Genomic DNA, 72089 nt, shown 5'->3' on the forward strand with positions numbered 1-72089 from the left:
GCTGTGACGGCCGATCGGTTGAGAAACAATTTTGTTTTAGAAATGTTACCTCTACGAATTCATTTTTCTCACGTTTCAACATTAAGTTATGAGCAACTAAACTGAGTATAGTCATTTCGGTCGTCAATTATTTTGCTGAAAGTATTAAGTTTCCAATGCGAAAATGGAATTTTAAGCTCAACTCGACGTGTGTTGAATCCCTGAAATGGCCGCTGGTTACCGGGCTGATTGACAAGCAAGTTAAATGTCAATAGTGTGGCCTTGTATTTTCAGGGAATAAAAAGCAAACAAAAAACACTCCCAAGGAAAAGTGCCATTGGTAAAAACAGTTAAGTTACGAATACATACGACTACAAAATAGAGAGTAAAACCAGCCGAGCAACTGGTGTGCGATAGTCGCCAAATGGCTGCGCTTAACGGGTAAAATCAGACCTAGGGTCAGTTTACATTTACTTATGATTAGGGTTTGACTCTAACCGTTCATGCAAGAGCTAGGCTGCTCGCCGAAATACGCCAACACAAATCATAACAAGCACAAGTGAGAAAAATTCCGCACAATCGTTACACTTAGCAGTAGAGTGTCACTGAGCAACCATATGAAATCAAAGCGAGTCATTTGAATTGCGGCCACATGTGGTACGTCAGCTATAATGTTTCCAATGTTAGTGTTAGACTGGAAACTTTTTAGAAGCTATCGTGGCTTTAATTTTCAGTTACTTGTGATTTCAGTATCAAAGAAATGAAATATTTAGTTAGCTTGTGAATAATTAAGCAAAATAAGGTGACTTTCAAGCGCGCACGATCGTAAACCCACACTGTGAAAAGAAATAATTACAGCGCCACCTACATTGTCAATATGCTATCTTTCAGCGCCTTTCTTTGTTTCTGCAAACAACCCATAAACGTGTAAGTCACAATACTGTCAATGACTATGGTTAACGAGCGCCATCTACACTGTCATTATGCTGTATTAGTGCCTTTATTTGTGTGTTGACTATGGTTATCGAGCACCATCTACATTGTCAGTATGCTGTATTGCTGTATTTAATGCCTTTCGTTGTCTGTTTCTGTGATCACCCCCCCCCCCAACCTCCACACACACACACACATCACGTAAGTCACAATGCTGTAAACAACTAAGGTTAACTATGCATGTGTAAAAATATGCCAGATTAATAGTAAGTTTTGTAAATTGGCCAATTTGGGTTGTATGTATCTAGGATCGTAATAACTAAAATTACCACGTGGCGTCACATCAAAAGGGGAGTAACTCGTCTGAAGGTGGTATTGCCCTATCTTTTAACGACTATCTAGACATCATTGATCTTTAGGAGCCTGCCATCTATATTACGGTTAAAAAGTTTGATTCGGAGGAAAAGAATTCGAAGAATGTAGAATTGATTTTTTATCGTAGCACAACATCAGGTGAAACATTTCTTCTTCCACACGGACTAGCGCGAAAACACCAATCTTGTTCTTTACATGATCACTATCCATCATACATGATCAAACATCAAAAAGGCAGCGTCAGTTCTATGTGCTTCAGTAAATACACATCACTAGCTCTTGAAGCAATAAAACAATTTACGGAATAGACATGTCGGCTTTTACGACGGGTTGGCAAGAGGAATAAATCTGGAGCTGTAGATCAATGAGACGAAAGTTACTTCCCCTGAACTGTGCATTTTTTTTACTGTCCTACATCTACTATCCGTTACATCCCGTTTCTCCCCAGTCACAGTAACACAGGAAAGAAACGAGGAAATCCGTTTACGTAAATCAAACAACAGTCTTTTATTATTTGCTACTGCTAACTGACAAATTCTCAAATGTGATATTTTAAGATAAGAGAATTTTAGTAACAAAGTTCACAAACAAACGCATTAACATATCCTATGCCAGCACAATCTACGAATCTTTACTTCGGCCCCAATGTTCAGAACAACAGATACACTCAGCAGTATCATAAGCTTCAGATCGTAGTGTGTGTGAGAAATACTCACAACAGGGGTAGATCTTGATACTTTTTTCGTTGATTTTGGTAGCTTTGAAATGACTTTCCTCCCGTTGTTCCCTGATTTGTTGCTGTGGTATCAGATCTTGATTTTGATGTGGTAGGCAGGAGGATTTTTCTACCCACAAGCATGGACTTATAGGGACTGTAAGTCAAAATAGCCGCTTTACTTCGACGAACATTGGCCTTTCTGGGTGGCAGGGTTGTCAACTTAGGGGGAGGAGATATATCAAAAAGTGACAAGTTGACTTGTAGTGCAGAAATAGATCTACTCGATGATTTACCGGCAGAAGTTCGATATTTCTTCGAAATGAGACGAAAAGACATTCATCGGAGCTTTCTGGACATCGGAGCTTTACAGTTGAAACGGAATTATTTTGTCCGTTTGGGACTGGTGATGGCAGGATGGTCATGTGCCTATCAACTGAAGCTCTCACCAAGCTTTCCTCATTATTTGTTGGTTCTAATCCTAATGTTTGAAGACATCTCCATTAATCGGAAATGTTTCAATTTTCCTGAACCCATTTGCAGCATTTTACGCTTTTGTTGCTTTAACCTAAGCTCGGCCAAAGGGCTCACCAACTTGAAAAGTGGTGACACGAGGATAGGATTACGATGCAGCCATTTCTTCAGCTCTTGGCCATAACATTCTGCATTTTGGGTGGACAGTGGGGGTGGTAGACAGACTAGTTCCACGCCGTTCTCTTTGGCCAGATCATTCATTTCTATGTGTAACCTTATAGTAATAACCTAGTTTTAACTCCAGTTTAGGGCTGGATGGTATGAGTTTCCGGTGCTGGGGAAAGAAATGTCGCTACACGTGAATAGCAGTGGCATCGGAAGGCAAGTTCTGAGGAGTAGCGTAAGTTGCTGAATGCAAGGATTGCCAGCGCTACTGTGGGAATCTGAATATTTTCAAGACATGTAGTCTAGACCCACTCATTTATTCCAGTAGAACGTATATCTATGATGTACAGAAGTGTGTAACAGCCAGTCAGTCCCTGGTTACTGTTCTTTCAATTGTATATTATCAAAATATATTAATATTAAATTAAAATAGCCGCTATTTCATTGAAGGGAGATGTTGTGCGTTTGTCACCCGACCTTCCCGTTCTGTTTACATTTTGGTGTCAGAAGTGCGATGTGCGGTGTGACGAATGGTGATATTTTGTGAACATTCACTAGGGTAAAGACACCAAAACGCTACCATAGCATCCAAAGTACCAACAGTTGATGAGTTGAGGGACGAGGTGGCACATTTGAGATTGGAGTTGCAGCACTCCCGAGCCCAGGCTAATTGATAATTTTAGGTACGCGCTAGGAGAATGTTTATACCACCTGCTGTTAAGTTACCGGTGTACTCTGGAAGAGAGGACCCAATCACGTCGATCGAGAAGGCAGAGAGAACGTTACCTGGACAACAACCGGGTGGCGATAATTAAGGAACTATCTTCAACGTTCGACTGAAAAAGAGATCCGACAGCAGCTTCCAAAAACTCCCACTGACATGTTTAAGTCGTTGCGAAGTGTGTTTGGGAGCCTTTCAACAACACCTCGGGTGATGCGAGAGTTTTACAGCCGTGTGCAAGCTCCTTCAGAATCCGTCAAAGAGTATCCACATGTCAGCATTATTAGTAAGATCGATTTAGACCCTAAGGTCCGTCCCCACTCATGAGGGACCAGTTTCAGAAGGTGTTCGACTTTTATCTCTTCAGAGTCTGTTAAGGAAACGTGTCCGTGAAAAACCTACAGTAATATTCTTTAAACTTAGGAACATCATGGCCTTAGAGCAGTCCAAAAATTACATTACGGTACAAGTTAAAGAAATGGAAGCAGAACCCCTGGGACAAGTGGGGTATAATGACACCCTAAGCTGAGCAAAGGGGTTAATTGATTTCACTAAATTATTGTTAAAAAATAAAAGATAACAGTACTTGTGTAAGCAATAAAGTTACCTCAGATGTTTCCTTCCCAACTTTTAAAAAGGACTTTAAATGCTTCTAATATATAAGAAAAAAAAAACAGGTTATTTTAAAAATGAATATATGAAGATGGTTCGTGGCAGCTTCAAAACGCCGAACCGGGTGGTTCGGGTTAGCTTCAGGAATGTAAATGTTGCTGCAAGGCACCCTGCACCTATCTGAAAATTTCTTTGCTTTATACTAAACACACAACACCAAAGAGAGCTCAAAATAACTTTTGCAATTGATATGCATCATATATAATCATAACAACAATTATTTATTTGATTTACTTAATTATATGATTGATGGTTTACGCCGTAATGAAGAATATATTTCGACAGTATTATGGTTGGAAGAAACCGGCCGTCAGGTAAAACATTAAAGAAATGTAACTGACATTAATAGCAAATTCTGAATGAGTAACTTGACATTACCCGCTACTGTTAAAAATTTGCAAAAATGTGGGAATGGTGCCCCAAAAGGATATCAAAGGCTTGTTTTGTGTCCTGGTCATTGATCATTAATAATGATGTATGGATATCATTTGAAAATTTAATAACCTGGCCATGTTCTAATCCATGGCATTTTCTCACGTACATAATTGTACAACACAATTATAAAGTAGTTGATTAGTGCATAGCCTTAATATGCATGGTCTAGCTGGCTGTATATTCCATGTATTCCGAGGATTATTTTGGTGGGTTGGGGTGTGCTGGGTGGACTATAGAGACAATGATAAGAGTCAACTGAAGATGGGTGGATGGACATCAGGCCACCTTTAAGCAGTAGGATTATCTCTTTGTGGTCATATTTACATTTTAAGCCTACCGTGCCTATCACTCTGTATAGTTCCTAAATAGGCCTAAAGGTGGTAGGGCTGCCTGACTGGTGACCTTAATATTTTTAAGAATCATGATCTAAGGAATCTCTTTGTGAGATGTCCTAATTATAGACAAAAGAGAAATATTATCATAATACATAAAAAACATAAAAAATATCATCTCGGCGCTTGAGGAATATGTTAAAAAATGGTCAAAACGGGAGAAAGTGGATTTTTCGGTACTTAACGATTGGCTTGAGATTGTCAAAAAGAAGGTTAGTTTAGCTATACACCGCATAAACATTGACGCTCTACCTGAAGTTAAACAGGTTCTGAAGGATCCCACTTTGCAAGAAACATGCCTTGACCGGATTCCGAAAATGCATAAACCCCCACACAAGGCTCGATTTATTGCGGGTTCAAGAAGTTGTACCACCAAACTCTTGTCAACCCTACTTACGAGAGCGTTACAAGAAGTAAAGTCATTTTGAAAAATTCAAGTGTCAACTGCATGTGGATTCTTAACAACTCCAAACGTCTTACAGAATAACTTGATGCTTATATGCATATACCGTACAAAGACGCATCCACATGGGACAAAGATCTTATTGAACGAATGTCATCGTTAATTGTCATGGTATTTATTAAACAGGTCACCATTACATTAACGCCAGAAGAAATAAGGCTTTTTTATTGAATAACTTAAATTTCTCATTAATAACATCTATGTGAAATTCGGGGATACTATTTTCCAGCAATGGAGAGGTTTTCCAGTGAGTACCAATTGTGCGCCTCTTTCGGCAAACCTATACCTGTTTTCATATGAATACGAATGTTAGCAGAAATTACTTAAAAGTGATATCTTTAAAGATCGATCCTTTTCATTTACCAAGCGGTATATTGATCTACCGGCGTTAAATAACCCCCATATTGCTGAAGCGGTGAAGGAAATCTATCCGCCTTCATTGGAAAGAGACTGGATAGTCCTGATGGTACATCTTATTTGGAGGGGCCTCCGTGGCTCAGTCGGTTAAAGCGCTAGCGCAGCGTAATGACCCAGGAGTCTCTCACCAATGCGGTCGTTGTGAGTTCAAGTCCAGCTCATGCTGGCTTTATCTCCGGCCGTATGTGAGAAGGTCTGGTTGGATCTATATCTGTACAAAGACGAACAAAGTCTCTTTTCACGCCGCTTTTACGACAAAAGGGTTAATTTCAATTTTGATATTGTATATTATCCTTATTTTGATAGCAATATACCAAAGGGTTTTGCATATGGCGGATACATATCTCGCCTTGTAGCAATTGTCAGATCTTGCGTAAATCGTGATGACTAATCTGCGTCACAAGTTGTTAGTTCAAGAACTAGTTTGTCAAGGATATTCCATCAAACACCTTTATTTTAAGTTTCTCAAATTTTACAATGAATATAACACGCTCGCTGGCAGGTATGGACAGAACCTTCAGAATCTCTGGCGATCTGCATTGTTATCAACCACATAGACGGTACTGTTATCCTTATGTACATATCTATCGCGTACATGGTATTTAACAACATAGATGGCGCTGGTTGCCGAGTGTAACCGTCTATCTTGTAGACAGCTTTTATACTGACCAGCATGCCATGTGTAACATCACAGATGGCGCCTCTTGTAGGTATGTAGGAAATAAAGTTTTAAAACCTGCCCACAGTTTTCCCCTGGTACATTATACTTCCTGGCTAAGGCTTCCCAGTTTAGAGGAGTTCCAGGATGTAATTCGCTGAATTGCCGTTCCACTGGAGATATGTTGTAAGTAATGACTTTGGGACAATGGCGTTTTCGTGGGGGTGACTTTCTGACTGGTGTTACGAGAGTTTCATTCCTTGTTACTTTCTCATAATGCAATAGAGACTCACGACATGATAAAACACGACAAATATCTGATTTTCTACCGTCTTTTTTTAACCTTTCTCCGAATACGAGTCAATGTCGTATGTTTTTCCTGTTTTGTTTTTTTTTTCATTATATTTATATTTTAATATGACAGGGATTGTCAACAAAATTTTCCCCAGTCTTCTGTTCAAATTTTTCACTCACACCATCCCAATACTCCCGAACACAATTGTTGAGTTGTACGGTGTAAAACACCAATCAAATAAATAAATAAATTCTGTTGTATCTAGGTTAGCGCCTACACTAGATTCAGTAGTCATTCACTATTGCTGCTTTCGTCGTAGTTTACTGGAGGCACTGCCGTATTCCTTACAATGTAGAAGGGAAATAAAGGGACTCCTACTCTGCGAAACTAAAGCTGTCCAAAAATGTAGGCTTACTGGTCTGATTGGTGTTGTGGTGAAATTCTGCCAACATATTGCGAATCCTCAGACTGAGTTTTTAAAGATGTAATTTACCACGTGAAAGTGGATTGAGTTGAAGTTGAGGAACATCCTTAAAAACATTGTTATAATCCTCAAGTCGTCGTATCTTCCTATCTGGTGATAAACGCAATGATTTATCACCGTAAATTGCTCAAGTTCATGTAAGGCCACACGTGCAAAGTTACACTTCCCGCCTGTATCAAGACGGTCCTGTGTACTAATTTGTTGTTTACGTTATTACGTCACAACTATTGATGTACGTGTGCTCATAAAACATATATAAAGTACACAGGCATTGCAACGTCAACGATAAAAACGATATGTTCTACTGTCATTTGGACCGCCTGTGTAGCTTGTCCTCGAGTCTCCCGTTGTAGCCTACACTCTGTGTACAGGTCAGTACTGCTCACCTGTCTGGCTTTGGAGTGTGAAAGTAAATAATGTAAAATGTTGCCTTCAACTTAACACTTGTTACCAAAAATATTTTTAAAAATAATATGAGTTGAGAGAAAAATGACAAAAAATCTAGTCCCCATTGTGTTGTCCTCTGTCCACTGTACTTTGTCCAGGTCTGTTGTAACTAACCACTTAAATGTACCGCATCTACAAACGTTGCAATCTGGGATAAATGTACTGGTATATGGGAATAAGGTCAATAACTGAATAGCTGCAACCTTGTTCGTGTGACTTACCTGAAAATACTGCGGAACCTGGACATAGATGCCAGGATTTTGAACAACAACGACGGCATTCCTAGCAATGTGGTTTTCAACTAAAATGAAAGCTAAAGCAAATGAAACAAAGCCAAATTTAACACCATTACATCTGAAAGTTCAACGCATTTTAAATAATATGGACATGGTGGGTAAATAAAAAATTAGGATCCGTCTAAAGATATTGTTCAAAAGTAACTGTAACAAACCAAAACACTTTTTTACATGATTCACAATATTTATGCTTCAAATAATTTATTGTATGAAAAGGAATAATAAACTGTACAGAAAGTGAAAATTTGTTTCCAGAATAACAAAAAAACTTATATATGAAGTTCTCAAATGAAAGTTCTCGATTTGGCATTCAAAGAAAGTCGGCTTATGTCAAGATTAAAGAGCTACAATTGAAGGGAGGCAATTAATAAACAACAGCGTTCATACGAAATATGAACTCTGTGGAGGTATCGTTTGAATAAAAATGGAAAATAGCCATAGGTGTGCGCCTTCTTACCTTGGGTACCTTTCGAATTTTTGTCGCATACACATTTAAAGGGGAGTTGTATCCGTCTCCACGCGACGGAAGCATGCTTCACCGCTTTGAAGAGTGGATGATGACATATGATTTTTCAGTTCCTTCTTTGTGGAAAACTTACATGAACAGAATCACCATTTATGGATAGACATCTGTAAAATGAGATCAAATAAAATGTTGAAAAAATCAGGGTAACACTGTTTACACTAAAATATACGAGTACATAAACCAAGCCAGCCATCTCCTCTAGAACTCCTAGAATAGCAGTACATCTGCCCTGGCTAAATGTGAATTCTTTCAACTTGGGAATTAGAATGAATAGTTCGATCAAACCCCCCGAGCCCCTAATTATTATTTGGAGGAGTTTCCCGCACAGATATGACAGGCGATCAGTCCAAGCGTTGCATGTTTACAAAGCTTCCAACTGGTCTGATGCACTTACTCATCTACCAGACAACAAATACGTCCACTAATAGTTTATGCTCCTCTCTTAGATCAATTCCATTTTTAGCTTCTCGTGACAGTGTACATTTCTCAGTTTATTCACTGCATGTTCGTCTGAGTTGAGGCTGGTTTATTCTTATGATACCATGTGGGAGGGTTGCGCCCTTTCACTAAATAGTTCACATCGTCTAATTACTGACCCTTCCACCTGAACACTAATTTGTGACACACCAGGCTTCTTTACAGATGAAAGCAACCAGACTGGTTGTCCTACATTAAGGGAACTTTTCTTTGCTCTTAAATCATTACGCTACATACGTTTTCTGTATGTAGCTGTTTGCTTCACTGATCTCCGAGCAATTTCATGCGCTCGTTCAGGAGATTCTTTCGATTCAACTGCGTGTTCCTCAAAAGTAGAGTCTTTCTTTTCGTCCAGAGAACGAAGCGGGAGTGCTTGCATGTGCAATGTCACGTCACGACCAAATACCAACATGTTTGGTTTTTTCCTGTGCTGGAGTGTGCAGATTTTCTGTAAGCCATCAGTACTAAAGACAAGTATGCACCCCATTTCCGTTGCTGCTTGTCACAGTATATTGTGAGTATGGTAGACAGTGTTCTGTTGAACCTTTCTACATTCCGATTTGAGTGAAGCATACAAGCAGTAGTTCTGTTTTGTCGATACAAAATAAGTTTATGCCTTGGTCAGAATGTACTTGGAGAGGAATCCCAAAACAACATCATTTAAATCATTTTCAAATGCCGCTGCAATTGTTTTAGCTTCCAGATCAGGGAGTGCAATGGCTTCCACCCAGTTTGTGAAGCCGTCCACTATGGCAAGTGTACCTTCTTTCCTTTGTCTGACAAAGGGAGAGTGCCCAATATGTCAATTGCCACCCCTTCCATTGGTTCCATATGACTCCCCAAGGTGTGCTTTTGCATGTTTTGTGGATTTAAGTGCAACATATCTGTCAAAGACGGAACAACATCCGTCCAAATGACGCTTTACATCAGGAGAGTAAAATACCTGTTTAACCCTGCTGTGGGATTGTCATGTTGATACTTGACAAAATTTCACCTTTATACCCCTCCAGTTTTATATGTAGAGGATAAGTCCGAAATGTCTGACCATGGTGTTGAGTTTCCATTCTCCACTGACAACAGCAAAGGTCCTGTAGATTTGTCTTCAAGTTGTGTTTGCCTAACATCATCCATGCTCCAAGATGAAAGAAGTACTAGGTTTTCTTTCAAGCCTGAATATGAACAGTGTAACTGATGTCGTGCAGTGACTCGACATCTTTCAATGATGGGAACATGACTTTCATTTTGTGTGTTAGAATCATCACAAATATCAATGTTTTCATCGACTTCATCATTAGCTTCTTGTTGCCTCATAAACAATGAAATAACAAGGAATACAAATTATGCCAGTTATGGGTTATGCCAGTATACGATCGTATAGGACGGAAATGGTGTATGTACTGCTACACCTATATATACAATCAGAAGTCGATTGCCTAGAATTATGCAACTTTGTTTTGACATTATGTGTATGTATTTTGTATGTATTTTTTGTCTCTCTTTTGTTCAACAAAAATTGGAGAAATGCTGATGCATGTTGGGAAAAATGGTCCAAGCACGGATGTGTTGAAATAGACTTGAGAAAAAGTTACGAGAACGGACAGTTCTGTGAAAGGACAACAATGTCTTTGATACTAATTGTTTTAGAGATGCTTTGAAATATTAAAATAGTTAGTGGGCTTTTAATTGCATAGTAACAATGATCAGCGACATCGTGTCTTTTAGATACGGAATTTCGGTTTCAAGGTGTGGCAAGTTCTTGTAGCAGTCGTTCAAACGTCAGGGACAGGGAGCCAGCCAAAAGAGCCGGCCAGTAGAATGCTGTGTGGAGTTATACGAACTGGATTAATACTAGATACAACAGGGTCTAGAAATCGCGGTCGGTATTCACAAACGATAATGGTTTATTCAATAAAAGTAAAAGCGTACCGGGCGGCATGCATGATCGGTATTGATAAGAGGTCGGTTTTGGGAGGTGCCAGTGTTGGCAAACGTTACTGTACATACTGTCACAAATAAAGATCGCATTTATAACACTGCTAAAGAGAGTTTAATGGGCTTTAAGAAACAAATAAAAATAGTGAAACAAAGGAAAATAATTCCTTGTTTATCGGACATAGATGTGTCTATATATTACTTCAGCCATTGTCCTACCATCATTACTTAGGATATTCATGGTTATTCTATACGAAAAATGATAAATGTTAGCTGCTCTAAAATGAAAAATTCGTATCATGTATTAAAGCTCGGACGTTGGCAGGTAACCACAATATTTATGAACGCTGGTCTTAACAGCTATATCACCAACTCCTGCCATCAACAAACACTTAGATGCTTCTATGGCTCGGACAAGGTTTTGCGTAGTGTACGCAGACATACAGAAGACAGACAGACACGCAGTCAGACAGACAGACAAACAGTCAGGCGGGCAGACAGACAGGCAGGTGGGCAGACAGACAGACAGACAGACACGCAGTCAGACAGACAGGCAGGCGTGCATACAGACAGGCAGGCGGGCAGACAGAGAGACAGACAAGGTGGCAGATAGATAGGCGGGCAGACAGACAGCCAGACGTATTTAACGATGAATACATCAGTGCACAACTATTAGAGGAAATGCCGGTAGGTCATCAATGCAGTGTGGTTTACACGTATTTAAGTTCATGGGAAATACAGATATCATATGCTTTCATTGGAACTTCAAATACCCGGCAAGGTATAAAAATGTGCTACATATAAAGACTATGTAGATTGAAGTAATGTTAAGGAGATAACAGGTATGACCAGGACCGTTTTAGAAGATGTTACGATTAAAACTATTAGATAAAAGGTCAAGAACAATGCAGTTAAAGGAGAAGAAAACCTAAAAACATGACACTATAGGCTGAAAAGACCTCACTTTTTTCTGTCTGGTGGTGCCTCCTGCATAATTTTCCCATTTTCCTCGCCACACACGTAAAGCCTTAAAACGGCAAAGCTGGCATAAATCGGTGAGTCCATTGCGTCCTCCATCTTTAACATCCCGTTATATTTGCTGGAGGTGTGTTGCCTCTCAGTCAATGAGAGTCGTTAAAACTGTCGGCTTGTTCGTGTAAACTCGGAACCTACGTCCAACATTCCGGTTTCCCGATCGTCAAGCGCAAAACGAACTGTACTGTTCGCTACCTTCTGAAAAGAAGGGTTCTACTGGAAATGTACGAACTGCACTTCGGCGGTTTCGGACGGAAGGTCTCCTCCAAACACAGAAGACTTCAGGACCAGTTCTGAAGCAAAATGGAGTCGCCCACAGCAGATTTTGGCGCTGACTTTATTTATTATTTATCAACTTGAGGGACTTGAGAATTTTTTATGGCATGCACCTGCGAGGAAATGCATACTCTTTTCAGTGGTATTTGATTGATATTTAGATTTTCGTCTCCTTTAAGGTCAAGGATTTCACAGATAATGTCTTAATGATTGCATGTAACGTTTTAGAGCTTACGGCCTTACGAGCTGTACTCGCTGAGATTATAGACATGGTTAGATGAACGGAAAAAGACTGTCATCTAGCTCATGCTGCCAGCTGGCATGGTAGTGTCATAAAACAGTCATTGTGTCAGATATTCATGTCAGAAATCATGAAATTTCTGAATGCAAAGCCCCTAACACCTACATGCCCTAGATCAATTTATTTATTTAATTGATTGGTTTTTTACGCCTACTCAAGAATTTTACTTATACGACGGCAGTCAGCATTATAGTGAGAGGAAATCGGGGAGAGCCATGACACATGGCCATCCGCAGGTTGCTGGCAGACCTTCCCACGTACGGCCGGAGAGGAAGCCAGCATTAGCTGGACTTGAGCTCACATTGAGCGCATTGGTGAGCGACCGCTGTATCATTTCGCTGCACTAGCGTGCTAACTACCTCGGCAATGTAGGGCGTCTACTAGATCAACCCATAAACAGTCCTAAATGCACATGTTCATGCTTTTTCATCTAATATCGAGTATTTAAGGTTCCGTCCTTCAATAATATTCCAGTCAAAAAGTCTTTTTAAACATCACATTTAACATCCCCATTGTCTACAAACTCATATACAAAGTTCGACAAAAACAAATACCCGCACTCCATATGTAGCTCAAAGTCTACTTAGGCAAAGGCGAAAATACATACATAAGATCATGTATGTAGCATGCGTGCACTGAATGTTGCTGATCTCAGTTGTGGTGAATTATCATGTATGTAGCATGTGTGCACTGAATGTTGCTGATCTCAGTTGTGGTGAATTATCATGTATGTAACATGTGTGCACTGAATGTTGCTGATCTCAGTTGTGGCGAATTATCATGTATGCAGCATGTGTGCACTGAATGTTTCTGATCTCAGTTGTGTCGAATTATCATGTATGTAACATGTGTGCACTGAATGTTTCTGATCTCAGTTGTGGCGAATTATCATGTATGTAGCATGTGTGCACTGAATGTTGCTGATTTCAGTTGTGTTGACATTTTTTGATACCTCATTGGTTTTGAATGGATCGGACTATGGAATCCGGATGTGGCCACTCGCGTTTTCTTACTTTCGACCTTATAAATAGAAGAACGAAAACCCGAAAGCGCGAGGCAAAAGCTCGAAAATGCGGGACGAAAACACGAAAGTACGAAGTTGACACAACTTCGCACTTCCGAGTTTTTGCTTGGCACTTTCGGGTTTTTTACCTTTTCTCAGGTAGAAAATGCGAAGTTAATTTCGCTCTTTCGCCCTTTTTAAGAGGCCGAAAGCGTGAAAGAACGAAGTTAGTTTCGCTTTCTCGCCCTCAGGTTTTTTGTCACTGTTTTCCCTTTAGACTATAGTTCGTTACGTGAGAAATTAAAAGGTCAGCTTCTCAGAACATGAATATAAAGACAACAGGTTTGCATTTGATATAATCAGTAATTTTAATAATTTATTACCGTACACCCAGTACCATCGTAATACAACGCAACTAAGTGTGATGTTCAAAGTATGCCGAGATTTAGACGCGCATGTGCCAGGCACAGTCAGATTGCAGCTTACCTGCCAGATAACAGCTCTTCCTCGTTTTGTCCTGTGTCCCAACATTGTCACGAAACACAGACCGACGATGTTCCTCGAGGGGTCTTACTTATATTACATTTAAACATGAATTTGAAGGGTTTTTCTTGATACTACTAATAAAGAACCGTTCAAAACATACAGTGTAGGTTTTTAGGCTATATATAATCATTTGTCTCCGTTTTTTTCATAATTCTCTCATTTGCCTTTCATTTAGGGTGCCCGCCATTTACGCATTTATTTTAGTTGTAGTTTTAATTCACTTTATCCACATGTAGTGAAGCCATTACGTTTAACAATGCATCGGTGCAAAACGCTTAATTATTGCCCTTTATATCCTACCATGACTATATGGGGTTAAAAAAATCTGGCAGCCATGAGTATGTAAAACTTTAAACTACGTCGCATGTAATAATTAAGAGTATGTTTTACACTTCACCCCACCCCACCTCACAACACCCCACCACACCCCATTTAGCGTAACTCAGTTACCACGACACATTCACATGTAGACCTCAGTCCAGTTTCCTACCACCATAATGCTGAAGGATTCATTCGTCGTCATATGACTGAAAAATTGTTAACTACGACGTTAAACCCCAACCACTCACTCACTCCCACCATAATGCTGGCCGCCGTCGCATAAGTGAAATATCCTTGAGTACGGCATAAACACCAATTAAATAATTAAATAAATAAATCACATGTAGACTACTTGGTTAAAATCGCAGGTTTAATTCACGAGATTCATTTTATACATCTTTCCACACTCCTGTTCGATTTTGAAGCTGGGCCAAATGAAATCCCACGGAAATCCCACGGCTTGGGTACCTGCGGTTAAGTATTCCAAGAGCCTGTCCTGTATTATTGTTTGACTGGTGTGGATTTGGTCACTGAAGCAATTGATTGCTTGTGCTTCATAGACCTTTCAGACATTCACGTGGCTTCAACCCCGATTCATTTAAATATGTTTGCATCATTATCGCCTCTAGAGATTTTATGGGTGAAAAAGCTGCATAAGTGTATAACTGTGGAGAGGCAGGTCAAGCTAGACTTTAAAACAATATCTGATTTAAAAAGCGTGTAAAAGGTTTTATGAAAAAAACATCTAACATCAATATTTAAAATAGTCTCCTGCAGTTGCTGTGCATAGTGGCCAACATCCTTTTAACTTCTAAAGGCATTTGTATGAAATCATTATTACTGCATTGTTGCTTTTCAGTCCGGAAGACGGATACTGCCACTCGCATTTTTTCTTTCGACCGTATATATAAAAGGTCGAAAACACAAAAGGGCGAAGCGCTAAACACAAAGGAAGAACGAGGACCAAATCAAAACTCAAACTCAGCATACGCTATGGTATGTTCCTCATATACAAACGTTGTGGAATCTTAATACAAGTAAATGTGGCCGTTATGCTAGCCTTCGTCTTTGAAGTATCACAATTGCTCGGTCAATGAAATAGCCCTGGACCAAAGATTTCAGACCTTCTAGCCTACCGAACTGCACATTACTTACAGCAGAATGTTTAATATTGAAGCGGCCAGTCCTCGTCGTACATGGTACATGGTACATGTAGAGGCACTGCACCATGTTGTACCTGATCACCAAAGTCATACGGCAAAAAGTCACACTCAGTATTAAACGGAGATAAATTGTGACCCAGCAGGAGCCTATCCGACGTAGGAAAGTTATATGCTTATATCAAAGACCTGTCATACGCTCGTGCTGATTCTAAAATATAATTCTTCTCCATCATCCAACAAGAACATACTGTCGCTAAGTCAAGCTATCAGAGTAAGGGGTGCCTCCGTGGCTCAGTCGGTTAGCGCGCTATCGCAGCATAATGACCCAGGAGTCTCTCGCCAATGCGGTCGCTGTGAGTTCAAGTCCAGCTCATGCTGGCTTCCTCTCCGGCCGTAAGTGGGAACATGCTAATGCTTTACTTGTGGATGGTCGTGGGTTTCCTCCCCCCACACCCGGATTCTTATTCCTCTGCCCGGATCCCTATTACTCTGCCCGGATCCCTCCCACCATAATGCTGGCCGCCATCGTATAGGTGAAATATTCTTGAGTACTGCGTAAAACACCAATCAAATAAATTAGAGTAAGTGTTTAGTATAACAGACTTCATACCATACTCATCATTCTACCATTTTCGAATGATTGTATTACAAAAGCATACAAAAGACAAACATATGAGACCTTCTTATGTGGTGTGTTTTAAAATAGCAATTTGGAATGTACTGCTTTGGCGGCCATGTTGGAGGAATGTTGCTAAACCAAATCATGTTAAGAACTCTCCAATAAGGATGATACTATTCGTTAGTCCTGTACAACTTTATAGCAATAACATCACATGCTAATGCTTTACTTGACTCTTGGCCCAATTAACCAGAACATTATTTCAGTTAAGTCTGCTTAATTTCTAAATTTAAATATGCCCAAAATGTCCATAACATGAAAGCACATCAAAAACAAATCGTAAACTGAATAAAAGTGAAATACAATACAAAACCAGTGTGTAATAAATATGTAATCTCGCAACACAAGAAAAAATTATTTGCAGAAAATCTTCAATCAACAAACATAAAAACAAAATCATACCACCTTTCAAACACCTCAACTAACACCTCAATAGAACTTTCAGAATCAGACAAAATGTTCAACTTAATCATGAGTGAAATTATAGGCCATTTATTGTCACTGACCACAAACGAAACATAAAAAAACCAAAAGATACAAAGCTTAACATGTGAGTATGTCTATTACCTTTTTCAGGTAAATCTCTTATTTATTTATTTATTTATTTATTTATGTATTTCATTGGCGTTATGTCGTAAGTAAGAATATTTTGCTTAAACGACACAAGCATAAATCTCTTAACACTATTTATAATAAAAATAGTAATCATTCTAACATGTTGCTGCTTATTGTTTTATACAGATACAAGTGTTGTACAAAACTACTTCAATAATACAGACAGGATCATGAGAAATCATGCTGGTGAAACAACGACATATTGAGCACACATGTACCAGAAAAGCACCAAAAACACAGTAATACAATGTAGTCAGATTTGCTAATGCATGGAAATAAACCGGTTTTATGAGCCATGTATACATACAGATGCAGCGTATAGCCACAATCAACTATCACAACACTTTATAAAAGATTATACAAAAAATAGTGTATTTTACAGTACAAAAGAATCATATTACATATTTATAATAATCTGTCCAAATATACAATGACAAAATAGTTGCCTTGGAATCAAATATCGACATAATATGTCATGGAATGTTTGTTATACACTGAACCACAAAGACCACATTAATGACTGTACATTAATGACTGCGGACACAACGGTATGTGTAAAAATTAGAGAAACTATGTACAGCTGCATGCTATGTGTCCACATTGAAAATGTGAAACAACCTGTGGCATTCTATGAGTCTGTTGCTGCAGAAGGTGCTTAAACAGAGAACAGTGGTCCACAGACTTAATGGCTAGAAATTTTAAAGTCCTCCTTTTAACAATTATTCCACAGGCTCACTCTAGTCAAATTCACCCTATTCTTCACAAAATCTGAAATCTTTCATATCCTTAGGTCCTGCCTACAATGCAGTTTATTTTTTCCTTAAGGATAAATTTGGTGGAAAAATCATGTCCAATATTTAACCAACACATCCTTGAGGAAGAGTATTCTTGGAATTATTGACTGTTTTTATTTGACTGGTGCCTTATGCTGTATTCCCTTACATGACAGGGACCAACACTATGGTGGGAGGAAGCCGAACAGAGCCCAGCAGAAAACCTGCGATTGCTAGCAGCTCTTCCTAAGGAGAAGAGGAAATCCATTATACACTATTAAAGCAAAATAAAAACATTAAACTACAGATGTAAAAACCTGGAAGTATACATGTATATACATCTATATAGAATGGTTTTCTTCATACAGTCTTTGCAGTTTAATAAGACTGACTGGTCATAACCACGACAAATGTGTTTAATCTTTACACAACTAAGTTCTATGATCTTTCATTATTTTTGCTCACCACTGTTTTTCTATCTGATCCTCCAGTTAGTCTTTTTTTCAAACAACTGACCAGTATGAAGTTCCAACCAATACCATCAACAAAAAAGGTATGAAAAAAGTAACAAAATTGAGTAATTTCAGCAAAAGTTATTCTCCAGTAAGATAAAAAATTGCCACCCTGATTTGCACACCTAAGAAAACAAAAATCTGTCAAAAACGACCAGTGAACCGAAAATATCACAGTAACAGAGTTTTGGAATCAAAGGGGAATAACTTTGGTTTAGAGTTAACTCCCTTGATGCACTTCGACACAATCCTGAGCAACTCGATACAAAACAGAACCAAAAGGAGCAGTAGCAAAAAATAAAATATGGCGAGCCGATTTTGAGCAAATGTGCAAAATATATTACTGCTTCGAGAGAGGGTATCATTGATAATTATGTCGATACGACCTCCGAGACTCTGGTTATTTCTTCCTTTTAGTGCTGACATCCCGAGCATCTGGACTGTCAAATTGTCCGAGGCACCGTCTTCATCTAGCGCACACCACGACCAGGCCCCGCTGTAGCCGTGTTCGTACGCGTGGGTGAAGAGCTGCTTGGAGGAAAAGCCACCCCCCTTCTTCTGGCTGAACTCTCCAATAACTAGTGGTTTATCTAGCAGATAGTACGAGGCATTGACCTGAAGTTATAAACACAGCACAGGTATATTATCAAATGGTGAACTGCAAAGGTTTTTGGTCTGAAAATGAAAGGTACGGTACCTGCGCAAGTATAAGGTGATGAGTTACATTTTTAAATCATTTTTGTATACATGTGTGCAATTTGTAGCTTACCCTAAATGACCATAAATTTTGTCCATGACTAACCTGACCATTTTTCCTGATTCTGAGAGTTTTATTGATTTTAGAAAGGTGTTCTGAGGTTTGCTTGGATTTTTATTATTTATTATTTGATTGGTGTTTTATGCCGGATTCAAGAATATTTCACTTATACGCCCATAATGGTGGGCTTAGATCATGGGATGATATTCTACTGGAAAATTTCAGAACTAAAAATAATATTTTGTGACCACCAACATCACAAAAACTTCAACTATTTTGCATATATGAATGATGGACAACACCAATGACGTTGCAACATTCTAAGAACAAAGGAAGGCAAGCGCCGGACATTTTTGAACACAACATTACATGTATATTGGACAATTAAAAATGCATGTTTAAAAATAATCAATGAATTATTTTCACGAGAAAAACTTTCGGAATTTAAATCATTAACAGCAGATGAAGCCTTTTGATAATAATTTTTGGTGAAAACTAAAACCATTACAATCACCTTTAATGTAATTCGTCCTATAAAGAGAATCAACCCTAGAGTTAAGAGGTGAGTTTTCACTGACAGTCTTATCTACCTATAAAATGTATGAAGAGTAAAATCAAAGAAATCGTTTCCAATCTAAACTATCTGAATACCGTATATGTACTGATTTTCAAATTAACACTGAACATGTACTGATTTTCAAATTAACACTGAATATTCACTTATGTTTGAATTAACATTGAATATGTACTGATTTTCAAATTAACACTGAACATGTACTGATTTTCAAATTAACACTGAATATGCACTGATGTTTGAATTAACATTGAATATGTACTGATTTTCAAATTAACACTGAACATGTACTGATTTTCAAATTAACACTGAATATGCACTGATTTTCGAATTAACATTGAATATGTATTGATTTTCAAATTAACAAAAAGTTGTCATGGCAATTATAATGTAAACACCCCACTACAAACAACTGAGTAAACACACAGAGTATAATTTAGGAATCCCAGAGTGTTTATAGTTTGGTGTAATATGCAACTACCTACAACATTCTTTTCACTATTCTGGTTGTGTACTCTAAAAAGCAGTTGTCTGCAGTGTTATTTGTTATTTATTTGATTGGTGTTTTCTGCCGTTCTCAAGAATATTTTCTTTATCTAACAGCAGCCAGCATTATCATGGGAAGACATGGACAGAGTCTTGTTCAGTAAAGATGTGATTTATTTGATCTGAATTTTACGCAGCACGCAAAAATATTTCACTTATAAAACAGCAGTCAGCATTATAGAGAGAGGAAGTCAGACAGAGCCGGGTGGGAAACCTACAATCATCTGTAGGTTGCTGCCAGACCTTCCCGTGCATCGACGGATAGGAAGCCAGCATGACCAGGAATTTAGCAACCGCTTTGGTGAGAGGCTCCTGAGTGATTGCGTCTCGCTGGTACCTTGGCCACTGGAACCCCCTGTTCACTAAAGAAATGCATAATGTGCCTTAATGTAGGAATCCGTTTTAGCCTGCTTCACAACTCACCTTGAAGGGGGCGTGTTCTGAAAAGAAGCCGAGTATATCGTAGGTGTGAATCTGGTAAAAGTCCAGGTGTCCGTCCGTTACACCACCCGCCTTGTTCAAGCAGGCATCAGAGTAAAAGTTAGTCCTGGGCCACTTCTCCAGGATTGTAAACCAGGTCCAGATACCTACAGTTACCAGGGCCTGGGGACAAAAGTAAAATAGGGTTTGTCAGTTTTCGATATTTCACAGCAGAGTTATGCCCCTTTGTGACATGATTTATTTTCATCCCTTGTAGCCTTTATTCTATGATGCTCTGTAAACTTTGTGCTGAGATGCTTTATGGGCTTTATCTAAAACCCACTGTAACCCTTCTAAACCTGACATCCTGTGGGGATTTTATCCCTACATCTGTTTACATTCTTACAATCATGATTTGTAGCTTTCATTACCAAAATCATTGCAACCATTAATTTAACCTCTTTTGCTGCCTTTATCCTTACACCCTTTGTTGTCTTTCACCAAAACTGTTCCGTGTTTAAAACAACAAAATAGAAAGTGGCTTTCCACAAAATGACTCAATAACACAAATAATAGTCTCGAGGAGGCTTGTGTTTGACAAAATTCATCATTAATTTGTTTGCAAATTAATTTTACAAAAGAATTGTGCAGTTTTGCACAAATATTTTATGCTGGGATGATCTGCGGTATTGTATGGCGGCATAATGTTGCTTACTGTTATCCATAAGAATATAATAAAATAAAAAAAATAAATAAACAATAAGTCACAGTTAAAATGTTAACGGACAAACCTACTTATGTAAAATTTTAAAAATTATAATAATCTATCAAAGCTTAAATTGGTGTATTATATTGACAGTTCTGAGCAAAACCTGTTGCAATATATTTACAAATCGCTACACTGCCGGCACTCATATATGTTGTCCATTTTGTTAACATGTACATGTATGAAAACTTAACACTGCCTGCATGGGCAGAGGTCTGCACTACCAGAGATGGAAATTTTATATAAAAAAAAAAATGAAGCAGGGGCAATACATATTTACTTGAGAAATGTTTATTTACTTGATTATTGGTTTACACCGTGCTCAAGAATATTTCACATATACGACAGTGGTCAGCATTATGGTGGAAGAAAACGAGACCTGTCTGTTCATAGCATGTACGCCCCCTTCAATGAGTTAATCTCCTTGATCAGGCATGTGAAAGGGAACTAAGAACACACTACTTCTATTAAACTTGGCTCACAGCAAGATATACTTTTTTGTAAAATTCAGGGAATTTACAATGTGGATTTCGTTTTCATCTTTAAGTGAGAGAAAAGATAAGAAAACTGGAGAATGAGAAAGTTAATCCATAGTATAATGATAACGTAAAAATATACATATATGGAAAAATTCGTTAAAAATAAATTCATTTCTTACATTGAATATCAACCAAAACCTCATCAGCTCCACATCTATCCCGCATCAGAGAAACTACACAGTGACCGGATACCGAAATATACTGGGTTAATAACCCTATGATTTGGCCTTTGACCTCAAGCACATTGAGAGCGTTGTCCGATATACTACATGTGTATCTTGCCATTGAGTGGCAGTATAACCAATAGCACATGTACCTTGGGGTCCTCCTGGTGTATAGCACTGGCCTGTCTGCTGATGAACCTTGAAAGATCGTAACGTGGGTACTTTGCTTCCCAGCTCCCTCCCTCCCACGGCAGGGGGTCCAGACGGGTGTCAAAACAATGGTCTTTGTTATATACACCTGGCAGGAGTGAACAAAAGACACAGTTTGAAAGGAATACAGAGCTACTCAATTATGGTTTATGTGAACACAAAAGGAAATTTTAATGGAAAACAGAAGAATTGGGGTTATTATGAAAAACATATTTGTTGGGCATAACCTGACCAACCCTCCAAAAAAGGGCCGTACTCTACAGCTTTGATTGGGATTTTGACAGTTTCTTTCACGTTCTTCTACCAAGTTAACTTTTAAAAAAAATTAATTATAAAACTGCTACCTACATCAGTAGTCTGAACCAAAAAAATAAGGTTAGTTAATACACAACAAAGAATTTTTTAAGGATGGCCTGAATTTTGATAATATACAATGAAAAAATTACATTCTGATTATTTAACACCCAGGTCTTAAGAAAACAAATAAATAAAGCCACACACAGACTATTAATTTCAACACAACTTGTATTCTGCTTTTAGTAAAGGGATTCAAAGCCTTAATTCATTAGGTACATGTATTAGAAAGTTCCAGATAACTCACTTTGCACAAAAACCTAACATGACCTGACACTATGGCTTTCAAGAGCTCCAAGTTTCATCACAATTGTTTCTTTGGCATATCTCATATCATGGAGGTGGTTTCAGCAAAAGAAGGCAAGTCACCTCTGTCACAACCTGTCATGAGTAGTATTTGTAATTGGTGTAGGAAAAGGAAAAATATTAACTGATAATGGCATGTATTAAACAGCAAGAATAACCATTAAAATGGAGACGAAAACTGAAAAGTAAAAGAGTTGTTTCAAATCTGACCTTTTGCTATGCACCCCTCAGGTTCATTTATAATCTCCCAGCTTCCTAAAGCTCTCAGGTCCCTCAAGGCTCTCACCATGGGCCTTAGAGCATTATCAATATAGGACTGGAGCTTCATTTCATCAGTATATAGACCCTTCATTAAGTTACCTGCCAAAAAATACATGAATAACTATTAACTTAAGATCATGAAAAGCTTTTCAAAACAATTATGCTTGGTGTAAAGGTGCAACATCTTATTATTTTACGCAGTATTTGTTTACTGGTGTATATATGAAAAGAAACATTTCATATAAATTATTATAATATTTTAGGAAATTGGATCTAATAAAATATTGTTAACCAATAGTGTATTACTACATATATTTATTTATTTGATTGGTGTTTTACGCTGTACTCAAAAATATTTCACTTATACCATGGCGGCCAGCATTATGGTGGGTAGAAACCAGGCAGAGCCCGCAGGAAACACACAACCATCCGCAGGTTCCCTGCACTCACAGTGACCACATTGGTGAGAGGCTCCTGAGTCATTACGCTGTGCTAGCGCGCTAACCAACTGAGGCCCCGATGTCATCTTTGAGATGGAAGCAAATACACAGCCCTAATACACATACCATATAAGAACATATCTACTTGGGATTTCTCCACGCTTTATACTTCGATTCCTGTCACGGATTTAATAGATAAAATTTTATCACTAATTCTATTTATCTATTTATTTGATTGGTGTTTTACACTGTACTCAAAAATATTTTATTTATACAGCGGCGGCCAGCATAATGGTGGGAGGAAACCTGGCAAAGCCTGGGGGAAACCCACGACCATCCGCAGGTTGCTGGCAAACCTTCCCACGTACAGCCGGAGAGGAAGGCAGCATGAGCTGGACTTGAACTCACAGTGACTGCATTGGTGAGAGACTCCTGGGTCATTACGCTGCGCTAGCACACTAGCCAACTGAGCCACGGAGGCCCCCTTACTACATATAAATCACACGTAGCAAATAATTCGTATTAATAATAATTCTATCACACCTTTCTTATTTTCAACTGCCTGCAAACAATCAGGAGATAACAACCTTTAAAATGGAATTTAGATCATAGAGATATATATGGTGAAATGCCCTCTTCTTACACTGAAAATCTGATCTGATCTGATTTGCATTAAAATTACTGTACTATAAACATAGTCATGACAGTGGGCCAAATAAAAACTGTATAGGCATTTGGCTCTGGTGTCAGTATACATGTACTGTCCTCATCTAAAATACATGTACCTATAACATATCTGAACTCACCACTCAAGCAATTCCACAAAGAGAAATTTATGAGTACATTTCTACTCTGAGCTCTCAGCAGAAAATCCCTCAAATCAGACAGGATGTATTTGTCCAGGCCAGTGACAAATCCAGAGCTGTTGAACATCGGTGTTGATGACCCACCCACATGTAACCACACACCTAAAAATGTACACAACACAATTCTGTATTACGGAGAAACAGCTGATAGAACCATTCCAAAAATATAGTGTATGAACATAGACGATGGGTCTGATATAGATGGATTTGTCCAAATCAGTCACATAGTTCAAGGCACTATTGATGGCAGTTGCAAAGACAAAGTTAATGATTTCTTTATCTCTAAGATGCACGCACTTTTCAGATGTTCATTGTGAAAAACAAACTTATAATGAATTGGTGTCACCGTACCATGTGACAGCAGCCTCAACTTAAAAAGTCCTCTACTGATTTAGTCCTGCATGGCGGAACCTTCGCTCCAATATTATTTTGAAGTCACTAGTGCACCTTACAGCTTCACAATATTTATTTATTTATTTCATTGGTGTTTTACACTGTACTCAAGAATATTTCACTTGTATGACGGCGGCCAGCATTATGGCGGGAGGAAATCAGACAGAACCCGGGGGAAGCTCACGACCATCTGTAGGTTGCTGACAGACCTTCCCACTTACGGTCAGAGAGAAAGCCAGCATGAGCTGGACTTGAAATCACAGCGACCGCATTAGTGAGAGGCTCCTGCAAACCACCTAAGCCACGGAGGCTTCACAATAATATATATATATATATATATATGAGCGAAAATGCCATCATACAGGACTACTATGTACCATGAATATTGATTTCTGTTCAAATACTTGTGTGTGCACATCAATTTATTTTCATTAATTTTCAATCCAAAAAAGATTGCTTTCAACATAGCTGCAACTGCTAATGTTTGTACCATCGTCTCAAATGCTACCTGGTTCACACCTCGAATTCCAGTCCTGCACAGTTCAATTTAGGCCAGGCGTTGTTACAACTGCCAGCCACCTAATCACATTTTTCCCACACTGCCGCTATGCCTCAGTAGAAACACCTCCAACTTGCTCACAAGAACAGGTCACCGGTCTCCATATTGTCATTTACACAAATCAACTTCTGCTCACGGTACAGGATGCACCTAGTGCAAAATCCACAAGGTACGTGTCTACTATCACACAGAAGTCGGTGATGCGTGAATGGTTATGATGACAACATGGTGGTCAACAATATGGTGGTCGGCGACCTGTCCAAGTGAGCCAGTTTGAGGTATCTCGTTTCTACAGACATGACAGGTAGAGCAGCGCTGTGGGGAAAATATAATTAGGTGCTAATTATTCCTGTGTTTCTACTTCGCGCGGAGCACAGTTGAAGTGATGACTAGCCTAAATAGAATGGTGCGGGAACGAACTTCGAGCTTTCAACCGGGTAGCATTTGCAACGATGGTACATATGTTAGTCCAGTTACCGTCGGAGCAGTTATGGCTACTTTCAACACTGTTTATAAATGGTCATTAACCCTCATAGTCTACGCCTTGAATTTAATGTCTGATTAATTCTTTTTTTGACACTTGTTCCATACATGTACCACACAACTTCACAACAAATTCATCTCTGAATGCTTATCAGTATCATGATGACACTCACGCATAGAGTTTCCACCGCTGTTGTGAATGTGATCGATCGTTTGGTACAGTGCTACCTTTGATTTTTCGTAGTTCCCATTTCCGAAATCAGACCCATAGTGGACCCACGCTTGGTTCATTCCAGACAGAAATACCTTTTCCCCATTTAGAGTCAGATTCTTCCCTTTCACTTGTAAAAAGCTTTGGGAATTGGCCGACAAAATGAGGAACTGGCCACAAAGAAAACAAACTGCCCACCTTCCGGCTGACATTTTGGACAATAAAAAAGTCACATGACCAGTCACGTGAGTTTGGGGAATAAAAAGCACGCGAGAAAGCCCGAGAGTTTCTATAACAACACGAAGGCGTCAAGATGGAGTACACGGGAAGCAGCTATGTTGGAGACCACACAAATGGACGGTATGTACCTGCACGACTTTACTAGTTTGATTCAAACGAATAAAAATTTATTCTATCTACCCCTTTGCCATCTTTGAGGAAGAATTCATGGAAAGTACATGGTGAAATCGCCCTGTTCATAATGATATATCAACAGTAACCATTTTAGTAGCAGACGACATACAGGCATTTATTTTGTAAATACCAGAGTTCCCAAAACGATTCTCGTGAAAAACAAAATGGATGTGACCTTTTCGAAGAATCATATATTCTCTTAACACCTTGCCCTGTTAATTTAAAAACATTAAACAGGCTAGTCGTAGTAAATGTAGGAGTAAACTGATTTGATAGGCCTATTAAGTTCTGACTGAAGAAATTTTCTCATTCAGTTTTTGAGAAAATATGTATTTGCTATAGATTATCAGAAGAGTAATCAAGTACAAGGTACAAGTTACTATATGCAAATACGAACAATTTGGTTGCCATTAATAATAGTATAGTAACTTCCATTAATTATAGTTCCTCTGTGGTCGAGGGAAGGGGGTTAGCATGCCATCGTGGCACAATGTCCCAGGAACCTCCCACCAATTTGGTTGCTGTGAATTCTTGGGTGCATTCCATCTGTTGATCTCACCGCCACTGGTTGGCAGATTCAGTGGCCAGTGGATACTGTGGGAGACACCGTGTGATATCCCAACCTGCAGGTGGCCCTGGGTTTCCACCATAATGCTGGCCTCCATCGTAGAAGTGAAATATTCTTAGTGACGGTGTAAAACACCAGTAAAGTAAATAATTATAGTCTAGCCAATTTAGAGAACCAGTTCAATTTGTCATGTTTGTTGTTCAAGACAAGTTTATAGACTTTTCACTTGTAGCTTGTGTGCTTACCCTAGAGTTACATGTACATACAATAAAACCTTACTTTTACATGTGCCGCATAGGTAAACCTTGAGCTTTTAATATTATTCCAGTATGGAAGGAAGTGGAAACTACAACTTCCCGACAGAAACGAGATATGAGGGAGAGATGAAAGACGGGATGTTCCATGGAAAAGGGACACTCTTCTTTCCCAACGGTAGCAAGTTTGAGGCAACATGGGAGAATGGTATTGCAATAGATGTAAGTTTTATGTAATTTGTTTTGGAAGGCTGTACATTATTTTTATATAGTTGGTTAATATGTTACAGCAATGTGCAAGTGGTTGTGGATTTCCATTTCCATCTGGGTTCTACCAGATTTCCCCCACTGCCATATGAGCAAAGTATTTTGGAGTGGTGGTGTAAAACACCAATAAATGAATACGTAAAATATTCTAAGTCTTTAGAGGCATACCTGAGTGTGGGAACTTGGTGACCATAAGCAGTGGACGTTGTGCTCATGTGGTCATTCAAACAGTCTAATGACCGCTTGTCTTCCACCAGCATGGTGTGTACATTTGTATGTCACATGTGAGAAAGTTCTTCAGTAAACTTCAAAAGGCTGGTGATTTAATTACCCAGTCCACTTTGGATTCTTCCACTCATAAAACCGACTGCCGTCATATATATCATGTATATACAAGGGGAAAATGTTTGAGTATGACATGTAGATGGCTTCATTATGTCACTGTTGTTTCATCAGCCTGCTGTGTCTTTCAGGGGCAGTACACATTTGCTGATGGTCTAGAATTTGATGAAGAGAACTGGAAATACTGTGATGGTTATGACAGACGCTTCTACACAGAGATCCGTAATGGTTTAAAACCAGCGGGTAAGTGATTGAACCTGGGTCAGAATTACCATGACTCCTGGGGCCCCGTTTCACGAAGTGCTACCATAAATTGTTGTGCCAGTGTATGTCTTCACTGTATGTTGTCACGAAAGCTATGTGACAGGAACAATTTGTGACAATCTGACAAGCAGCTTAAACGTCTGGACTAGTCGTGGAACAAATACATGTAAACTGTACACTGCCTCCATATTAAAGCATAGTAAGTGACTTTTCTAAATCTTTTCTCGAACAGTATTTACCAATAGTAATCTTTGTTTTCTGGCATAGTGAAGCAAAATGTACATGTAAACTTGACTGTACAGCATTTCTCTGCTTTCCATCTTTGTGCCTCAAACTAACTGATTCCAGTGTAAAGTTTTACCATTTTTCGTACAATTTATGCAAAAGACAAGTACATGCACAAGTAATTAAAAGTGAGCTATTATTTTCAATTTATTTAAGATTGCTGATATCGATACATTCAGCCATGGGCTAATCAGCAGTGGTGAAAATTGAAACTATCTTCCTAATTTGTTACAAAATGTTCTGACTCTCAAAATTACTAATATGCTAATGTTTCTGATGGCTGTGATACATTGAACAAAATGAAAACAGTGTTGTGCACAGACTGTATGCAAATTGAATTGACATATGATTTTGCATGTTTGACCTGTTTCAGGGAGGTCACAACTGACCAATCGTGTTCCTCCAAGGGAGATCCCAGAAGGTTGTTACGACTGTGGAGATGGATTTTATGATCCCAAATCCAGAGTTGTGGTCGATTACAACAATAAATTTTTGAGAAATGCGGGTATGTTATTCTTGTTATTTTGCTGAAAGACTGATAAAAGTGAAACCCTTGTCATGCCAAAATGTAATTGGAGAGATAATAAATAATCAGCCATGTCATGTTATTCAAGCCTTTGAAAACCAGTTTTAGTATCCGGATTGGCTGTGTCAGGGTTTCAAGATTGATTCGAGTGGCGTAGCAACGAGTTACAATGCGAAACGTGATCAAATGTGTGATACTATATTTTGCTCCTTCTCCACACAGCAGATTTGTATTTTAGTCAGGTATGTTGCCTAAAATAACGCGAAAATGCATGTCTATCTGTGATTCAAATATGATGTGCTACTACCAGTGCAGGAATTGCTTTTATTTCAAGAAATCATGGATAAGACATATTTGAAACTACAGTTTTCCTTCACCCATAAAACTGTGTCAACCACCCATCTTGGTTGTTTCAGATGATGATGAACATGACTGGATTGTGAAAACGTGCAGGAAGGGTTGGGACGAGTATGTGGGTGCTCAGGCTACCCAGTGATCACCAGAGTATATCATTGACTGTTTATATTGCGAACATTTCACATGTTTTTGTATCATGTTAAGTCATGTACATTGTATGTATAAAGCTGTGATAGAAATTATATATGTTATCTTTTATCTTAAATTGTGAACACTGAACAAAATGAGTGGTTGAACAATCTGGTGGTTTTAATCATGTATAGGGAATGACAAAATTTGTCATTGCACTTCTTAGCATATCTTTTTATACTGGGAACAACTTTACCCTGTTTAATTATGTTCATCAATTACCATTAGCACAAAGAAGTAAATTATAACCTGGTAAGGGTTTCTTGTGTTAAACCTGATGTGCTGATAAGGTAAAATACTGCATGTTAATTCAGAGCTTCACACATGTACAAAGTCTCATGAATTATTTATTGTTTCATTCCACTGATTTTTTGACATTACATTGTATAGCCCATGTCTTACAGCTGTGGGCTGGAAGTAATATATATTTATGTGCATTAAAAGTATGAGTATGATTAAATTATACAGATCTGACATCTTTCCAACTTTTGTCAATTCTTTGGGTTTTTTTCTATTCTAATTACATGTACTATACTATCATGCCACATCATCTTGATAAACTGTGACTTTGATTTATTTATTATTTTAATTGTTGTTTTATGCCGTACTCATGTATATTTTACTTATATCATGGTCACCATTATGGTGGGAGGAAGCGTGTTACAGCCCGGGGCTAACTCATGACAACACTTATGTTGCTGGCAGACCTTCCCGTGTATGACCGGAGAGGAAGCCAGCAGGTGTTTCATGCCACTCTCAAGAATATTATGGAGGAAATTCATAAAATTAAATAGCTTCAAGACATATATGATCATATAACACATACTCCAGTACCATCTACTTTCAACACAGACATCTGTGGCAGATTTCTGCCATATGTTTAATATTTTCATTTATAATAGTCCTTAGTAGAAACTTTATCAGAAAAGAATGACATTCCTTTTGACCATGTCAAGCAGATCAGTACCACTGCATGCCTATATACATTGTATTTACATATAATGCTGCCTCACAGGAACACCATGTGAAGACACTAGACTCGACACCAATGCCAGTGAATGGGTAGGTCTACACGGCCACTGTTAAGATCAGCAGAATCTTTGGAAAAAGAAAATACTGATACTGTTCACAACAGTGGCCTGATGTCAGATAATACGAGATAATTACAAATCACGAGTGTACGTAATTTGGCTCAGCACAAATATCTTTCGACATGCTGTCCAGCAGTGTCATGTAGGCTCCAAGGGGTTAGCATTATTTAAATACAAGTATAACGTAATTTACTGACTATGGACAGCTAAGACGTTTACTTGCCCTTAATTTGATACACATCGACACAGATGATATAATAAACAAAATAAATGTACCCGCGCTTCAGTATAGATACAATATGAAAAGACTGCATACCAAAATCTAAAATTTCCACATACTGTTTACACTTGGTCATATCCAGCATCACAAATGTGACATACAGGTTTTGATAAATACAAGGCAATAGTACACATTTTGTGTAATAAACACTGAAAGTACTGGATTAGATTTTGACCAGATCAACAATTTATCCAACATGATTTCATTATAAGTTGACTAAATGATTATGGTTTCATGTCACTTCAGCAATGTCGCAGCCATGCTGTAAGAGAGTGATCAGAAGAGGCTACCACATACCATATACTTTTCTCACATGGTTAGTCCAAAACAACACATCCATATCTTTGCTTTTCTACAGCTTTCAGAAGAAGGTTTGTTCTGTGTCTGCCAGGGTTTCCCTTGTCTGGTTTCCTCTCCTCATCAATGATAATTTATCACAAACCTAGCCGTCATAGCCTCAAAGGCATTGTATACTTGAACATTTATTTATTTACATTTATGAAATAAACTTTAATAGGATCACAATTATGGTCAAATAAATATATATATATATACATATCCATGACATATTAAACGCTGATGAAATCAGAGCAGATAATTATGGCTTAACTCCACATTCGCAGTAATTCTGCCATATCGTGGCCATGCTGATAAAGATTATTTATTTGATTGGTGTTTTTACGCCGTACTCAAGAATATTTCACTTATACGACAGCGGTCAGCATTACGGTGGAAGGAAACCGAGCAGAGCCCGGGGGGAGACCCACAACCATCCACAGGTTGTTGTCAGACTTTCCCACTTACAGCCGGAGAGGAAGCCAGCAGGAGTTGGACTTGAACTCACAGCGACCGCATTGGTGAGGTCAGAAGTTAAGGATGCCAGTGTCTTCATAATCATATATGTATGCCTCAATGAGTCCTCGATTAGCAGAAGGTAGAGAAGAGTTTATACATGACTGAGACCATGTTGTATGCTACATGTGTTCCATAAAAACATTAAAAAAAAGACTGATATATTTGATTTAAATGAGCGATCCTTGCATTGTACTTAAGAATATTTCACTTATACGACAACGAGCAGCATTACAAAGCCTATCTGATTTTCACCAGCCAGCGTGAAGTAAAGTTCCATGTGATCAATATTTACAAATGCTAGTACACACACACTTATTGCTTGTCTCTTTCACAAAACCACAAAAAGCCATGGCTAAGGCTGTTCTGATGTTTGGGTGCCCTGTCACCATTCTCCTCAAATGTCCACTAGAAGGAAAACTGGTTCTGATTGTGTTAATAATGCCAGAAATAAAAATCCAGCTCTGTGCCAGGTTGTTTCTTCTAGCGTACAGAGCATAGTGTAAACTAGTTTCACAGCTGTGTTTCTTACTAAATTGTGAGTAACAAAAAAAATCCAGCTCTATGCCAGGTTGTTTCTTCTAGCATACAAAGCACAGCGCAAACTGGTTTCACTGCTATTTCCTGCTAAATTGTGATTAACAAAAAAAATCCAGCTCTATGCCAGGTTGTTTCTTCTATCATGCATAGCACAGCGCAAACTGGTTTCACTGCTATTTCCTGCTAAATTGTGATTAACAAAAAAAATCCAGCTCTATGCCAGGTTGTTTCTTCTATCATGCATAGCACAGCGCAAACTGGTTTCACTGATGCGTTTCCTACTAAATTGTGATTAACAAAAAAAATCCAGCTCTACATCAGGTTGTTTCTTCTATCATGCAGAGCACAGCGCAAACTGGTTTCACTGATGCGTTTCCTACTAAATTGTGATATATTCTTTTTAGTCCACAGAAGATAGAGGCAACTGCTTTCACGGTAGTGTCTCAAAAATGTGTCATGATATCACAGAAGATCCAGCTTTATGTCTGCCCTTCTGATGGATTCCTCTGGCACACAAAACAAGGGTTTCATGGTTTCATCCTAGTGTTAAAGAGATATTCATGATATCAGAACAGATGCAGCTGTATGTCATGCTGATCGTTTCTTCTGGCAGACAGAACACTGCGTAAAATGGTTTCACTATAGTGTCCCAGAGATAGTCATGATATCAGAGATCTGATATCAAGCTGTATGTTTACCCTTCTGATGGTTTCCACTGGCATGCAGAACACTAGATTTACTGGTTTCAATGTGGTGTTCCCTAGATGGGGATGATATCAGAGAAGATCTAGCTGTATGCCTGCCCTTCTGATGGTTTCCTCTGGCATACAGAACACGGGGTTTACTGGTTTTATAGTAGTGTCTCCCAACAATGACAGGCCCGTTAACCCAAAGAGAGTGTGGAATGGGTCAACCTGAAAAACGGAAAAAACTTTTATAATGCCGAAATTGGCATGTGAATACAAGCATTTTTGCCATAAATAACATACCCTACACGTACACATATACAATATCTCATTGATTGGACCTGCCCCGATAGCACAGTTGTTAGAGCTTTGGGAGTGGTCAATCCTGGGTCGGGTCACACCTAAGACCTTAAAAAAAGGAAGTTGTAACTTCCTTTCTTGGCATTCAGCATGAAGGAGATAGTGCAACGACTGGTTGGCCCATATCAGTATAATGGCTCGGGCGGGGCGGCTTACTTGCCTTCGGTAAGTCGTATCAGTGAAGCAGCACTAGATAAAAGAGCGGTGGAAATCCGTCCTGCAACAAGGCAGCACATTACATGCACTCTTAAAGATTCCTTCTTCATCACATGACTGAAAAATTGATAAGTATGACGTTAAACCCCAAGCACTCTCTCACTCACTCTTATTGATTGGTGTTTTACGCCACACTCAAAAATATTTCAGTTATATGGCAACGGCCAACATTATGGTGGGAGGAAACTGGGGAGAGCCATTGTGCCCAATTGGCAAGCTAGCCACATCGGGGCCCTCAAATATACCATATTACATAAGGACAATTTGAAACATCATTAGCAGAGGTTGAAATTACATATCTTCACTGGTGTCATAACATAATGGTATCTGTTGATGCATACTGTTTGTGTACATGTGTCTATTTCTTTAATTTTACAACACAGTTGGGTGAACTAAAGGGAGACAATCCAAAGCAAAGGCAACCAACGGGAAATTATGTCCCCTTGATTGGCTCTCAACACGCTATAGTACTGTAATTCAAGGAATCTTATGTGCATACGTGTATTTACCATATCTCCTGGTCTGTCTGCAAAACCTCCAGTCTCTTCATCTTGACAAGCCAGGATAAATTTGATCAGTTTGTCCTAAAATCATGAACAAATTACTATGATAGCATGATAATGTCATGCCAAGCCATGCCATCCGCTTCTAGCCTGTGTTTAACTGTAAGCGATATCATCTCATTTACAACATAAATAAAATTTTGAGCTAAATATTTAATGAAAATTTTTACATAAAGAAAATAATTTGTTCATTTTGAAACTAATGTTCTTTTGTGTTTTTGTGGTGGGTGGGGGTGGGGGGGGACTGAAATAACTTCCAGTTGAACGAAATGGAACTTTTCTCTGAATAGTCCAACAAACATTTAGAGTTTATAACCTCAGCAAATTCCTTTTTAACTTATTACATGTCCACCATGGAAGTCGCACTTCTGTTAGCATTTATTGGTCTGTCTGTCAGCAACTTTAATATATGTATAGTAAAGCTTATATGGATTTAGAGGAAATCTGTGCCAAAGTTGGCCTTAGCCTAAGGGCCAATCCACTACAGTCAAATGATGATCTTTACTGAGATGAGGAGCATTTTTTTTTAACCAGTCATCACAGAAAGGACGGATACACATGCATTGTCCTTTTGAAACGGTTTTGTTTTAACGCCACATCAGCAATATTTCAGCCATATCACATTGATTGTCCCTTTCTGTGAAGTACGTCAATTTATACACTTGTATGTGACTAAGATTTGCGTTCTTGCAATGCCTTATAGTTTCAAATGTTTTCTTTGAGCCTATCATGATAATATCATATTTGGTAAGATTTCATTATAGTATTTATTGATTTATTTGATTGGTGTTTTACGCCGTACTCAAGAATATTTCACTTATACAGCTGCGGCCAGCATTATGGTGGGAGGAAACCGGGCAGAGCCCAGGGGAAACCCACGACCATCAGCAGGTTGCTGGAGGCCTTCATTATTGTAGCTGTTTCCCACATCCCTACAGCAGACTATGCTACCTTATCTATCCAATGTAGACGACCAATGATCTTAAGGGAGGCCAGCACCCACCAGGAGTAACAAACATCTGGGAGCTTCTCTGGACGACCTGGCCAAAACAACACACAATGTATCTTAAGTATTGTAATCAATCACAAAACGCTCAGGTCAACTTAGGCTTTCATTATCCTGATGTATTACTTATCTGAATGTTGTTATACGCAATACTGAATATTTCACATATACGGCATTATGGTTTCATTTACCTTGAATTGGATATCACATATACAAATATGTGTACTTTAGGATTGACCATGATATTTTTTAGGTTTATTGGAGTACAAATTAAAAAAAGAAAAGAAAGAAAACCCTGTACAAAGTGTGTAAATCCGAGGAGCAGTTCATACAAAAATTAATACTCAAGTATCTTAATACACCTATTACATCATGAAAGTCACGTTCAAAGGTGAAGAAAAATGACGCCGAAATCAAACAGAAGAGCATCAATATAGTATAAATGTAGAATATTTCACTTATACGACAGCGGCCAGCATCTTGGGAGGAAACTGGGCAGAGCCTGGGGGAAACCCACAACAATCCGCAGGTTGATGCCAGATCTTCTCACGTACTGCACCAGACATGGCACCAAACCCCCAGCCAGTCACATGCATGTAATAATGACACCCAGGTCAACCAGTTCCGTGTCCTTGCACTAACCATACTGCAAATGAGGCAGCAACAGATATCATTCTTAAAGCCTTTCGTATGAACCGACCCGGATTTGATCCTAGGTAGTGGATGCTCTATCCATTAGGCCACAGATGCTGTAGTAAGGGGTCAAAGACTTACCATTCAGTCCCCCTGATGGCAGCTGTCTCTCACACAGCCACCAGCTCAACATATCAGCATTCACATTGTGAAGTCGGCCTGTGATGGCCAACATGCCCACACAGCAGTAAATCTGTCAACATAGACAATAACATATCAGCATTCACATTTTGCAGTCGGCCTGTGATGGCCAACATGCCCACACAGCAGTAAATCTGTCAACATAGACAATAACATATCAGCATTCACATTGTGAAGTCGGCCCATGATGGCCAACATGCCCACACAGCAGTAAATCTGTCAACATAGACAATAACATATCAGCATTCACATTTTGCAGTCGGCCTGTGATGGCCAACATGCCCACACAGCAGTAAATCTGTCAACATACACAATAACATATCACCATTCACATTGTGAAGTCGGCCCATGATGGTCAACATGTCCACACAGCAGTATATCTATGAACGTGGACAATAACATACTTAAGGTACAAAGACATGAGACATGGTGAGAGTTTATAGTTACTATACATGTAGTGTAGAGGTATTTGGACATGGTAACAAACCCACAGTATAAACCTACCATGACACAAACACAACAGAAACACACCATCAGGCGGCCACTGGCTCACTACTAGGCTGTCAACATAGGACGTCTTAACCTAACTTGTACCATGTACACTATACCATGTCTGTTTTAGGCCTATATGTACCCACCTGGCCTGAATGTGACTCGCTGCCCGGTCGACACCCAAATCCCCCATCAAAGTTCATACAGGAGAGGACAAAAGTCACGGCTTTGTCCACGTCAATCCTGTCCAGGCGCCCCTAAACAGTAATCACGTACAAGAACAGGTCAGGGGGTTAACATAACACAAAGATCTACCCTAAAAGAATCCAAAACTTCGTCCGCAGAAGTCCATTTTTACAGGCAAATAAATGTCACAAAATATTTATTTTCGTGCTGAAATATTTACAATTTTCCAGTAGAACATCATCCCACGTTTCAAGGAAACCTCATAACACCTTTCTAAAATCTCTCAGAATCAGGAAAAATGGACAAGTTAGTCATAGCAAATCCATGGTCATTTAGGGTATTCTATGACATTTGACAGGAGTAAATAGGAGGCCATTCTTGACATGTTTATTCTCTAAATACATGTATGTTAACTTTGAAAACTCCATGTAAGATTGCAGTGACTTCAGTTATTTCAATAATCAAGGAGTTTGCACGTGTCTTAAAACAACTACTTCGTGTAACTCAGCCAGCTCTGACCTTAAGTGAAAAGAAAACTCTCAAACAAGTTGTTTGCACAAGCAAACCAGAGATGTGGTACTATGACTGGCAAACCGTGCCTTCTCACGGATTTAAAAGTGTATATATCAGTGACTCTCGGGAAGAAATCAATCAGCGCAAACCCAATTGAATTTTGGTTAATATGTTAAAATATCCCAAATACATATAATTACAGTTCACAAAATATCAGCCTTGTCTGTGCACATGTTACTGCTCAAAATCATAAAAAAAAAGTTTTAAAGTTTATAAATGAATTATCACTTATTATAAGTGATTCAAACTTCAGAATCATACTAAAGCTATTTACAGTATAGATAAAAGGAATGATATTCACTACAAGGCAATAATTAAAGATATAAAGAGAAAATTTTATTTCCTTTTTTTTGTCCAAAAGAGTTACAGTTTTTGCTTCTTTTTGCAGTTCTTAATATAAATTGCATATTATATATTTATATTTATATTATATATTATATTTATATTATTATATTATATAAAAATTATCCACATGCTGAGAATGATATACTGGATATAAAATTTCCTTATACAGTATCCTAAATGTCAATAAATTTTGTCCACAACTAACTTGCCCATGTTTCCTGATTCTGAGAGTTCCAATGATTTTACAAAGGTGTTTTGAGGTTTGCTTGGAAAATAGGATGATATTTTGCTGGAAAATTGTAAGTTTCACCGCCAAAAAAAAACCATACACATGACAAATTTGCCCCTACCATTTTCATCATATGAGTAATCTTTGTGTGTGTGTATATATATATATATATATATATATATATATATATATATATCAGTTAAGAAAAATCAAATGCAGACAATGCTGATACAGTGGTTTGACATCAAAATGATTTATTACAAGAAAAAATAGCGTAAGCTGAACTCCTCATGCTTATTCCAGCAGTGTGACCGTAATCTAGCTGCACAGGGTTTAAATTATTTAAATTTGATTTATATACACTGTGTGGGTACATCGTATGTGCACCTCTGGCAACTGTACGTCTATATTTTAACCCATCTAATCAGACAATGGAATTTCATTCCCAGTATATAAGCTGATGTAAAAGATTTCTTTTCTATTACCAGTAGCATTACATTAATGAGATATGCCACTAGTATAGTTATTTTACTTACCAGTAATGAGAGACAAGCCACAGCACAAAATGAGAATCTTGTGTCAACCTCACCTAGAACAGGGCATCAAATATGTGCATGTTTGCTGAAGATAGACACCTTTATTTGGAAGTTACAAGTTGTAACTTACAACTTATAGCTTCAAACTGGAATTAGTGTACCTATTCTAGCTTGAAGTTGAACTTTTAACTTCTAACTAAAGGTCTCTTGTGACAAAGGAGAGACGTGAAGTAAAATGACTTGTCAACACCCACTGACTTCATCTATAGTGCATGTACTCCTGTCTTACAGAAAACCACGCTGAAGACACCAGCTACCAGATACTGGTCCCAATAAGGTCAGAAATGGCAACCATGGAATCCAAAATTTTAAATGCATTTAACTAAATTGAAAATATTCTAAGAAAAAAAATAAAACAAACTATTTTCTGGACAGTGTTTGATGCTCTTTCATTTGACATAAATCTCACGTACAGTGTAAGTGTTTTCTTTGCCTATAAGGAAGTCTGTATATTGCTAATCAAGGACTGAAGGCTTTCTCATATTCACACCAATATTACTAATCTAGGAATGAAAGCTTCCTCATATTCGCACAAATACTGTTAATCAAGGACTGAAGGCTTTCTCTTATTCACACCAATATTACTATTCAAGAACTGAAGGCTTTCTCATATTCGCACAAATATTGTTAATCAAGGACTGAAGGCTTTCTCATATTCACACCAATATTACTAATCAAGGACTGAAGGCTTCCTCATATTCATACCAATATTACTAATCAAGGACTGAAGGCTTTCTCATATTCACACAAATATTGCTAATCAAGGACTGAGGGCTTTCTCATATTCACACCAATATTACCAATCAAGGAATGAAGGCTTTCTCATATTCACATCAATATTATTAATCAATTACTGAAGGCTTTCTCATATTCACACCAAAATTGCTAATCAAGGACTAAAGGCTTTCTCATATTCACACAATTTTTCCTCAAATCAGAATTAAAGGGAGTAAACAGCAGACAACACATTTAAATTAACCTTTGTACACTACATGTTAATTCAATATTGACACTCTGACCATAAGATCACCTCTTCCTGGTGGATTTAGTGGTGTAATAATTATATATCGGCCCCGAGATCAAGAGGCTGTCTTTGACTAAAGTCAGACTTGGTCTTAACTTCAAAGCAGTTCACAACAATTCTTACCTACTACAGGGCTTTAATACTTTAAGTTGTCTTCAGACTTTAATGACAAAAACTGAAAGTTAGTCCTCAAGTTCAAAATAAGTCCAGGAGTTATACCACAAGTCTGACTAAAGTCTTAGACAGCTTCATCATCCTGGGACCTATACGTCTATTATAACAAGTGTTCTAACCCCATTTGTCTCCAGTGAAGCTGCCATCTTCTTGCTGCAAACCTTTGACATACTCCACCACTTTGTCTACATTGATGACTTCCACCGAGTCAAAGAGTACAAGGATCTGAAATATAAAAACGTCAAAGGTCAGTTCAAAAGAGAAGACATTCACATCACCCAAGTTGTTTACATGTATGTCTGACAGCGTTTATTAAAGCTAAACCCTGCAAATCTCTGCCTTGACTCTGTACTTCAATATTAGTCACAGAGGCACTGCTTGGTTAACTCTGATGAAGTGTGTTTTTTCCCTTAAAGTCCATGGCATTTCCACACCCCCCCCCCCTCAGCTCCTTCTACCTTCTCAAATATTACAACCATCATCACAATGAGTGCTGCACCCACTGTGAACCTTTCGTTTTCTGTCTTAATTCACTAGGCTTTTACACAACAACAGTTCACACAACAAGACTTAATTTTTGCAGTCTAGACCTTGACTTTCTGGGCATACGTGTGCTTTAGTTCATATCTCTGGAACACAATAACAAGGACACACTGTAAATCCTCAACGTTTCAGACCTCTAAAGCACTTTTTTCTCTGAAACTTACACACACAACTATCATAAAAATGATGTTGAAATAATTTGTTTGGTATCACTAAAGATGCATGCTTCACAAAGCTCTGTAAATTATTTCTCTACACCCCATTCTTCTCTGACATATCTTAGAATGTTTCAAAATATTGGTAGCAGAGGTGGTTGAAAACGTTAAGGAATAAGGGTAGTTTTGCTTCAACTATAGCACTTCAGCGGTTCTGAAACCTGACACACCTGCACAGCACTGAGGGTATACAGCAGGTGGGGGTCATGTTCCAGACTGGCCCCTATCCCCCCACACTCATGCTGACACTGCTTTATAAACTCGAGCACTTCTTCCTTGTCCATCCTGTGTAACTGACCCATCAAGTCTATGGCTGTTAATCCCCAGTAGATCCCACTCATTCGTAAGTACTCCGTCATACAATATTCCTGATATGAACAAAACATATGACAGTCTTATGTTTATTTTTCTGAAAACAAATAACCCACTCCAATCATGATATCAAGTTATTGGAGAAACCATGCATGGGCAAACAAACGATGAAGCTTACACACAGTCTGGGTAAAAACAGTACGTAATTTAGTAAATATAAGACTAATATTTTGTAAACTGAATTTCTCAATTATTTTTATGCATGGATTTGACCACTGCTTAGCTCAAGAGTTGAAATGAGTTCAGAAAGTATTAACGAATTCTACGTTCACAGAATTCACAGTGTACACTATGGAAAAAAAGAGACTCGAAACATAGACATTTGGGCATTGCCATTTTACTTGGGCACAGTATAATATAATAATAATAATCTATTGTATAATCAGTACACCAAAAAATATATAACATGGGAGTTGCAGTATTAAGAAACTCTACTTGAAAGGTCCCATATGTCCAAAACACTGAGCTTTGTTGATGTTCAGAGTGCATATCTGTACAAGTATATATGCTGTTATACAGCAGGCTGTTATGTTGTATAATGCACAAAAACATCCAATTTCTATCACGTGCAGTTCTCAGAATATCCTCCAATGTGGTTCAGTTCCCTATATCATTCCCTGATATCTTTCACTTCGCCATACATGTATGTTTGCAATTAGCTCATATAATCTGAGTTCCCGCATGTGTGCAATCTCAAATATCTTAATTAATAATACATTTTCAAACAGCTGTGAAAGCATACACGTATGTCTCCTGTCAATCACATCTCTCAGTTCTCCGTTTGTAAGTGTAAACGTCTGCTAACAACCCGAAGGACAGTTGATGGTTTCTCTGTGGCTCTGCTCTGTTTCCTCTCACTATAATGCTGGCTGCTGTTGGCTAAGTGAAATATTCTTCAGTAGAGTGCAAAACTCAAATCAAATAAATAAATCAATAAATCTCTCGACTACGTTGTGATTTATTTATTTAATTGGTGTTTTACGCCGTACTCAAGAATATTTCACTTATATGACGGCGGCCAGCATTATGGTAGGTGGAAACCGGGCAGAACCCATGACCATCTGCAGGTTGCTGGCAGACCTTCGAACATACGGCCAGAGAGCAAGCCAGCATGAGCTGGTCTTGGACTCACAGCGATCGCATTGGTGAGAGGCTTCTGGGTCACTACGCTGCGCTAGTGCGCTAACCGACTGAGCCACGACTACATTGTACACGTTTAAATGCTGAACATCGTGAACATAATACATACATAATCGTCCTTCTTTTCCCCGTATGCAGCAATGTAATCAGCATGTTTCTGTAACAGTAAAGTCTTTGGGGCGCTTTCTGAGATCTCAACATCTTTCATAGGTGTACCCTAAGGAAATGAGAAATGATGTTAAATCAGCAAAATGGAAGCCAGGACAATTCTCCAAAGGAAAAACACAAGAGGCTTTCACTATCATCAGGACCTCAGCTCATGGTAGCATGTGCAATCAAGTTAGTCTTTTTAAAGATCCCATTGCTTGCAAACTGGTGAGGTGATGGTAAATACATCAAGTTGTAACCAATATCAACACAAATACTTTATTTCACCTAAAATTTAGTATTATTTTAGTTGTAAAAATGCTAACCCTGATTCTAGCAGCGCAGCCACAAGAGTTACATCAACAATGTAAAATGCTTATTAATGTGTCATTTTTGCCAAAGAACCACATTTTTTGCATGCTTTCTTAACAAAAAAACAATACCCCTGACCACAACTCTGACTGGTAGTTCTACATTGTATTTACACTTGCTGCAAAGAGAAATTTCATCTCACATTTTTGCGTTATCTTTTTCTGAAAGTTCACACTTGTTTTATTGTAAGCTCTTCTGTACAGCTACCACAAAGACAATTCAGTTTTGACAAGGTACCAAACTAAAATACAAATCTCCTGCACAGACAAAGCAAAAATTTTGTCATATTTCGCATATTGTAACTCTGGATTATGTTTGTGCCACTCAAATCAGAGTTACTTATTTGACTTAATTCGGATTGGTTTGTCCCCATTACAAGGCCACTAAAGATTTTTTTGGTAAAGTTTGATGATTTCTTATGGTATCAAAACTATCATTTTAAGGCCTGTATAATTTTCTGAAGGTGGATTTTTTTATAGATACCAAACTTTAGGTGAAACACACTAAATGCACAGAAAAACACATCACTACTTGGGTATAGTAAAGTTTACTGATCCAACACCAGGCTCATTGTGGATGTAGCCTACTTCAAGATGCTTTGACACTGGTTGGGCAAAATTTTGTTCCGTCTGTATCAGGTGATGCTCCATTTAAAAACCTAATGCAGTTAGCAACCTTTGTCAGATATAATGAGGCTGTTAGTACAGTGGGTGGCTTTGAGCATTACTAATGAAAAAATAACTGATGTACCTTGCGTTTGTGATAAATTGACAGACAAAAAGGTAAGGAATGCAAGTGTCTGCCCACCTAAGGCCGTACTTGATGAGTAATTTTTGTCTCAAATGTCATGAAAAACTGCCACAGCAACTGCATTAGGTTTTTAAAAGGCATGCGCTCGTACAATGGTTTTGGCGTCATACTTGGCCGAACAAAATTAAGTTTTGCCAAACCTATAGTGACAGCAACATCGGACTAGCTGTAGTCTAGATGTCAGGACTTCATAGTCCCATCTAGATGGACTCAGTGTGCTATTTTAAAATTATCCGACAATTTCATTAATTTATTTATTTATTTCATTGGTGTTTTATGCCATACTCAAGAATATATCACATCATGTATATGACAGCTGCCAGCATTATTGTCATTTTCAAAACAACACACTGAGGTCATCTAGTATATATAGACTTGGGACTTAAATGATGGAAGCAGTCTTTTTAATTAGCCTAATGAAATAGACTTTGTATGCTAACCATGTATCGTAGGCTAGCATACAACATCTAATTCATTAGGCCACTGTCACCTGATGTGACCAATTACCCGTGGGTCTCTAAACCTTATATGTCGTGCCCAAAATTCCCCAGATTAATTGTCCACAAGACATGCTGGAAAATGACATCACCTTGGCGTCGTCACCATCTACAACTTGATTACAACAACAACAACAACAACAACAGTGTCAGCAAATGTTTCCATCTACACTCAAAACATTCGCCACAAGTGTATCTTGCCAATGTCTTGCTTGTACACGAAAGGAAACATTTGTTATATCCTCACCATATTCGAATCGCATATGTTCTAGAAGTGAGATATTGAAGAAAGGTCTGCTCTGTCAATTTCCTCCATCGACGGGTGACGTGCGCGCCACTACAGTCTTAGTGCCTGATAACCGGATCAAAAAACCGAATGAGTAGAAAAACCGGACATGAAGGTACCAAGGCAGTTAAAAGTGTTGATTGCTGAAAAACTATCCCATAAATCAAACCAAGCGGAAATAAAAAGTTCTTCGTTACTATATTTGTGTCATTAACCATTGGTTTTAATACATTTTTTTCGACAGGGGAGACAATCCACCCATTGCTCTACTGTGAAGTAACTAACTAATGTTTTGATAAACATCCTTGTTAAAAAATCAAAACAGGAACACTTGAATTCATTTTTATATTTTGCTGAGAAATAATTTATAAAAAAGACTTTTCCCGGTGTTAATCAACAGGTCGATGGATATTAAAATCTGCGTACATTTTAATTCTTTTAAAGGAAAACAGTGAGCATCAGGGGATGCAACAGCAAATATCATTTTTAAAGTCTTTGGTATGACCCGACCCGAGTTAGATCCCAACTCCGAGGCAGACACTCTAGCCATTAGGCCACCGAAGCGGTCTAGAAGTTAGTGTGATGTTTAGAGGTCAATGTGAGGTATCGAAACCAATGTGAGGCCTAGAAATCAATGTGAGGCGAGGATAAATGTTCAATGTTCTCGCTTTCTTCATTCATAGACATGCAGATTTCTTCTTTCGTTCATTCACAGACTAATAGATTTCTTCATTTGTTGATTAATAGACTTGTAGGTTCCTTCCTTTGTTCATTCACAGACTTGCAGGCTTTTTCTTTCGTTCATTCCTAGACTGGTAGGTTTCTTCTTTTGTTCATTCACAGATTTGTAGGTTTCTTCCTTTTTTCATTCACAGACTTGTAGCTTTTGTCTGTGTTCAGATAACGCGACAGAAACCGATATGTGTCCGTGAATATTCTTTGTACACAAAAATCTGCTCCTAACACACCCATTTATTTTTTTCTCTTCGATTTCTGCCCGCACTTTTGGTTCAGCTTTCGCAGAATTGTAAGGTTCTTCCATTGTTCAATTACATGACAGTGTTATACGACGAGCCTCTATTGGGGAAATCCCCGCCCATTCCACACTGTCCACTTGAAAATATATGCGTATTTAGCGATTATATTTTCTCTAAAACACCGTGTCAAACTTGATCATTTCTTGTTCATATACCATATGTTTGTCATTATGTTCTTCCATTGTTCAATTACATGACAGTGTTATACGACGAGCCTCTATTGGGAAAATCCCCGCCCATTCCACACTGTCCACTTGAAAATATATGCGTATTTAGCGATTGTATTTTCTCTAAAACACCGTGTCAAACTTGATCATTTCTTGTTCATATACTATATGTTTGTCATTATGTTGGGCCAATTTTACTCGTCCACTGTAATACAAATGAACACAATCACTGGTAAAATGCACGTAGAAGGCAGAAATCAGTCTAAATCTGAACAATGTGTGCACAGATGCTCTGAAAATTATTGGCAATGATTCATCATTGGGTGGCAGAATAAATGTGCTGGATTCTGAGAATATCACCGCACAAAAAATGACGCAGGTTGACGAAGGAAGAGCTTAAGTTTCGTGAACAGATATGGCACTGTGGCAATCGAAACGTTCGTCCTCAGTAGGTCTACAGCTCATACGACAAATGATAAGGTAAACCATGAACAATGTCTCCGTGCAAAAGGACTATGTCAAAGATTTCATTCACTTTAGGACAAGAGCTTTCTGAGGATTCCATAAAGAACAAACTGACACCACGAGATTTATCTGTAAGGATCTGTGGTTAAAGAGAAATGACATATGTAATAGCTTAATAGTACTGACAACAGAAAGGGTGGCTTTTCAGAGTATGCGGAACTGAGATTGGCATTACAATCAGAGAAGCAAACAGGGACAGAAGTATACATAGTACAATGTTCTCTGCTGACCATCGTCGACTCCCAATTAATACAAACTTCTACGCAGTATTTATTTATTTTTTTGAATGGTGTTTTACGCTGTACTCAAGAACATTTCACCTATACGACGGTGGCCAGCATTATGATTCTCACAGCAGAATTGTTTATACCATTAATCCTAACATTAGCGATATCTAAATCTAAACAAATCAAGTCGTACAATCAAAGGGTGTCCACAAAAGTTCTAAATTTATGAGGTATTTTAGACGAAAGGCGACGCTTGTGGTTAAAATGAAAACAAAATAAGAAATGTGAAAAGCGTGCGTTCATATTTACTGCAATCACTTGCTGCCTCATCATCCTGACATCACTTCCTGCCTCATCATTCTGACATCACTTCCTGCCTCATTAGGCCTACTCTGACATCACTTCCTGACTCATCATTCTGACATTACTTCCTGCCTAATCATTATGACATCAGTGCCCGCCTCAGCATTCTGACATCACTTCCTGCCTAATCATTCTGACATCACTTCCTGCCTCATCACTCTGACATCACTTCCTGCCTCATCATTCTGACATTACTTCCTGCCTCATTACTCTGACACCACTTCCTGCCTCATTACTCTGACATCACTTCCAGTTTCATCATTACATTACAGGCATTACATCCTGTCTCGTCATCCTGACATCACTTTCTGCCAAATCGTTCTGGCATCACATCCTGTCTCGTCATCCTGACATCACTTCCTGCTTAATCTGTTTGACATCACTTCCTGTCTCATCATTCTGACATCACTTCCTACCTCATCAAACAGGTTTCAGACCCCCATTAATTTTCCAAAAGACACTGACGCATGCCTTGCCCAGACTGTGAGTGAGCAGCCCAAAAAAATCTTGACATAGGTTGAGCGTCAAAATCTAGATCTTTCTATGCCGGCAGTTGAGACGGGTGCCCAGCAACGTCAAGGGAACGTCACTCGCAACCTCATCACCGCCTGTATCCTTGTGTCCTCGTTCCCAGAAGATGTCATCATTAAAAGTAACACCTGCCCAAAGTTTAGACAATTTCCATCATTTTGATACCAAATATGCACCAGTACACCAAAAATGTGAGACTGGCAGCGCAAAAGAAAAAAACAAAACAAAAAACAAACAAACACTGTAAAATACACAGTATTACATTCAAGCTCATGGAGTCCTGATTCTTATCACACCAGCCAATTTTTTGTCGAAATCAGTAATTTCCACACCACATAAATGCGTAACACCTCTTATCCTCACACACAAAGTTAGGGCTTGATACATGCGAAAACTTTTGAGCAGGAGGAATTTAACTTGGGGTGCCCCTATCTTGGAAATGTGTCTGTCCGGTTCTGATAACTCTCAAGCCTGAACTTCAAAGCTTTCTAGCTCATATACCGTTCAAAATATCACAACCAGGTTAAATGTTTTCGAAAGCCGGGGTATTTATCTGCAAGAAAAATGACAACATTTGAAAGACAAAGTATTTTACATTTTCCAGTGACAAACATTTAGAAAATTGTGGATTTTCAAGAAGATTTTCTTGTTTTACAGCAGTGTCAAGAGAAACGTTAAAGGCCAAAATTGTCAATTGTATATATTAAAAGATAGGTAATTTTTTCAACAATTAACTTCCAAAATATAGTGCATGTATTTTAGCAACTTTGTGAAAAATTGAACTTACAGTGATGCAGGTGAGTATTAAAGTGGATTTTCAAAAATCCCAGAAAAGTTCACTTTGATCAACATCAAAAAAACATATGATTCCAAATTGACATAGAAATTTTGTCTATGGATATGGCTTAAAAAAACATTCTGATTCACATGATAAAACCCTTTAAAAGAACACCCTCTCCCCTCCCCTGCTTCCCCCCACCTTCCCCTCCTTCCCCTCCCTCACCTCCTTTCCCGCCTCCCCCATGGCTGTCATTGGTTGGCTGGCTTACCTCAACTCACATTGCAGAAGAATCCCAGCACCTGTGTTCTTGTCTCAGATCAAATTAGTACTTTCCATACAACAAACATCAAAGTGTGACATTGGCATCTGCAAGAAGATAAACAGAGAAAAGGAATATGAATTTTCCACTAACAAAAAGAAAGCCGCACAGTACATTCACACTAGCCATTCAGACAGTCAGTAACCCAGCTATGAAAGGAGGCAAAAAGGAAGAAAAAAATCATACTTGTGTACCTGTAGCGACACAAGAAATGCTCAAATAATCAGTGATAATTTACATCCGTAATCATGTCCTCCGTGGGCATTCATGGGTGGGCATGAGGAAAGGGCATGAGTATATGATATGAGAATTGTGTAAAGCTTCCCGGGGGCCCGGGGGGGGGGGGGGCTGGGGGGGAGTGGGGGGACTGGGGAAAACGGAAGTGGTAATGGGGTTCTGATTACAACACGTTTAGCATTGCCTGTTCTGTCTGTTGTTTTTCGGAGGTAATAGCGATGTACAGCTAATATAGAGAGAATAGAACCTTATTCGCATATTATAGAGCAGTTTGCATTGAAGTGAGTCCAGAGGTTGTAAATTTTTGCATTTTTATGGAGACTGTAATTCATGTGACCTTTAGAGTTTTAGAAAAGTATAAAGAAAAATCCTCAGCTCTGCAGCATTTTTCCTGCTCTAATATTTTGTAAAATGTTATTTGGTTTTCTGAGCGTCTCGAGCCATTTTTTTTCGTTTCCGCCTTAAACCTTCACAATCGATACCATTGTACAGATGAGAAGCTCCTCTTTGCCAAGGAAATGTGTTTACTCCTGACAATGTTTCTTCAGAAATAGTGTAATGAGAGAAAAAATATACTCATCGATTTTCAAGAAAACAAAAAATCTTTAAGAAAAAGTGTAGATTGCGCCTCAAGCACACAGCGAAAACACGTTCAACCATTTGATATGTTGTAGCAGATAAATATATCATCAGCTTATTTGCTTGGTAGGAATAGTTTAAAAAAATTGGGTGTGTGAGGAAATGTACGTTTGTTTACGGCACTACGAAGGATCGGCCACAGAAAGATTCTATAATAACTTCAAATTTCAAAACCCAGCACAATTCTGTAATTTTCCGAATCTACATTTACCGAGTATAAAACTTGCTCGACCTCCAACCGCCAGAGGAGAAAGGGTTTCTTGGTGAAAAGCCACCGAAAAAGTATTTCGAATTAAAAATTCTAATTTTTGGTCGAATCGGAAGTGTATTTTATTTGATGAAAACCAGCATTTTTGGACATTTTTCCAGTCTCATTAAACAAGCTACAATGTTATCTAAAATATATGAATGTTTTTAAATATAACTGGGCTCTTTTAAGCCTTTCGATTCATTCCTGTCTATCTATTTTCAAGTAGATAAAAGCCGTATTCCAAGCTTTCACGATCAATAACATTCCATTGAAGGTCAGAAACTCATCTTCGTAAAGGAAATGTGTTTCATGCGATGTTCCATTTGAAATGGGGACAAGGAGAGAAAAACTATACTCATCGATGTCCAGTGAAACGCAAAATTTGCAAGAAAAAAAGATATGGATTGATCTTTAAATTTAAGAAGGCATTTTGATGAGATTACAGGTTCAGTTGACTTTTTCAGTCATTCGGTTGATTGGCCAGACGATATAGTTACCTCAAATTGCGTGCATAGAAAGTTAGGAAATGTAATTTTGTCCATTGTCGTAAACTGCCAATTCTCTAAATTAGTAAAAGATATGTTTCCTTTAATTCTCGAACGTTTTTACCATAGTTTTCAACGTTCCACCCTTCACCGCACACCATGCAAGAATACAATGTCCAGTAGATTCCGCCTCTTTTTGAAAACTTTCCTAATAATGTGTTCTACTCTACATGATCATAATCTAATTCCTGGGATCAAAACACATCATGTACACTACTTGTACGTTCCACTGATTGTCATCTTGTGATACCTAATCACATACATTAACGCCCACATTACCTACATTCTTTTTGCATTGTCTTAATTCTCTACAGCCCCTTATTGCACTCGCCCCAGTTACAGGTACATGTGTATCAACCCATTATATCTGGTACCATTACTGAGATAGTGACAATTTTTTTTCACCTAGCTTCACATCCTATCCAACTCAATATTCCACCCAACTCATTATCCAGTCTAGCCCAATATCCCATCTAACTCTATATCCCATTTAGCTCCACATCCCAGCCAACTCAATATCCCATCCAACTCCACATCCATCCTACTCAATAGTCCATCCAGCTCTACATTCAATTCACTCAAAACGCCATCCAATTCAATGCCCCATCCGGCTGTTCATCCCATCCAACTATATCCCATCTAACTCATTATTCCATCCAGCTCCATATCCCATCGAACTTCGTATCCCATCCAACTCTATATCCCATTCAGCTCCGCATCCCATCCAACTCAATACCACATTATTTCAATTTCCCATCCGGCTGCTCATCTCATTCAGCTCAATAACCCATCCAACTCTATATTCCATCCAGTTCCTCATCTCATCCAACAATATCCCATCCAACATAGTGTCCCATCCAACTCAATATCCCATGCAGCTCTCCATCCCATCCAACTCAATATACAATCCAGATACACATTCATCCAACTGAATATCGCATCCAGCTCCACATCCACCGACCTCAAAATTCCACCCAGCTCCACATCTTATCTAACTGATTATCCCATCCAGCTCCACGTTCCACCCAACTCAATACTCCATCTAGCTCCACATCCCACTCAACTCCAACATCTCATCCACCTCCACATCCCACCCAACTCAATATCCAATCCAGCTCCACAACACTTCCAACAAAGTATCTCATTGAGCTGTACATCCATCCAACACAATATCCCATCCAGCTCCACATCCCACCCAACTCAATATCCCATTCAACTCTTTATCTCACCCACCTCCACATCCCATCCAATTTAATATCCCATCCAGCTGCACATCCTCCCCCCCCCCCCCCCCCCCCACCCTCCACAACTCTACATCCCATTCAGCTTAGCATGACTGAGGCCAAACTTGCTTTGGTCTTAATTATGGTTATCCTGTCAATTTAGTCACACAATGAGACAGACTCGGTAGATGTCAACAGACAAGGGACATAACTCTGTTGAACTTTTCTGCTCGGCATTTCACAGCCCACCACAACACGACAAATCACGCGACAACTTCAACACAAATCGTTTAATAAATTAGAAAAAGAGCTTTCTACCGTTACTCTATGCGACATGAGTCATCACAAGAAGAGAAATTACGTAGAAACGGCTCGTCATCCTGTAGAGTCATCAACGTCGCGAGGATCAAAAGACAAGCTTGATCAGGGAAGAGAAGTCTCTCTATGGTCTTGCCCTCTGGTGGTTTAGTCAATTAAATTAGATCAACGGAACAAATTGAATGCAAAAGCCTGGGCGGAGAGACAGGAAATGCAGAACGATCGACATCTTTCTGATACAAAATGCCTGTGCTCTTTGATGAATGCTACTAATCATGCTAGCGAAACAAGCGAGATGTTTTATAAGACACACACCACCACGACAAAAAGGAACAATACTAGACTGGTTTTCAATAAGTAGGCTAATTTTTCGCAATTAGGACGATGTGTTACGTGAGGAAAAGTTTCGAGAGTGCTATCAGACCGAATAACGGGAAAAACAGCAGAATGTTCAAAAAAAATATTTCCAGTGACATAAAAAATTCCAAACCTCAAAGACCTTCTTGTCCTATTCAGTATATTTAGCAGCCGGCTATATCTGTATCTGTATTTCTTTTGGAACAGTCCCCACCGGATAACGATGTTTGCTTTTTATCCAGCTTCACATTCATCCAGCTCAATATCACATCCAACTCAATATTCCATCCTATTCAATATCCCGTCCCATCTCAATATCCCACAAACCTCTGTGTTCCATCCAGCTTAGTATGCCATCAACTCCACATCCCATCCAACTCTATATCCCATCCAACTCAATATCTGATTCAGCTCAATATCCCATCCAACTCGATATCCCATCCAACTCGATATCCCATCCAATTCCATATCCTATCCAGCTGAACATGTCTTTGTGCTCAACTTGCTTTTGTGTCCATGATAGCTATCCAGTATATTAGGCACACAATGAGACAGATTCGGTGTGGCTCAACGGACACGGGATATAACTCTGTCAACCTTACAACATCTGTGCGACATGTTCCTTTCACAACCCAGCACTTAAGGACTCTGTGGCTCAGTTGGTTAGCGCGCTCGTGCAGCGTAATGACCTAGAAGCCAATGCGGTCGCTGAGAGCTCAAGTCCAGCTCATGCTGGCTTTCTCTCAAGCCACAAGTGGGAAGGTCTGGCACTACTTGCGGATGGTCGTGGGTTTCCATCGAGATCTGCCCAGTTTCCTACCACCATAATGCTGACCACCGTCGTATAAGTGAAATATTATATGGCGTAAAATAAATAAATAAATAAACTACAATCAAGCCAGCACTGCCATACAACTTTTTATTGTACAAGTGCACATAAAATAATGTTTTTATCAAAGTAAATCATCATTTGAAAGACACGGTATAATTTTTTTTATTCCCTTTAATGTGACCTTTGAATGATGAATAAAATCTCGCACTCAAGATCACGTGAGAATTTTCACACGGCTTTTTCAGTATTTTCTGTCTACCGTTACTGTATGCTACATGAATCAGGTTAATGCGCTTTCAATTCATCACAAGAGAGAGAAATTACATAAAAAAACGGCACGTCATCCTGTAGAGGCCCCAACGTTCCAAGAATCAAAAGAACAAATCGATCAGGGAAGTGTCTTCTCGTGCCGTTGTACGGTGCTTTAGTCAGTGAAATTAGATCACCGGAACAAAATGAATACAAAAGCGCGGATGGAGAGAGAGGAAATGCAGAACCGATCGGGCGAGGGTTTGTAAGGCAAACAGCAGACAACACATTGCAAATTACCCAATACAATAAACTTGTTTTCACAATTATCCTAATAACAGATCTAAGATCATACCTGGGGTCGGGTCACACCTAACACTTTAAAAAAGGAAGTTGTAGCTTCCTCGCGTGGCTTTCAGCATTAAGGGGATTGTGCAACGGCTGGTTTACCCGTATCAGTATAATGGATTGGGGCCTTACTTGCCTTCGGTAAGTCTTCTCAGTGAGTCAGCATTAGATAAAAGATCGGCGGAAATCCGTCCTGCAACAAGAAGGCACATTAGAAACACTGTAAGAATTCATTCGTCGTCATATGACTGAAAAGCTGTTAAGTACGACGTTAAAACCCAAAGCACTCACTCACTCACCCTTAGGCAGGGTACATATATGTGCTAAGACCGTTAATGGGGTCAAGTTTACGTTAAGGATTCTGCGCATGTCCCCTCGATCGTTGACCCATCTTCGTCACATATATGTCACTCTTTTTGGCACCACACTAGTCTCAAGTTGTCAAATTTAGGTCTATATGTATATTTAAATTCAATGATTTCATTTTTTTCCAATTGAACAGATTGTACAATGTGTAATATGTCTGGTACGTTTGAAAGATTTTTGGATAAATGTGCACTTTAATTCGTTAAACGCTTGAGCAACCAAAGCAACTCAGGAATGTACACTCTTAAAACGTATCTGTTCGATAACAGAAGAGAACAGAACCTTGAGGTTAAAATAGATTATATCAATGGAACATAATATGATATGATTAATTTAACAATTTGCAGTTGTTACTACAACAACTACCGTATCAAGTCTATTCCATCAAAACGCATTCACTCTAAGTTTCTTAAGTTTTTACAATGAGTTTAATTCTCATGTAAGTAATTATGGACAGAGCGATTGTGTTTAATTCCGCTTAACCCCCGAGCTAAAGACTGTATTTTCCCCGTATTAATGTATGAATAGTTGCATTCAGGGCGCAACTGAGATACATACATGCATTTTTGTTATCGGTAAGTAGCATACTAGCATAGTACACGATCTGAATACCTGATTTCACTCATTCCCTTTGAACATTCCTTGCGTCTTTCCAGCATCATTGACAATTGTTGACCGATTCTTTTTGCATGATTCCGTCTTAATTTCGTACTTTATATACGTTCTTAGTTCTTTGCTGGTTTGTGTCAAACGTCGTTTTGGGAAGTGACCTTGAGATTATTGACCTTTAACATCCGTTTTAAATATCGGAACAAGTTTGTTGTAGCTAACATACTCATTTGTAGCAATAACATAATGTGTTCTTCCGTCACTCAGAAAACACAATAATATGTCAGTTTAACAGATCTGTTTGACAGCGTAGTCGTTCAAATTTCCCAACCGATGAGATTCAGTTGTTTTGGAAATGTATAGGCGTATACAAGTCGGGATTTTACGGGTATCATGGAGTTTGAAGTCATAAAAGGAAATATATTGATTTTGTTGTAGACATTACTGAATAAGTCTGTCTCTTCTAGTCTGTTCTCCGCGTGAATGACTTTAACAAGAAGCACCCTTTAAGACTATGTAAACCAGTGCTAATGCTCAATGAACTAGGGCATCAACGGAAGCCTTCTTTGCGCGTGGCAAAGTACACTGCTCTTAATTATAAACACCGAATTATTTTAAGTCTAACCCTCACCGTACATGGATGAGACTAATTTTGTAAACTACGCACTGGAACGTTAGCACTAGGTACTGTTTGTTAACTGTAAAGAGCACAAAGAATTTATCTCAACTCATTTATGAGAAGAAAAAAAATTCATCCATTTGCTGCAAGCTTCATCAGCGGAAATTCGTCATATTGCGATTGAATAATTGTATGGAATAATACGAATATTTCCACAAAAAAATTCTCTGGTTGTCTGCAAAACAGTCGTCTTCTAGTACTGTATACGGCGAAATCCTTAGCTTTAATTAATAAAAATGGAGATATGCCAAGCAAAATACCAGTCTTGGATACAGCTCAGACTTGGAATGATGAATTAAGCTGATGCAAATCACACTAAATGTCTCCCTGGAAAGCTTGCTGTCAGGGCTTTAATCCAGTGTGGGACAAATACGTTCTGCCAGTTCAATAAATAACGCTGTGTTGCTGGACAAACTGACACGACGAGAATTATTTCTAAGGATCTTGTGATACAGGGAAATGACGTTCGCTGATAATGTTATATTATGGGCCCAAAGAATGCTTTTATCAGGGTACAAGAGACTGTACTGGAAATAGCCTCAATAATAAAGGTTTTGGCAGCATGAAAATCAATTAACCCACAGTTAAAAAGAAACATAAATCGAATATACTTCATTGACCACGTTATATTTTTTTCTAACAGTTTAACTACGAATTAATTGGATGCACTTACAAAATTGCATACCAAATAGCCTTTCATTATGGACTGAACAACTATCCAGACAACCACTTTTTAAACCAATAATCATCGGCTTGAAAAGCAGTATTTTTTTTTCGAACAAATAATATTCTACATAAATAGTCAAGGTTTTAACCATACAGTGAAGGGTTTACTATGCAGCAATCACTCGTCCAACGAAACAACCCAACCACACCAATATCTCATTAACTAGAGAAAGACCGCAGCACCACGTATAGTTTTGAATGGGCCCAGCAACTGCTGCTTTGTTACCAAAAGTTTGGGAAACAAAACAATATGACCCTGTTCTCGTATTTACTTGCAAAATCTTTTGTTCAGCATTCACGTGGACCCCTATTTCCTTTAAAAATGTAGTCGTCGGAGAGAAGAAAAAGAAAAAACAGTCACGATTTTATTGATTTAGATCTGAACGTGATCAGATTAGCTACGCAGGCAAACGATTTACGTGGACACGCAACTGATTAGTATCGATAAATCGATAAGCCTGTCTAATATAATGGTAAATAATTCACAGCAATTGGAAACACCCTTCTTCGCATGGTTGCTCTTTTGTATCGTGATTTTTTCTTTCTTTTATTCGAGAATGTACTTGAATATAAATGAAGGCATTTGAACACGATCTGATTATTTCTTTGATTTGCCCTTGTCTTTTTTATCTTCCATATCAACAAAAGTACTGCAATTTTTTGATCCACTTTTTATTTATTCAAGCGAGATTGTGTCCTGTTTCTTTAGCAACACATCATAAACTCTATGTTTCAATCCTCTGGTTTGTTGTGTGAAAATGTTATCCGTGTGTACTGTTCCGAATTTGGTGTCTCACAATGTCTTGGTCCAGTTACTGTTTAATTTTATGATCAGATATAACGCCGTAACTGTTGAAATTTTCACCTTTTATCTCCAGTAAAATTTATAGATGAGAAACACGTGTGGCTTTCCGGAGATACTCAACGCCTTTGGCCGGGCCGCTGACAAACATCTTTAGATACAGTCGGATAGGTATCCGGGATATTTAGACTCGAGAAAGGTATCATATTGGTCTAAGGCCTATCAACTGCGAAACTGACGCTGTAGAAGAAAGAGTCAGCGAGACCGATTCTGTAAATAAATGACTCAGCCAGACCGACTCTTTAATTAGATGAATGAGTCAGCCAGGCCGTCTCCGTAGATGAATAAACCAACCAGACCGACGCTTTAATTACATAAATAAGGTCAGCCAAACCGACGTTGTAGATGAATAAACTAGCCAGGCCAGCGCTTTAATCAGATAAATAAGTCAGCCAGACCGACATTGTAGATGAATAAACCACCCAGGCTGACGCTTTAAATAGATATATAAGTCAGCCAGACCGACGTTGTAGGTGAATGAGTCACCTAAACCGATGCTCTAGATGAATGAATGAACGAGACCGACGATTTAGATGAATGTCTGTGAGGTCGACACTTTAGATGAATGAGTCAACGAGATCGAGGCTTGGGATGAATAAGTCAGCGGGGCCGACGCTTTATATGAATCAGTCAGCGGGACCGACGCTTTATATGAATCAGTCAGCGAGGTCTTGTATTAGATGTATAAATAGCATTGGGATTTGGCCTACGGACATGCAATGATTTTAACGGTGGGTAGGATTTGAATTTGTCTTTAATTACCATTGAAACTACAATTAATCCACTGAACGGGCATCGCAAAAAAGTCTGGGCGACTAAAGACTCAGTGGGTCTGAGGCATTTGGCAGGTCAATACCTGGTCACAGGCAGCTGGAGACCGACAGACACCAAAGAGATGAATGGAAAAGATAGGATTTACTGAATTACACCGGCATAAAAAGAATTTCAAACACAGAAAACTGTAAGGGAAAATTCAGATAACGGGGTCTAAATCAACATTCATCGATAAACTTGAATTGTATACATTCCTTTGTTTCCTAACACACTCGTATATTTCTTCTGGTTATTCATTTGTAGACTTTATACAGTGTAGCTGACTTCCTTTTTTTCGTTCACAGACCTCTACATTCCTCCCTTCCCTTCATACGCGTACGTTTGTTCTGTTTGCTTTATACCCTCACAGCTTTGAAAATTTCTCGTTATTAATTTACAGACTTACAGCTGACTTCCTTTGCTTATTTAGACTTTTTCGTTTCATGAGCAGTCTTGTGCGTAACTTCCTTTGACACACTTTTTAGCTTTTCACACTCTTGTACTTTTCGTCCATTGCAAACTGTCGCACTGTCATCTCTGCTCTGGTTTTACTCCCTACGCTGTAGAAACTTTCATATTGTTTCCGATTGATGGGTGCTTTTTACTTTTCGACATACAGACAGACATTAATTTGACCAGTGTAGTCAATCGATCTTTTGACACATTAATAAACCGTAGCAATGTTTTAAGAGTCTCTTGGGTTCACGCTGGTTCCGGAGAGATTAGATCGGGACTCTCGAAAACTAAAGCCGCTAATGACGTGATTGTGTACGGTATGTGATAACAGTGCCGTTAAGTTGACAGATAAGACTAAGCAATATAGATGTACATGTGTATTCAATTTACCAGCGGCCCTTAAATCACACTTTACAACAGCGATAGTTGCAAGAGCTCCCATCTGGTGTCGTCCAAACCTGCGTGATCTCAGGAGACGACTTACTGATGGTGTATTGGTGGGTACCCACAGAAATGCAGTGTTGAATATCGACAACTTGCAAATGCAGACTAGACTACGATGACGTCACGAAGCTATTAGACACGTTGGATTCGTACGCCTCACCTGCATTCTTCAGATTTCAAAAAGGACTTAGTGAGAGCCACGTAGTTTCTAACATACAACTTATTACTGTAAAGGAAAGAATCGCCGTACAAATTACCTGTGGAAATTAGGCAATGATGTTAGCATCACTGTTTTCAACAGATTCTGACTAGGGCCACAAGAAAGGTTGCTCTTTCCGCAATCGACTGACCCTTGAATAAAGGGGTAGAGTCCAGCTTTAACTCACATCATGCATATTGACTTCAGACGGCGTTTAATTTGTGGGTAACTTAAATGTCAAAATTCAGTGCTGCTAAGAAGCCGTTAAATCTACAGATCTAAAGACGGCAAATATAAGTGTTACCTGGACAACAGTGACGCAGATATTTCACAAGGTTTCGGAGTGTATTCATTCGCCATAGTCTCAATTGATACCCACTAAAATAACCTAACATTAATCTTCAAAGTTTGTCCTACATAATCATGCTCAATGAAGAGAAGAAAATGTAGAAAAGCTAGGCTAAAAGGTAAAATATTACCGCTAAAAATAGATGGAAATACATTCGTAGAAACGTGCAATGTGTAGTTTTCGTTCTTTTCTGTTGACTGTATGGTGAAGGAAAAACACAAGGACAATAAGTCATGGCTGATGCAACAGAAACCGAGAGGAAAAATCCAGACAGATCCTTTTAAAAATAAAATTCGACCCATGCGCCACAATAGATTTTATCCACACACGATGCCAGGTAAACGGCTACAATTTTTCCGATATGTTTCTTTGGAAGAATTTCTACACACATTCTGGTGCAGGCGGAGAATCCAGTATTGAAAACAATAGCTGAAGCAAAAGAACAAACGAAATGAAGTCCTAAATCTGATGAATGAATTGGTGAGTATGGCTTAACGCCGCCTCAGGAATACTGTTGAAAGTCTAATGAATTGTGAGTCCGATGAATGAATGGATGAGTATGGCTTAACGCCGCCTCAGCAATCCTGTTAAAAGTCTAATGAATTGTGAGTCTGATGAATGAATGGATGAGTATGGCTTAACGCCGCCTCAGCAATCCTGTTAAAAGTCTAATGAATTGTGAATCTGATGAATGGATGGACGAGTATGGCTTAACGCCGCCTCAGCAATCTTGTTAAAAGTCTAATGAATTGTGAATCTGATGAATGAATGGATGAGTATGGCTTAACGCCGCCTCAGCAATCCTGTTAAAAGTCTAATGAATTGTGAATCTGATGAATGGATGGACGAGTATGGCTTAACGCCGCCTCAGCAATCCTGTTAAAAGTCTAATGAATTGTGAATCTGATGAATGAATGGATGAGTATGGCTTAACGCCGCCTCAGCAATCTTGTTAAAAGTCTAATGAATTGTGAATCTGATGAATGAATGGATGAGTATGGCTTAACGCCGCCTCAGCGATCCTGTTAAAAGTCTAATGAATTGTGAGTCTGATGAATGAATGGATGAGTATGGCTTAACGCCGCCTCAGCAATCCTGTTAAAAGTCTAATGAACTGTTACTCTGATGAATGAATGGATGAGTATGGCTTAACGCCGCCTCAGCAATCCTGTTAAAAGTCTAATGAACTGTTACTTTGATGAATGAATGGATGAGTATGGCTTAACGCCGCCTCAGCAATCTTGTTAAAAGTCTAATGAATTGTGAATCTGATGAATGAATGGATGAGTATGGCTTAACGCCGCCTCAGCAATCCTGCTAAAAGTCTAATGAACTGTTACTCTGATGAATGAATGGATGAGTATGGCTTAACGCCGCCTCAGCAATCCTGTTAAAAGTCTAATGAATTGTGAATCTGATGAATGAATGGATGAGTATGGCTTAACGCCGCCTCAGCAATCCTCTTATAAGTCTAATGAATTGTGAATCTGATGAATGAATGGATGAGTATGGCTTAACGCCGCCTCAGCAATCCTGTTAAAAGTCTAATGAATTGTGAATCTGATGAATGAATGGATGAGTATGGCTTAACGCCGCCTCAGCAATCCTGTTAAAAGTCTAATGAATTGTGAATCTGATGAATGAATGGATGAGTATGGCTTAACGCCGCCTCAGCAATCCTCTTAAAAGTCTAATGAATTGTGAGTCTGATGAATGAATGGATGAGTATGGCTTAACGCCGCCCTCAGCAATCCTGTTAAAAGTCTAATGAATTGTGAGTCTGATGAATGAATGGATGAGTATGGCTTAACGCCGCCTCAGCAATCCTGTTAAAAATCTGATGAATGAATGGATGAGTATGGCTTAACGCCGCCTCAGCAATCTTGTTAAAAGTCTAATGAATTGTGAGTCTGATGAATGAATGGATGAGTATGGCTTAACGCCGCCTCAGCAATCTTGTTAAAAGTCTAATGAATTGTGAGTCTGATGAATGAATGGATGAGTATGGCTTAACGCCGCCTCAGCAATCCTGTTAAAAGTCTAATGAATTGTGAATCTGATGAATGAATGGATGAGTATGGCTTAACGCCGCCTCAGCAATCTTGTTAAAAGTCTAATGAATTGTGAATCTGATGACAGAATGGATGAGTATGGCTTAACGCCGCCTCAGCAATCCTGTTAAGAGTCTAATGAATTGTGAATCTGATGAATGAATGGATGAGTATGGCTTAACGCCGCCTCAGCAATCCTCTTAAAAATCTAATGAATTGTGAATCTGATGAATGAATGGATGAGTATGGCTTAACGCCGCCTCAGCAATCCTGTTAAAAGTCTAATGAACTGTGACTGTGATGAATGAATGGATGAGTATGGCTTAACGCCGCCTCAGCAATCCTGTTAAAAGTCTAATGAACTGTTACTCTGATGAATGAATGGATGAGTATGGCTTAACGCCGTCTCAGCAATCCTCTTAAAAGTCTAATGAATTGTGAATCTGATGACAGAATGGATGAGTATGGCTTAACGCCGCCTCAGCAATCCTGTTAAAAGTCTAATGAATTGTGAGTCTGATGAATGAATGGATGAGTATGGCTTAACGCCGCCTCAGCAATCCTGTTAAAAGTCTAATGAACTATTACTCTGATGAATGAATGGATGAGTATGGCTTAACGCCGCCTCAGCAATCCTGTTAAAAGTCTAATGAACTGTTACCTTGATGAATGAATGGATGAGTATGGCTTAACGCCGCCTCAGCAATCTTGTTAAAAGTCTAATGAATTGTGAATCTGATGAATGAATGGATGAGTATGGCTTAACGCCGCCTCAGCAATCCTGCTAAAAGTCTAATGAACTGTTACTCTGATGAATGAATGGATGAGTATGGCTTAACGCCGCCTCAGCAATCCTCTTAAAAGTCTAATGAATTGTGAATCTGATGAATGAATGGATGAGTATGGCTTAACGCCGCCTCAGCAATCCTCTTAAAAGTCTAATGAATTGTGAATCTGATGAATGAATGGATGAGTATGGCTTAACGCCGCCTCAGCAATCCTGTTAAAAGTCTAATGAATTGTGAATCTGATGAATGAATGGATGAGTATGGCTTAACGCCGCCTCAGCAATCCTGTTAAAAGTCTAATGAATTGTGAATCTGATGAATGAATGGATGAGTATGGCTTAACGCCGCCTCAGCAATCCTCTTAAAAGTCTAATGAATTGTGAGTCTGATGAATGAATGGATGAGTATGGCTTAACGCCGCCTCAGCAATCCTGTTAAAAGTCTAATGAATTGTGATTCTGATGAATGAATGGATGAGTATGGCTTAACGCCGCCTCAGCAATCCTGTTAAAAATCTGATGAATGAATGGATGAGTATGGCTTAACGCCGCCTCAGCAATCTTGTTAAAAGTCTAATGAATTGTGAGTCTGATGAATGAATGGATGAGTATGGCTTAACGCCGCCTCAGCAATCCTGTTAAAAATCTGATGAATGAATGGATGAGTATGGCTTAACGCCGCCTCAGCAATCCTCTTAAAAGTCTAATGAATTGTGAGTCTGATGAATGAATGGACGAGTATGGCTTAACGCCGCCTCAGCAATCTTGTTAAAAGTCTAATGAATTGTGAGTCTGATGAATGAATGGATGAGTATGGCTTAACGCCGCCTCAGCAATCCTCTTAAAAGTCTAATGAATTGTGAATCTGATGAATGAATGGATGAGTATGGCTTAACGCCGCCTCAGCAATCTTGTTAAAAGTCTAATGAATTGTGAATCTGATGACAGAATGGATGAGTATGGCTTAACGCCGCCTCAGCAATCCTGTTAAGAGTCTAATGAATTGTGAATCTGATGAATGAATGGATGAGTATGGCTTAACGCCGCCTCAGCAATTCTCTTAAAAATCTAATGAATTGTGAATCTGATGAATGAATGGATGAGTATGGCTTAACGCCGCCTCAGCAATCCTGTTAAAAGTCTAATGAACTGTGACTGTGATGAATGAATGGATGAGTATGGCTTAACGCCGCCTCAGCAATCCTGTTAAAAGTCTAATGAACTGTGACTGTGATGAATGAATGGATGAGTATGGCTTAACGCCGTCTCAGCAATCCTCTTAAAAGTCTAATGAATTGTGAATCTGATGACAGAATGGATGAGTATGGCTTAACGCTGCCTCAGCAATCCTGTTAAAAGTCTAATGAATTGTGAGTCTGATGAATGAATGGATGAGTATGGCTTAACGCCGACTCAGCAATCCTGTTAAAAATCTGATGAATGAATGGATGAGTATGGCTTAACGCCGCCTCAGCAATCCTCTTAAAAGTCTAATGAATTGTGAATCTGATGACAGAATGGATGAGTATGGCTTAACGCTGCCTCAGCAATCCTGTTAAAAGTCTAATGAACTGTGACTGTGATGAATGAATGGATGAGTATGGCTTAACGCCGTCTCAGCAATCCTGTTAAAAGTCTAATGAATTGTGAATCTGATGACAGAATGGATGAGTATGGCTTAACGCCGCCTGAGGAATATTGTTAAAAAACAAATCCTCAACTGGGGTAAATTGACAAGATACCGCATTTCACCTGTTACGTGTGACCATTTGCCAAATCTCACACTGTCCGAGAATCGACGACGGTGGCAAAGGGTCACACGCGACCGATGAAATCTATCCTCTTGTCAGTTACCCTCAGTCAGGGTTTTATACTAACCGTTTACGTCAATGTTTAAAGACTAGTAACTTAGGCAACATTTAGCAGCATTGTTTAAACGGCATCGGGTAAAAGAGTGAAGTGAACTGTAATTTATTAGACGTCACTACTCTATAAATACTCAAAATGCGGTGTTTGTCATTGCATTTGATATACAATCACAAAAATATGATCTACGAAGTCTGCTTGGGTGGCGTTCGAAGTATTTCGAGCCGAGAAAGAGGAATCTGAGAGCTAATAAGAAAATAGTAATTTCAGCGCTTGAAAACTTTGCAAATAAAAGGGAGAAAATAGAACCTTCACTCCTTCACACTTGACTTGAGCTATTTAAAAAACAAGTTGTAGATGTATCGCCCTTTCTCAAACTGAAGACTATATTACTACCAGGTGTAAGTGGAAAGGTCTTGCAGCAACATGCGGATGGTCGTGGGTTTCCCCCGAGCTCTGCCGGGTTTCCTTCCACCATAATTCTGTCGTATAAGTGAAATATTCTTGAGTACGGCGTAAAACACCAATGAATTTCAAAAATACTGGATTCCAAAAATGCATCAATCCCCATACAAAGCTTGCTTTATTGTGGGGTCAAAATGCTGCACCACCAAACTTGTATCCACTCTCTTAACGAAGGCACTACGTGAAGTAGTCATTTTGGAATATGTACTGCGATTGCCAACAAAATTCCATCGTCAACTCTTTATGGATACTCAAGAACTCTAAACGTATCACTGAATATACAACCGCAAAAATCAACGGAGCCTCGGGGATGCTCAGTCCACCAGCAGAAATCTGATTAATACAGAAATACAATATAAAAGACCACAGCACAAAGAGTAAAAAATGTTTATTGCAATTGATTAGATGTCACGATAGAATGGAAACAAGTAGACGCAGTATGCCTAGCTCAAAGTCATTCATGAAAATAATAACAGGGTTATTTTGTTACTGAAAACTGTGGAAAGGAATATGAACTCATATGATGCGGGTACCCACAAACAAATAAATGAAGAAACACTGTCTGAGTGAAATACTTACACCCAACAAAATGTACCAGTCCTATCAGACTGGACCAAAAGTGAAACAAGTGGTTGTGATGAGCAGTCAGAGAGAAGAGACCGCCAGAGGCCGGTGTTCCCAGGGCAATGATGAAGCAGGTGGTTTTCAAACCGAACATCCAAATATAGACTGGCTTCAAGATCCTACAACCTACACCAATGGTATTCATGCATGCTCAAGTTCATCTGAAACAGAACATACGTTTTTATTAACAATTTAGTGGTTTGTCTCAGTCTGCCCTTCTGATATCGGACACGACTTGTGTGTGATAGTATTAACGCGTGACATTTAACTTCGTAGTCACGAATATTTCACTAAGATGACAACGGTAAGTTCTACGGGTGAACAAAATCAGCGTACTTGGTGTACACCAACCGTCTTTTGCAACTGATGACTGTCAGTTTTTCTCACATTTTTGTCTAGTTTTTCAACCGCAGACTGTGCTCAGCTTGTAGGCCGAATTGATAGATATCACGTGATCTCTAATGTACTACATGTATACCACATTTAAAAGAGTAGGTCACCTAAAACTTTAACATGAGAAATGGACACTGCACCATCATCGGTCCTAACTGAGATAATTTGACAAGAGTCCGTAGCTCACCGTTTACGTGTGACATTTGCCATCTATCACACCGCTCTGGTTTTACTCTCCACATTACACGTACATACACCCTAAGGATTCCTTCGTCGTCATATGACTGAAAAATTGTTGAGTACGACGTTAAACCCCAAGCACTCATTCACTCACTCACTCTCCATGTTGTATGTCCTACTTATATTATAACACAATCGGTATTCTTGAGTATGGCTTAAAACACCAGTCAAATAAATAAATAAAAATAACGGGCATTGGCCGTTATTATGGAAAGTAATCTGTTATTGTGTTGCACAATCACCCATTATAGCATAATCATCCACTGTACTCTCCGGCCGTACGTGGGAAGGTCTGCCAGCAGCCTGCGGATGGTCGTGAGTTTACCCCGGGATCTGCCCGGTTTCCTTCCACCACAATGCTGGCCGCCGTCGTATAAGTGAAATATTCTTGAGTACGGCGTAAAATACCAATCAGATAAATTTAAATAAATAAATCCAGTGTATTACAGATTGTTGTGACACCATCGGCTGCTATAATATTACTTTACCCCATGATGGTCATATTAAAATGATTTTAAATTTTTATTTTTAATTTTAAAACGCTACTTGCTGCTCCCTCGCTTAGCTCTCAGCATTAACATATTATAGCAAGAAAACAGGAATGGTTGTCCCGGTGTCAGATTATGGGACTGGATGAAGTGTCATGTATGGTGTGTTCAGCATGATAACACAGTGGAGGCAGCGCTTTGGCGGCATGGACAAGTAAGGCCAGGAGAGGACATATGTACACACCACCTAATGACTCTTCATCATATGACTGAACAGATGTCAAGCACGATGTAAAACATCAAACATACGTACACCCATGCATAATTTATATACATATAACATACATACATACATACATACACATATACATACAAATGATATTTTCGGTCATTCTAACATTATAAGCTGTATATTGTGACATTACTTTTCCAAAATCATTGGAAACAGTTGACTGCTTCTCTTTGCATGAACCCGTCCTATTTTCGTAACTTTATATAGTGGTTTGTGTTATACGTCGTTTTGGGTATTGGCCTTGCGACTATTGACCTGGGACATCCATTTTGATATATGAATGTCAGTTCTGACGTATAGATTCAGTAGACAATATACACGTTTGTGTCCATATTTGTCTTGTAACAGTAGCATCTACCCAACGCAATCAGCAAAGCGATCCAATTAAACGCATACTCTAATTTACCAGTTATGGCATTTCTGTCGTTTTTATGCTTTCCTCCACTATTGATCAGTCGTAACCTACTGCTAATGGACAGCCTATTAAGCATTTGCGTCCAGTTTTCCTCTCGCATATATCACCTTTCCTCTGTCTAAAGGCTTATCAGTTAACCATAGGTAGATTGTGTCTCCTACACCGGATATTAAAGGTCACGCCAAATATGGGAATCGAAACACTTAGAGTCTGATGTGGACTGGGTCTATGGAGAGGGAAAGCCGATCATAGTTTTGCCGACGAAATTTGATTGTGTGTAAAAACACCGAGGCCCTCCGGGAATAGACATTTATAATCCACAGAAAATTTACACCGTCGCAGCGTATACGATTCATGTTCAGCCAACTACAAGGTAGAGTGCATTTGTTCATCAGATTATTTTACATATTATTTTCTTATACAGAGAAAGACAAAATTAAGCAAAGTAAAATCAACACCTGGACATCATACTGACGGAAACGAGACGATTAAAGATCTTTCTTTTCCCCATTCAACAGAAATATCACAGGTTAAGAGCTATTTTTTTTCAATAAATTTTCATTTTTGGAATATAACCACTAACGTTACGACTGTAGGCTGATTTTTTTCATCTCACCACTGGTGGCTGTAAAAAAAAATTTTCACCCGCAAGACTGATTTGTTGCCGCGTGACTCTTTAAGTTAACGACATATCGTAAAGTTAGAAATAAAGTATTAAAAACCACACCTTCGGTCATTCTGTCAAAATATGTCCAGGAAATATCGAACCGTTCACTGAGCATTCATTCTTAAACACTGACGTCTTTACGTATAGATTATTAGTTGCTTTCTGCTGCAAAATCCCGTACACTGGTTTTTGTTCTAATATTCGTAAGTTTATTCGTCGCCTTTCGCAGAGTGAATGCGGCCTTCACGTCCACACTAAACTGTCTACCATTCACCCGGTCATTGGCTTTAAATCCTACACTCACCGTATATTTTGCACACAGAAAGTAGTTTTAATTACGTGCCTTTTTGGACATTTCCGTTTAAAACAACTTTGTTCTCGATAAGGGCTCTGCTCCCGAGTGTGTTCCCTAGCTTTCATGGCCAATACGACATCGGGCATATCCTGGTTGACTCTGTAGACTTTGCGCATGTTCGGTTGTACACAGTCAATTTACAGATTTATTTGACAATGCTGGTGATGCTGTCATTAAATATTTAGGAGTCGTTGGCCTATATCATAAATTATTATATCTCATTCTGGATTATTCTTGATTTTCATTGGTCAGTACACTGTCATATGATATGCCACAAAACGTGGCGTACAACGATGACGCGCACAAGCAAAACAACGTAACGCGCACAAAGTTATATCCCACGTTCACGAGGCAATAGCTAACGATCTCGAGGAAATATTCAATATTGCGTTTATTCTACCACAGTTATCTCCCTTTTTATACTGCCTGACGTATGTTTGTTTGTTAAGTAAACTGCCTTACAATGGCTAGCTTCACTATCGACGTACAAATTCAGCGATTTAAAATACCAAATAAGCCCCCAAAAATTACCCAAAACAACGTAATAAAACGTGTGGTGCATGTTTCGGGATATGATATCAGGAATTATCAGCTTCGAAATGTGACGTTCAACGAGTGGGCCGAACTCGTTAAAGATCACTTCTCTGGATCTGACATGCAATTCCTGATATCATATCCCACATCATGCCGTATATATATGCACAATATAGTTTGTCGGCTCTATACTTAATACGCATAAATATAGTTAAGCAGTTTTATATACACTATAAAAATATTCGAGTTTTGAAGTTTTACCTAAAGATGAGTTCTTTTGTTTTAAAAAATGTCCCTGCATTTTATTTCATTTTGGATATTCTCATTATCACATGGAAAGCTCCCTGGTTTAAGCATGTCTTCTCCACGGTATGGCCGATATATTACTGACAGCGTTAAATCTATAATCGTAGGTGGAACGCCCATTACCTGTTTTGTGCTATTGTATCAAAGGCCTTAAAACCACGCCTTTCAACTGCCTTAGTTCGTGAACCCCCACCTTGTTTCCCCCAAACGTATGGAATTTGCACTAATAAAACGCAGAGAAACCTATTTATATTTACACAATTAGATTAGTAATCTTCAATCTGTCCTACAAATCGACGCCCAACAAAGGGGAGAAAAATGTAGAAAAGCTAGTGATAAACATAAGAAGACCGACGTTCGTAGTCATCACAGGACTTCTTGTTGTATAGTCATCACTGGACTTCTTATTGAAAATGAAGACACAAAAATGACATGACCATACAAATCTATAACTATGTTCTTCATTAACCAGGGCTTATCATAAAAAAACTATCATGTTACGGCTGATAGACCCAATGTTACGGCTCTAAATCCCAATGTTACGCCTGTTAAACCCATGATACAGCTATTAGGCCCAATATTAATGGCTGTTCGACCTCATGTTACGACCGTTATACACCATGTTAGGGCTGTTTGGCCCCATGTCACGGCTCTTGAACCCCATATTACATACGATGCGCAAATTAAAATATATTTCTCTCTCGATCAATACCACTTTCGTTTAGATGTTAGATTTTGTCTTCGAGAAATAGGAGACGTATCACTAACAGAACCGAGTCTTGCCTTAATAACGAAATGTGAAGAGGAGGTCTTTGTAGTGTTTGATGACTTAGATTTATTTCGGAATTTACCCCCTACATGGGTTTTATGAAACTGCTCGGAATTAGTTGGCATACATGTATATTCCACCACGTGCGTTGTACGATGAACGTCTTTAAAGTGCTGTCTAACAGACAACCATACATACACAAAGGAGCAAGGTGTCCTCCATAATAATTTGTCCATTTATTAATATCTATCTGACCCCTGTGTTTTGCGGCAGAGCTTACCCTTATGACTATGGCAGATGCACTGGCTGGGATGTAGAGTTTGTAGACAGTGTAAACTATATCCACATAAAGTATACGTATGATGGTTTCTCTTCAGCCAGCGATGCGTTGTTAAGACATAATCATTTATTCGTTCTTCAACCAGCACCTTGCACATTCACACGTTTAGTGTGTGCGCCCGACAGTCTAGCTGCACGTTTTCGTGTTATGGTTGAATTAAATTAAGCCTATTCATCGAGGCGATGAGATAACGATCGCTGTCCTGTGGTAACTGTCAAAATGGCATTTATTCACCACACCATACCAAGGGCACTAGGTGTAAATCAGAAGCCTTACCTGCTCCTCTTTAACACAGATGAAGTCTACTCTGAGTGTATTCCACTTGGGGACCTGAGCCTGGGTCGATGTTTATTATAGCACGGCATCTAATTTGAATGCTGCTTTCAGTATTTCGGCAAGCACTTTCGTTGCATCTGTTCAACATCCTTCGAAACTATCGACTGCTTCTATTCTGTATTCTTCCGTTTTAATTTCATATTTTAAAAACTGTCTTAGTTCTTTGATGGTTTGTGTTAAACGTCTTCGGTGAATTGGTCTTGCGATTATTGAGCCGGGACATCCATTTTGATTGACGCCCTGTACGCGAATGTACACATGTAGAAATTAAGACTTATCTCAAAAGTTCAAACACAGCTGCAATTAAAGTATTTTGCTGTTTTATGTAAAAAAATTTACACACTGATTCTTTACTGCAGACCAATCTGAGTTTTTTTTTTCTGATTTGATTTTGTTATAACATAAGTCTTAAGTTTCTGGATAAATACCAGCCTTAGCCTCACAGGATGTTACCTCTGGCCTGACTGTGCTACTTCCCAAACGGTGTGCTAAAATATTTGACTAATACGATGAAAGCCAGGCTTAGGGTTGGAGGAGGTACAGGATCCAAATAAAGCCGCTAACACGTTTATCCCTCTACTAAAGCGACCCTATCTTCGAAAGTAACAGGTGATTCATCCGAACATGCAACCGTGTTGATGAATGGTCTGTCATCTGCAAGAGTGAGTGAGTGAGTGCTTGGAGTTTAACGTCTTACTCAACAATTTTTCAGTCATATGACGACGAAGGAATCCTTAGGGTATATGTAATGTGCCTCCTTTGAAGCAGGACGGATTTCCACCGTTTTTTTATCAAGTGCTGCTTCACTGAGACTACTTACCGAAGGCAAGTATGGCGCCCCGCCAGAGCCATTATACTGATATGGGTCAACCAGTCATTGCACTATCCCCTTCATGCTAAACGCATGCTGAACGCCAAGCGAGGAAGTTACAACTGCCTCTTTTAAAGTCTTAGGTGTGACTCTAGGATTGATCCTGGATCTACCGCTCCCGAAGCGGACGATCTACCAACTGTGCTTTCTGGGCCGGTTCATCTGCAAGAAGAGAGACACCAAATATGACTGAGCCATCGAGGGCACCTTATATAGAAATAGCATTTGTTTTCTGTCTGCAATAAATGTACATACATGCATAAAGCATTTACAAACAGAAAAGATCTCAGCATAGAGGGTAAATGCTGAGCAGTCACATATAACCGGCGAAATATGGTCTCCTGTCAATTTACATCAATTTGTCTTTTTATTTATTATTTATGTCTTAAACCCTTTTTAATAAACAAACAAATAAATAGAACTATATATAATTTTCATATTAATATTACTTTTAAGAAAACCACTTTAGAAGTTTTAAACAGTGACATTACACTTGCATCTTTACAGCTTTTCATACTGGTGTAATCGTCGTGTTAATAATCATCTATCTTTTTTGACGTGTAAAAGTGACAAAATTAAAAAGTTGAATAACTGCAATGACTGACGTTATAATAAGCATGGAAAGCACTGGCCGGTAAAAACAACCTATGCCATAACAAATGCTATCTGATCAATCAAGTTTGACCACTTGCAAATCATAGAAGTAGCCAATGATCAACTGCAGGGCGATTTATCAGTCTTGTCACCTCGCTTATTCCTTTGGTGATTATGCTATGATGAACGCGTTCGAAACGATCCAAAGAAGATTAGTGTAAGGAATATCACGGCCGACATGACGGATAAGGATCCTCTAGTGGATGCGATATGCCCACAGACTCAGCGATTGCTGTAATGCTGTTCAAACAAGTATATGCAGCACCAGAGAAAACAGCAGAGTTGAAACAGACAATATGAAAAAAATGGACGCTTTAGCATATTCTTCACTGATGCTGTTGTTCCTTCTTTGTCAAAGTTGTCAGAATGTTCAGTTTCCGATACAATGTTTAGTTGCCGTTCTCTACTGGTCACAATATAGCGAAGGAAAAATGATCAAGGGCAGAACGTCACGCCTGATGCAGTAGAAACTGAGAGCAAAAATCCAGACAAGTTCTCCTGAAAATAAAATTCGAACCATGTGCCATAATAAATTTTATCTACGCAAGAGCAGACCAGGTATCAGTCTGCAAGTTTCTTTTGAAGAATTTCCACACACACACACACACTTGCACAAGCGAAGAATCCAATGTTAAAAACAGTAGCTGAAGCAAAAAGAGGAAATCGATATCAATTATATAGACCATTTCTTTTAGACAGTCGCACACTTTCAGCTGTCTGTAAAATCAGGAATACACGCTACCAAAATAGCCCTTAGTAAGTGATACGTAATAACCCTAGCTCTACTCATTGATGTGCTCGACGTCAATGTTATTACAAAGAAAATGCAGATAGGATACTTTTTTCTAATTCATCAAGTCCATAAGCTTAGTTTCAACACCAAGAACTCATTGCTCAGTGTGACCTCATAATTATTCAAAAACATCTAGGAGAGTAATTTGTTTTACAATAGCTGCACCAACATGCGGTTTGAACAGACTCCATGCAATGACAGCCTACACTACTGCGCATAACTAGATCGCTTTAATTTCCTAATATGAATATCTAAAACCATACTGCCGTGAGATCATATGCTACAGGAGATAAAGTAAAATTCATTTATTAAGATTATATTATATTAAAACGTGCGAGCGATTTCAAATATGGCAGTGTCAGAAACAGGGTTTACAGTAAAGTCGATAGCAGTTCAGGTAACTGGTGTCATCCTACTTCAAAACATCTTGAACTCCATCCAATACCCAGCATGACACTTTAAAAAATAATTATGACGTCACCCGAGGCAATTGGTTCTTGCCGTCGAACGCGAGTTTATGAACTTTAACATTTTGAATTACAAAAACTGTTCTTCTTGTGTTGTTACG

At 38.8% G+C, this 72089-nt stretch overlaps 3 protein-coding genes across 3 annotated transcripts; 1 reads left to right on the forward strand and 2 right to left on the reverse strand.

The window, feature by feature from the left end:
• Window positions 1–16804: 16804 nt before the first annotated feature.
• On the reverse strand, window positions 16805–26141 carry LOC135480901 (mannan endo-1,4-beta-mannosidase-like). Its single transcript, XM_064760830.1, has 6 exons — window positions 25892–26141; window positions 24224–24385; window positions 22927–23076; window positions 21999–22144; window positions 20381–20560; window positions 16805–18695 (listed from the first exon to the last, which is right to left on the reverse strand). Exons 1-6 carry the CDS (start codon window positions 26139–26141, stop codon window positions 18252–18254), a joined length of 1332 nt encoding a protein of 443 aa, XP_064616900.1. The 3' UTR covers window positions 16805–18251.
• A 92-nt stretch (window positions 26142–26233) lies between these two features.
• On the forward strand, window positions 26234–32288 carry LOC135480355 (MORN repeat-containing protein 5-like). Its single transcript, XM_064760183.1, has 5 exons — window positions 26234–26289; window positions 27240–27387; window positions 27906–28017; window positions 28697–28828; window positions 29266–32288. Exons 1-5 carry the CDS (start codon window positions 26243–26245, stop codon window positions 29343–29345), a joined length of 519 nt encoding a protein of 172 aa, XP_064616253.1. The 5' UTR covers window positions 26234–26242; the 3' UTR covers window positions 29346–32288.
• Window positions 32289–32401: 113 nt separating this feature from the next.
• Window positions 32402–43859, reverse strand: LOC135480545 (geranylgeranyl transferase type-2 subunit beta-like). The gene is made up of 10 exons (XM_064760399.1): window positions 43786–43859; window positions 41822–41929; window positions 40371–40568; window positions 39562–39667; window positions 38185–38237; window positions 36462–36572; window positions 35764–35875; window positions 34935–35023; window positions 33930–34004; window positions 32402–33072 (listed from the first exon to the last, which is right to left on the reverse strand). The coding sequence occupies exons 1-10, from the start codon at window positions 43786–43788 to the stop codon at window positions 32935–32937; spliced, it is 993 nt and encodes a 330-aa protein (XP_064616469.1). The 5' UTR covers window positions 43789–43859; the 3' UTR covers window positions 32402–32934.
• Between the last annotated feature and the right edge of the window lie 28230 nt (window positions 43860–72089).

Source organism: Liolophura sinensis, chromosome 13, assembly GCF_032854445.1.
Source record: "Liolophura sinensis isolate JHLJ2023 chromosome 13, CUHK_Ljap_v2, whole genome shotgun sequence".
NCBI classification, from domain to species: Eukaryota; Metazoa; Mollusca; class Polyplacophora; order Chitonida; family Chitonidae; genus Liolophura; species Liolophura sinensis.

Excerpts from the sequence above, each read along its gene's own strand:
- LOC135480901 (XM_064760830.1), bottom strand. The coding sequence starts at position 26,141 with ATGTCAGCCGGAAGGTGGGCAGTTTGTTTTCTTTGTGGCCAGTTCCTC. Across the intron at positions 23,077-24,223 it reads TTTGTGGAATTGCTTGAGTG|GTAACTTAATGAAGGGTCTA; the intron begins GTGAGTTCAGAT and ends ATTTTTTGGCAG. Across the intron at positions 18,696-20,380 it reads CAGAACACGCCCCCTTCAAG|GTCAATGCCTCGTACTATCT; the intron begins GTGAGTTGTGAA and ends TTATAACTTCAG.
- LOC135480355 (XM_064760183.1), top strand. The coding sequence starts at position 26,243 with ATGGAGTACACGGGAAGCAGCTATGTTGGAGACCACACAAATGGACG. Across the intron at positions 28,018-28,696 it reads TAATGGTTTAAAACCAGCGG|GGAGGTCACAACTGACCAAT; the intron begins GTAAGTGATTGA and ends GACCTGTTTCAG. Across the intron at positions 28,829-29,265 it reads TAAATTTTTGAGAAATGCGG|ATGATGATGAACATGACTGG; the intron begins GTATGTTATTCT and ends TGGTTGTTTCAG.
- LOC135480545 (XM_064760399.1), bottom strand. Across the intron at positions 34,005-34,934 it reads GTCTACATTGGATAGATAAG|GACAAACTGATCAAATTTAT; the intron begins GTAGCATAGTCT and ends TCATGATTTTAG. Across the intron at positions 33,073-33,929 it reads CAGACAGACCAGGAGATATG|GTTGACCCATTCCACACTCT; the intron begins GTAAATACACGT and ends TCCGTTTTTCAG.